This window comes from Gavia stellata, chromosome 2 (assembly GCF_030936135.1).
Source record: "Gavia stellata isolate bGavSte3 chromosome 2, bGavSte3.hap2, whole genome shotgun sequence".
Lineage (NCBI taxonomy): Eukaryota > Metazoa > Chordata > Aves > Gaviiformes > Gaviidae > Gavia > Gavia stellata.
The window spans coordinates 55698393-55770481 of NC_082595.1; the positions used below are offsets into that span (position 1 = coordinate 55698393).

The following is a 72089-nucleotide window of genomic DNA, read 5'->3' on the forward strand; positions in this document are numbered from 1 at the left end:
ACTATCAACTGTGGATAGCTTAGGGTTTTATATTGTATTCTTATCTTCTGTTCCTGGTGTGTTTTATAGCACTTGTCATCTGAAAAGTAACTGCTGACAGTGCTGCAAAGTGTACCTGTGAGGCAGTTAGTTCCTGGCTCTGTGGGAGATCACATGTATCCCCCTGCGTGAAGTTTTCTGACAGTTCTCTCTGTGCCCTTTGCATCCACCTCTCTGAAAACACAAACATGCTTCACTTGTAACTGCACTCCTACTTCATCAACTGCTGCTGCATTGTATTGCACCTGTGCTTGTTAAGTTTGAGGTAAAACACCTGAACGCAGTTTTAATACAGCAGTTCCTGAGCCCTGTAACAAATCACTACACACAGCTGGCCCTGTCTATGGATTCAGCTCCTTCTACAAGTGGCTAGATGACTATTTAAAAAAAAAAAAAAGGAAATTCTGAGTGCAGTGCCAGAGGTGTAGAAGGTGTTTTTCCTGTTCCATGTATGAAGTTACTAAAATCCAGTTTCTCCCTTCACTGGAACATCTTGCACACTGGAGCTTCTGAAAACTCCTTATGAAAACTTCTATCTCCAGTTACAGTTTAATTTACTGTTTATATTATCAGGGCAAGATGATTTAGTTAAAGGTGTCAACTGCACCTTCATGTAGTGTTGTCATAACCCTGCTGGCATGCAGCTGTGTAATGCAACTACAGTAAGTTCACCTAAATAAACATGGAAGACTTCGGTAAAAGCAACAATGGAAACACCTTTTGAGCAGGTGGCAGAAAAGCTACAGGGCTGTGCCACAGCTTTCAGTAAGAAAACAAGGGAGAAAACATTATTTTGTGTAGTACTAAACATAGTTTTCTGCATTAGCCACTTGCTTTGGAAGCTTTTTTATAAACCTTGATGTTCAGAGATAATGAAACTATTTTCCAGTAAATGTGCATAGAAGCAGACCTCACTGCACAGCTACTGAGGCAGGAAAAGCATACAGAGACAACTCGTAACAAGTATCACACTTAAGTAACATTTATTTTATCAGAGTAGATGGTCCAAGTTAAAAGTACTCATGCAGTCGAGGGGCCTGGTGGCTGTTAAGAACTTTTCCCCAGTTTGTCCACTGAAGTGAAAGTAAGGCAGAACCAAGATTTAGCAAGGTACAGGCACTTTGTTCCCAGTTCAAGCAGGGAAAAAAAAAGCCTACATCAGGTCCTGGTCCCCCCCACCCCAAAAAAGCCTCGTGTTTGTTAAACAAAATGTTGTAAAAAATAGAAAAAAAAACCAAGATACAGAAAGTCAGTGCTCCCTAGCCATACACTACTAGTTATGTCCTCATATGTCAGACCAGAAGTATAAGAAACCGTAAATCAAAGCTTACTATTAACATGTGTTCAGTTATCTGGGATATTTAGTGATATGTGTAATACCAAGTATTTGACAGCAGTACAGTAACAGTCTGACTTGGTATTGCCAACCGTGTCATTAAACAATTGCTTGTAGGCAGTAACATAGGAAAGGTATTTTAGATTCCACGTTACCTGGTTACATAAAACAGTGATTTACAAAAAACTCATATACCAAACAATATTCTAAATAAATAGTTCATCTTCATGACTATATACAAGAGTCCCCCTTACATTAGTTATCCAAGAACGGCATGTCTGTGTCCATGGGTGCTGGGGCAAGTTCACATAGATAGAACAGTGTGGCTTCGCTCGCTTCTGCCTCTGTCAGCGGCTCCAGCCGCACCAGTTTGCTCTGGGTAGGCTCAGGATCCAGGCTGCTCTCCAGGAGCTCCTCCACTTCCAGGGGTTTGTCAGCAGAGGAAGGAGTTGCAGCTGCGGAGCTCCCGCTCTCAATGGTGGAGCCTGGGTTCCCATCGAGGAATGCAAGGAGTGGAAACGCAGTATACTGTATGAGCTGCTTATCTAAGGGGAAAAAAATTCCCAAAACATTATCAGTTCACATGCCTTTCTACCTGCAGAAGTAAAAACCAAAATCCAACTCACAGAATTTATTTAAAAAATAATTAATAAAAAACATTATAGGTGTTTGTTTTAAATGAGTGATTAAAGAGTTGTTACATTCATGCGTAACGTTATTTGTTCAGAGTCTCCTGCAAAAACATCAGTTTCCCTGTACCCGGTGTGGTGCCAAAAACATTGAAAAGCAAATACTGTAAGTAAGTATTTTGTTTTGGTTATTTGCTTATCAGCATGACACAAAACCAGACAAAGAGCAAATAACTGAGATGATGGGTTTTAGAACAATGCTTGTTCAGTTGTTAAACTGTTTCAACAAAATGCTATTACTAACCTGATTTGGGCTTAGAAACTTGTGTTTCCTGTGAAGCCGCTGGACCACCGTTATTCTTGGTAGTTTCTATTCCCTTTGACTCCATCTGGAAATGAAAGCAAAACCTTAAACACGTGCTCAAAGCCTTTTCCAATGCCGCTAGAACACAGCTGACCAACGATTAAAAAAAAATTTTTATTTGCAGTGTTATCAGTTACCCATACTAATAGACCTCGGCTGAAAAAACATGAAATGGAAGCACAGGCTTACTCAAGCAAGAACCAAAACTAATGCCCATAAATGAACAGGACACATTCAGAGAGCTTGATCTTCGCTCTACTGCTTATTCTTGTGTTTCTTTTCCCACCAGACAATACAGATGAAACCATTCTGACAAAGCGTGTACCATGTTTGCAAGTACTAAAATCTTAGAGGATACAAAAGTCAAGAGACTGGTACAATGTACAGGTATTGGCCTCAAGGTAATAGGTGTTCTGAGGGACATCAGTGTGCTTTTTCCTTTTCTGTTAAAACCTAACAAACAGGATGAATTCAGCTGCAGCCTTCCTATTCTTATGGAAGTCTTCAAAGCCAGAGCATGAAAAAAGTGCTATTATACCAGTAAAGAAAACAGTAAAGGATGAATGAAGTCTGCATCTCTCACTACTGTGTACATTGAGCAATGGATTTAAGACTTACTTTGGTATTAGTGATATGATCTGTGGGATTCATCTGCACGGAGCTTGTAAAAAGCTGAATAAGACAAAACACATCAAGTTTTAGGTATCTCGATGTTGCTATTAAGAATACAAGAACATCACATCTGCATGTGTGAGAATAATCCCTGTACTCAATGTTTTCACCCTCTATCACGATTAAGAGTTTATTTACAGGCAGTTACCGCTTTCACAAAGAAAACCTAGCTTTGGAGCATAATGGTTTGGAATTCCGTGAACCTGTCACAAAGGAAACAACTACATTACGTCTAACTTAGAATAACATGGTTTGCTGCAGTCTTAAAATACCGACGCCTTCTTAATGTTGTTGCATGGAGAATTCTATGTACAGTAAGGAAGAACACAACCTGATCAAGTCTGCAACTGACACCAAACTGGAAGGAGTCATCAATACGTGGGAGAGCAGAGCTGCTGTTAAGAGGGTTCTCAGCAAGGTGGAAGAGGGGCCAACAGGCACTCCATCATGTTCAACAGCGAAACGCATTTAGGACACGATAATCTCATGCACTGGCCCAGGTTAGGTAACAAATGGACAGGGAGCAGCTCCTCAGCAAGGGGACCTGGGAGTCGTGGTAGACAACACCCTACCATGAGCCAACAGCACAGCCTTGCTGCAGGGAGGCATGCTCTGCTACAGGTGAAACATAGCCAGGAGGTCACTGGAAGCAATTACTTCTCTCTGCCCAGCACTGAGGCCACTCGTGGAAGAGTGTCCAGTTTTACGCCTCCCAGTACAAGAGTTTTCAAACTAGAGGGCATCCGGCAGGCCACAGATGTTTGGGGGCTTATGACATACAAAAGGCTGAAGGAGCTTGGCTAATCTTGTCTGGAGAGGGCAGACAAGGGAGGATAACTGCACTCTTTCACTGCTTCTAAAGAGGTGTTAGAGAGAAGACAAACTCCACAGAGGTGGACAAAGTACAAGAGGCAAGAGCTACAAGCTGTGGCAGGGAAAATTGTGACTGACATGAAGGAAATTCTTCACAAAGAAGAATCAAGCACTGGAACAGGCACCCGAGAGGCTGTGGAATCTCCCATCTTTAGAGATTTCAGAATTTGAGTCAACAAGGTCCTGAGCAACATGATCCAACTTTCAAGCTGGCCCTGCTTTGAGCAAGTGGGCTGGACTAGATGACATGCACAGGTCCCTTCCAACCTAGACCATGCTACTCCACCTAAATCTGAAGAGAAATTGAAAACACATACATACTCCTAAGAAATAACCTGAAATGGCAGAGAAACTTGTAAAATAAATGCTGAGAGCCTTTTCAACCCCAGTTCATTGAGAAGACCACAGATGATGTGCTGGGCTATTTCAAAGCAAGAGTATTAATCTAATTTGTGTCTGAGTTCATGTAGCAACAAATACAAGCATTATTTCGTTAAGAAAGCCATTCTCCAATCAAAAACTTAAGCATTCACTTGAACAGTGGTGTAGCACTGAGAATTATACCAGTGCCCAGAAACATATTCACAAATATTTTTAACTTTGCTTTTTTAAAGGGAGAAAGGCAAAAAAATTTAAATCTGTTGTGTTTTAAATCTGTTTTAAACAGTAACAACCCACACAAGTATTTCCTGTAGCGTATTACCAAAATACTTAAAATAACCAGTGAAAATTACATCAACCAGGAGATCTGGATCTATGCTGAACTGTCGTCCTGATAACATAGCCTGGAAGTCCTCTAAACTGCAGTCGATACTGTCAAGATAATCCAGTAGTTCAACTCTAGAAGACAAACAATATTTTATTGCTGTATCCCTTAACAAAAGGAAGAGAAATCCACAATTAACCTTTACACAGATGTACTACAAGCATCTAAAAATCTTCACCAGAACTAGAATGAACTACATCTTTCTTTAGAAACAATCTCTGGAAAAAATGAAAACTTTCAGCCTCTTTAGACAAGAACCCAAGTAAAGCAGACAGGTGGTCCGAAACAGATACCTCATCAACATAACACTATGACATGACATTAGCAGAGATGTGATTCTTGCATCCAGGTAGCTCTAATGAGTCCCATCCACCTGCAAGAGCTACGCAGATAAATCCTGACAGTTTAAACAACAATATCCACAACATTACACTGTCAGATCATGCACCCCAACTCGCTTCACAATGAAAATCAGAGGTCCCATCTTAAAATACTTAAAATAGAAGGATCTTTAGAAGCTGGCTAGAATAAAGGTAACCTATGAAGTTCTCAATAGAAAGTACTATTCAGTTCTTTTTACTTCAGTCAAACAATCAGTTCTAATACTTGGGGGAAAAAAAAAAAAAAAGACCAGGCTACTCACTTTCCAAGAAGATTTATGTTCTGTGAAATTACTCCATTCTCATTGAGTATAGAATCCATCATTGAGACCGGATCTTCTGCAGTTAAAGTTGACTGGTTATTCAGCTGTACAGCACTTGACATGAGTGGGCTTGTACTGTCACTGGCAGGGCTGAGGGGATCACTAGCTGCGACAGCAACTGATTCTGTGCTTTTATCCCCTTGAATTACAGGGACATACTCTTCTTCGTTATCGTCTTCCACAATTACAATATCAGGAGAATGACTACAGCTGTAATATGAGACAAATGAATTAAATTTAAATTGGTACTATTCCACAGGTTTAGTTACTTCTCATTTTAGTCAAGCTACTATAAGGAAATAAACTTTCTTACTGCTTTTTAATATGAAACACAGCAAGATACTCTAAATATCTATTTTCCACTGATATGGTGCTGTAATGCTCAGGGCAATTAATGCAGCTCAACTAGCAGATGCTGTTGTGCTAGACCACAGTAACAACTACTAAAAAGATACAGGAACACTCATATTTTTTGCATTAGAACAACTATAAGCTCACATATAAAGTATGTACAAAGTGGACCAAAGCATATGAGGCCATCAAACTAGACAGACATTATATATTTTGCATCTTCCATGTTGAACAGAATCAACTCTGGGGCATCCATAACATAAAGGACCTCAGTCAACAGTGTTGCAGTTAATTAACCTCATTACGTGTACCAGGAAGGCAACCTAAAAACCAAGAGTCTCAAATCATTTGCTTTCATCCATATTCTGGTTTTCTTAACCCTTAAGTAGCTGTTAGTTGTGTTGCCTCTCTATCACAGCCTTATCTTCATGAAGCTTTTCTATCAGAGAACGCATTCCCAGACATCAGCTGAAAAAGAACAATGGTACTAGTTCAAGTGTAAGCTAGAAATATCTAAGTTTTACACCTTGAGGCACAATACAGGCTCTATTAATGTAATGCAACTCAGGAAGAGAGTCGCATCTCAATCCCCGGACCAAGTTTCAACTGCTCATAGCTGAAAGATGAACTACTTCTATAGTTCTAAGTACAGACAGGAAGAAGCACAGTCACAAAACACTTGGGACTGAAAAAAAACCCCTGCAATTAACTGGCTTAATAAAGTTCAAAGACCACACAAACACTTGATAAACAGCACATGCAAATTATTCTCCATAAAAATCTGTAAAAACAAGGGAAGTAATTCCTGGCTGTATTGATAACCAAAAGTAAGAAGGCATCACTTCCTCTGTCTTTGGACAAGTAGTATATTTAACAAGAGTGCAATAATACCGATTGCTTCTGACCAGTTTCTATCCTCTGCATATTAAAACTCCAACAGCCAATTAACTATTTGGAACAAATTCAGAGGTCAATAAATCAGAACTTAGTGTGAATTGACAGATGAAGCTTCTAGACGTGCAGGAGTACTGAACAATTTTGACCACTTCATTAAAAAAAAAATTATCTAAGACATCAGAATTATTGCATATTATACAACACTGAAAGCCAATTATCTATATAGACTTCTATAGGTTTCTTACTTGGAAGAATCTGAAGTGGTATCTTCATTTGCTTCTGGTGTAATGGGAAGATTTTCTTCATCACCCATGGGATTTTCTTCATCACCCACATCCTCAGTAACATCATAAATAATTATGTCATCTGAAATCTGTTCCCTTTGTTTTAAGCCCTCATTTCTGTTGATAGGTACCTGAGAATTATTGTAAAAAGAGTCAGGGGACAGGACAATGAACTTCAGCATCCTCACAGTTATCATTGTATGTTACAATGCTTCAATTCTAAAGAGGTGTAAGAGCTTTCCTACATCTGGGAGATTACAAGATGTTTGTATACATCTACATTTATTAGAAAAAAAACATACAAATAAATTAACAAGCTGGAGAATAGCAGCTACAGAAAAAAATGTTTGGCAAATACTACAGACATAGAAATAAAAATATACTAGCACTGTCAGCAAAAGCAACAAAAATGCTGAGACAACAGGACTACACAAGAACGAAAAACATTAAAACAGCGACTGCCGTTTAAATAGTAGTTACAAAGCTATTCATTCTAGTACCACACTACAGCACTCATTCTAATGATTTCCCCACCAACCGTTATTTGGACAGCAGAAAATAACTTTCAGCGGCATGACGTATGCAAATGGCACAGCAACCTGACATGATTTTGCTGAGCTGGATGCTGCCTTGCAGAGCAACACACTGGATCCTTGTCCCTGTAAGGGGCTAGAGGCACCTAACTCCCAGAGGTAACAATACAACATACATATGCTATATCTAAGAGCACTATTATTAAAAGCAAACTGTGCTCAGGAGGATCACATCAAGCTGTATTTAATACACAGGTAACCGGCTTATACATGCTTATATTGAAAAGTGAATGGTCACTATAAACACACTTGGCTTCTGAAGGAAACACAACATGGCGTATCACTTCTAAAAGTTGATAGCTCTCAGTACACAGCAATGTTTTTTTCCCCCCGTAAGACAAACTGCTTGATCTGTCTGCCTCCCTTCATCATAACGAAGAGTATGCATAAAAGAAAACTTACATGGTGGTTACTGTCAGCTGGTTCTTTCACAATTTGTTGAAATACATTCGACTTTGTAGGTCCATTAGTGTTTAGAAGTAGAGGCCTAAATCAGAAAGAGTAAAGGAAGAAAGCCACCTCAAAACTAGTTCTTTGGTTTTAGTCAACAAAACATGTCAGTATATTGACTGGACAGCAAATTTTCAAGACCATATTTACCTCTTGCGTTTTAGGCTCACTAGTTGGTTATTCTGCACCAAGGTAACAATAAATTGTACAATCTATAAGGAAAAAAACACTATTGTTAGTCACTCTACTCTGTAATTGTTTCTCTCGGAGTACCAAGATACCTTATAGCAGAAGACTTTAATAATAAAATCTATACATAAACAGCAGAACACTTATTTTGTGTAGTAACTCTCATACAGAACTGTTCAGAAAAGTTAAAAATTGTGGTAGACTAGAAAAAACTGCTGGTAATATCTAAAAAGAATAGAGTTATTCAGTTGTCTGAGAAAGGCTTTTCACATACCAGGCAATGAGAGCAGACTTTTACACTACATCATACAGTACACAGAAAAAAATTCAGTTACTCAAACAATTAGAACTCTAACAAGCAATGACAGAAGGAACACAGGGATGTTGACTGTATACATAATCTGTATCTGTAAATACTGACGCTGGTCAAAGGCATTTTTGACAGATCCAGAAAAAATGACATGTACGCTTAACAGTATTCGTCAGCTGCCTTTCCTTTTGAAATGTTAGACTTTCTTCCCTTCTATTTTAAATTTAAGGATTAAATGTATGTACCTGGCCTGAACAAACTGGAAAAAAAATAATCAGTAAGAGTCTCTGCTACAAAGCTGCTTTCCATTTTGCGTTTTCTGAAATATAAAAAAACCCCTCAAACCAGCCCTGTAAACTCTTTGCATTTACATCAGTTTTGGTAGATCATAAATCTAACTCTTAAACTAAGCTAAGCCAACATACTGTCGGTGCCGGGGAAAATTATGGAGAGGTTCATCTTGAGGGCGCTCACAGGGCACGTGCAGGACAACCAAGGGATCAGGCCCAGCCAGCACGGGTTCATGAAAGGCAGGTCTTGCTTGACCAACCTGATCTCCTTCTATGACCAGGTGACCCGCCTAGTGGGTGAGGGAAAGGCTGTGGATGTTGTCTGCCTGGACTTTAGTAAAGCCTTCGACACTGTCTCCCACAGTATTCTCCTGGAGAAGCTGGCGACTCGTGGCTCAGACAGGTGCACTCTTCGCTGGGTTAAAAACCAGCTGGACGGCCGAGCCCAGAGAGTTGTGGTGAATGGAGTGAAATCCAGCTGGCGGCCGGTCACAAGCGGAGTCCCCCAGGGCTCAGTTTTGGGGCCGGTCTTGTTTAATATATTTATCCATGATCTGGATGAGGGGATTGAGTGCTCCCTCAGCAAGTCTGCAGATGACACCAAGTTGGGTGGGAGTGTAGATCTGCTCGAGGGTTGGAAGGCTCTGCAGAGGGATCTGGACAGGCTGGATCCATGGGCCGAGGCCAATTGGATGAGGTTCAACAAGGCCAAGTGCCCAGTCCTGCGCTTTGTTTGCAACAACCCCATGGAACGCTACAGGCTTGGGGACGAGTGGCTGGAAAGCTGCCTGGTGGAAAAGGACCTGGGGGTGCTGGTTGACAGCCAGCTGAGTATGAGCCACAGTGTGCCCAGGTGGCCAAGAAGGCCAACGGCATCCTGGCCTGTATCAGAAATAGTGTGGCCAGCAGGAGCAGGGAGGTGATCGTGCCCCTGTACCCGGCGCTGGTGAGGCCGCACCTCGAATCCTGTGTTCAGTTCTGGGCCCCTCACTACAAGAAAGACATTGAGGTGCTGGAGCATATCCAGAGAAGGGTGACAAAGCCGGTGAGGGGTCTGGAGCACAAGTCTTATGAGGAGTGGCTGAGGGAACTGGGGTTGTTCAGTCTGCAGAAGAGGAGGCTGAGGCGAGACCTTATCGCTCTCTGCAATTACTTGAAAGGGGGTTGCAGAGAGGTGGGTGCTGGTCTCTTCTCCCAAGTGACAAGTGATAGGACAAGAGGAAACAGCCTCAAGTTGCACCAGGGGAGGTTTAGGCTGGATACTAGGAAAAATTTCTTTACTGAGAGTGGTGAAGCACTGGAATAGATTGCCCAGGGAGGTGGTGGAGTCACCATCACTGGAGGCGTTCAAGGAACATCGTGGACGTGGCATTGCCAGGACATGGTTTAGTGGGCATGGTGGTGTTGGGTTGATGGTTGGACTTGATGTTCTTACAGGTCTTTTCCAACCTTAGTGATTCTGTGGTTCAATAATCTATTCTGCTGATAACTTCAGAAATATACAGTCAGTGTGGGTCAGTTAAGTGGGACAGTAGTGAATTTCCAGTACAGAACTCTAACTCTTGCAGTGAGAAAGAGTTTATCCTGAGATCATCCAACACAGAATATTAGTCATTCGATTCCTGAAGTAATAAAAAATGGATGGACCATTTTAAGGGTACCTTAAAGAATGATGTTCTTGAACCTCTTTCTTTGAAAATGTTTACAAGTTTGGCCTTATCTTCTGCTTATGTTTGTTTCACATATGTATTGGGTTTGTGTGGCAACGTTTTGGTAGCGGGGGGGCTACAAGGGTGGCTTCTGTGAGAAACTGCTAGAAACTTCCCCTATGTCCGACAGAGCCAATGCCAGCTGGCTCCAAGACAGACCTGCCACTGGCTAAGGCCAAGCTAATCAGCAACAGTGGTAGCGCCTCTGTGATAACATATTTAAGAAGGGGGGAAAAACTGGGAAATGGCAGCCGGAGAAGGGAGGAGTGAGAATATGTGAGAGAAACAACTCTGCAGACACCAAGGTCAGTGAAGAAGGAGGGGGAGGAGGTGCTCCAGGCGCCGGAGCAGAGATGCCCCTGCAGCCCGTGGTGAAGACCATGGTGAGGCAGGCTGTACCCCTGCAGTCCATGGAGGTCCACGGTGGAGCAGATATCCACCTGCAGCCTATGGAGGACCCCATCCAGGAGCAGGCAGATGCCTGAAGGAGGCTGTGACCCTGTCGGAAGCCCGTGCTGGAGCAGGCTCCTGGCAGGACCTCTGGACTCATGGAGAGAGGAGCCCACGCTGGAGCAGGTTTGCTGGCAGGACTTGTGACCCCGCGGGGGACCCACGCTGGAGCAGTCTGTTCCTGAAGGACTGCACCCCGTGGAAAGGACCCATGCTGGAGCAGTTCGTGAAGAACTGCAGCCCGTGGGAAGGGCCCACGTTGGAGAAGTTTGCGGAGAACTGTCTCCCGTGGGAGGGACCCCACGCTGGAGCAGAGGAAGAGTGTGAGGAGGAAGGAGTGGCAGAAACGACGTGTGATGAACTGACCGCAACCCCCATTCCCCGTGTCCCTGCGCTGCTCGGGGGGCAGAGGTAGAGAAAATCAGGAGTGAAGTTGTGCCCGGGAAGAAGGGAGGGGTGGGGGGAAGGTGTTTTTAAGATTTGGGTTTATTTCTCATTATCCTACTCTGATTTTGATTGGTAATAAATTAAACTAATTTCCCCAAGTCAAGTGTGTTTTGCCTATGATGGTAATTGGTGAGTGATCTCCCTATGTCCTTGTCTCGACCTACGAGCCTTTTCTCATATTTTCTCTCTCCTGTCCAGCTGAGGAAGGGGAGTGACTGAGCGGCTGTGTGGTGATTAGTTGCCGGTTGGGACTAAACCACGACAACAAAGATTTGTTCACCATACACCACCCTGTTGTTTTTTCTATTAAAAAGACATTTCACACGCTACAAAAAAAAGAGTGAGGGCAAAGTAAGGCAACATGCGGCACAGTATTCCTAGTTCAGAAGCACTCATTCACATACGACACTTGAATGAAGCCTTACCTTCCGAATAACTTGCTGTTGTTGCAAGTGTTTTGCTCTCAGTTCCGCTACTTCCCTCCAAAGGGATTCATTCTCCCTGTTTGAAAAGGATAATGTAAAAGTCAAACTAAAACTAAATTTTAAAATATTTACACTAATAATTTCTGTTAAAGATTAGTTGGCTTCATTAAAGCTCTCTGAAACGTGTTTTTAGATTGGGGGACGGGGGGGAAGTCACACAGTTGGCAGCCTTGGCAAATAATTACAAAATGGAGACTCAAACACAGCAAATAGCCTGCAGAGATTTTCCAGCTCCCTTAAAAAAAAAAAAAATCCCAAATTTGGCAATACTTATTACACATACATTCAGCATTTAAAAATGAACTCTCTTGTTTCCTTTCCCATAACGAAGTACCTTCTCCTCTTCCTTCTAGTAATTAAATCCTAAGAAATTAAATAAAAATAAAATCAAGCATACAACTGGTTTCTGGCAGCAGGAAAGGACCAAACAGCATATGAATGTAGTTTCCTCTCACCACTAAAAAACAGAGTTCTTCATCTGTATCAAGCCTGTTTGTCCTCCCTCACACACCTCTTGCTAGGTGCAAGCCACCTGTCAGCAACAGTACATCCACCTTGAAACCATCTTTACAGAACAAGCTCTCAAGTCACACATGCAGCTGTAGGTCATCCTAACAATTGCCTCTATGAGCTCCAGTAAAGGAGCATGTTAGGTGCTAAAAAATAATAGGAGCACAGAGGAGATGGCAGTTTTCACGAAACACTGCCGTTTGACAAACCTTGATTGTTCCAGTACTCACAGGAGTCCAGTTACTGAGAGAGTATAAAAACTGCTGTAAAGTAGCCCTTGCTATCGTATCCATGAACCTCGTTGTTTCCAACAGCATAAAGCATATTAAGATAACGAATACCGAAAGCTTCAATGAATAAGGAAAGACAACATACCATCCTCCTCTCTTTTGCAGTTTAGTTTTCAACACAGATGCCGGCCAAAAAAAGAGGAAAATCTCTCCACTGATGTTTGGATTTTTTAGGAAACCTTAAGCTAAGTTTTTGGAAACACCTGTTTATATGCATTGTGATGAAGCTTATTACTCACTCCTCAAACTGCTCCCATGTCCAACATACAATTTAAGACTACAGTTCCATCACAAATTTAACAACTGAGGTCAGGGATTCTGAACTTCCTCAATTTCTCACCAGCTTTATTAACATGTTTTGTAGGACTAGGTCTTCTGATTTAGCTCCAGTTTCTACCTCAATCATTTTAAACTCATGGGACAACAATACGGATGTCAAAGACCAACCGTTCTATCTTCTCATCTTTACAGACTGTCAGGCTGTTAGCAATGGGATGTCATTTCAGACAAAGTCAGCCCTGCTCTGGGCAGGGGTTTGGACCTGATGGCCTTCTGAGGTTCCTTCCAACCCAAATTAGTCTATGATTTGAACAAGGTGAATATGAACATTTTTACTCTAGACTGGCGAGATTCTAAAAAAGACTCTTCCTAGACAAAGTAAGTTTGTCTCCAAATATTCTACCACTCAAGTAATTAGAACTGAAGACCAGAAATGACAGCATTTACTTCTTAAAACTTGAGCTAATCAGTGACCTCTGCCACAAGAGGTACACAATCATTTACATTCCCAAATTAACATAAGTTAAGGAGTCCTGAGATAGAGTTACTGTTGAGGTGCTGTGACTTACAGTGCATGAGCTTATTTATGCTCATATATCCTGTCTGTATCTACATACTCTTAAGTAATTTGTGACACACATCTCTCTCATTATTGAGAATAAATCGTAATTACTGAACAGGTAATAATGCAATTCAAAAAATACTCTTATTTACATTTAGATTTTAGATTCTGTACCTCTGTCGCAGAGGTAACTAATGAATTCCAAATTAGATTTCTAAACAGATTTTCTTAGGCATTAATTCTTCTGCAATTTTTAGCAGTGGGGGAATGAAGACAGGAGAATAAAAAGCAACGAGCAAAGACATTAATTGTAGTAAGAAAGCATTCTAAGCAATTTGCACAAACCAAACTCTGCCTCAAACTAAACACAGTAACTACTTCAAACTTGAAGATGTAAATCAGCATACTTCATGCTAAGAACTGAGTTGAATATTCAGCCTCAGCAGCATTATGGAACTATTATTAAAGGCGTTATTTAATTGCCCACTACTAGACAGTTCTTCAAATGCCAACATTGCCTATTACTTTTAGCCATATCAGAATATTTGATTTTTAATGCAATTCTTTTATTGAAATTTATTTTCCTAAAGCGATATTTAAAGTTAGGCAATAAGAAATGGACCTAATTTTAGGCCTTTGTCTGATATCTGTTATCAGAATTACTCCATTTTAGGGATCAGTTGCTGATGGAGCAACTTACCTCTTCAAAGCAGACAATCGAGATTCAATAGTCTCTTGTTTAATTTGCACCTTTTGGGCACTACTTATTATTTTGGAGAGATCTTCTTGACGTATCTTGTTTTCTTCGGGTCTTGAAGAAGAAACCTTTAAAAGATTAGAATCCAGAAACAACACTTTCCTTTACTTGTTGTTAACTATTACTTCCTTTTGGTGATCAAGCATATTTTCTTCTAGTGTCGATAAACTATGCATTTAAGTTAATAATAAACCAAGCATCAAATTAAAAAATATAGAAACACACAGAAATGTCCTCTAACAGCTGTCACCACGTTAGCTTTAGTTGTTACAAACATTTGTGTACAGATTCTTCAGGCATTCTCCTTAGTGCTCTACTTCATCATATCTGCTTCACAATAACACAATGTTAGTAAGTACATCCCTCTCACCACAGTATAACTAGCCATATTTCATTTTGATATCGATATTCAACTGACTCACAAGAACAGCAGAGCACATTTCAGAATCACATTTAGCAGCGTAAGAAAGATGTTTATAGGTTCGCCCCCTGTTCTCTTTGGTGGAAATTTTAATGCTTACAGTAGCTTTGTTCTGAAACAAGCTACATAAACAAGCAGATTGTTATATTACTACAGTAAAGTCAAAGCATACTCTGCACTTCTAATATCCATTTGCAAAATGTTGTATTTGCATAACTCGCTCATTTTTGCCACCTGTGAAACTTACTGTAGTGACAGTAAAGCAGGTTAGATAAAGGACCCTAATCAAATCCCCCAAAATATCTTTAAACAAGTCAAAATATATATAAAAGCAGCGCAGTTTCCTTCCTCAAACTCCAAACTTATTCGCACTTGCAATCCTGCAGTTAAACTTCACATGAACTTTGCTATTCATTCACACTCACTAGTACAGGTTTTCCACATACTGAGTTTTCACTAACCTTCCTTTTAATGTGTTCCAACAAGTCCTCCCGGCCCTGCTTAAAATACGGGTGCTGAAACTCTACTGGACCATCTCGCTCCAGTTTGACAATCCCAGAATCAACATGGACAACTTTACGGAAGCCATCTTTAAGAAAAGAAAAAAAAACCCTCTCAAAACCCACATTAAGAAATTCAAACTATGCTTTTCCAACTATCCCAGTATCAGTTTTGAGGATGAGACAATATCCTAGCTGCAGAGAACACAGGGCCACTGCTCAAAGGAAATTGTCTGTAACTAAACATGTACAGGACCTAGAACTATGCTAGAAAGCAAAACCCCGATAACTTACACATGTTTAACTGTCTGACAAAGCTTGCCATGTTGTTGTGCTTGAAGTACTTGGGAAGAATCTCTTTCGCGAATCTCTGTTCATCCAACACCAAGAAACTCTGGCCATTCTAAAATGAGAGAGACACATTAAGCTACTTAAAAACCGTTGTAGAAAACATGCTGGGCTTTTAGAATTAATCACCAGATAGGAATGTTTCCTTTGTGCATGCAGTATGTAACTGATCTGCTTGCCTACAATTTTCCACAACAAAAAGTGTACAAACCCTGCAGTTGCAAAGCAACAGAGTATTATCAATTTACATCGCTATCCGTATCTGAAAGAAAACATCTCTATTGTTACTCACTGCTTCCTCAAGAAATAAATTGTTTACCAACAATTACCACAGTTTCACTACAGGACAATACTATCAGTTTTGTATGTAGCTTCAAAGTAGTGGGAAGGAATCTAACAAAGACACCGTGCAAGGGGGAAAAACCAACAACTGGCTGACAGTCCCTTCTGCTTTCCAGTATAAAAGCATGATTAGTTTGATAAAACTTGTAGAGCAGATGGAACTGCCAAAGAGCTGAGGGTGTGCGCTGGGTTTTGGAGTTACCAAAAAGGTAACCACCCAAGGCAATATCCCATTCCTCCTGGGATGCCAACTGTGAGGGAGGAGTGATCTTTTATTTCATCCACAGGCTTTGACTAAAATAGAAGGCTCAGCTCTTTGTTCTTCAGTGACTATGCTCCATTAACTAAAGGACAAATAATTGGCAGAATCCAAATTAGCTGCTTCAAAATGGTTTAGGTTTTGCTTGTACATCCACAGTACTCTCGCCCTGTATTTAATGAAAAGCCTAACATCTTCAACAGCTGTCAACACTGATACTGCATCTTCTTAGAAGCCCTTCAGTTCAACTAGTCACATGTGTTTTTTACTCCCAAATGCCAGCAGTTCCATGATTCCAAGAAGCTTGAAGAACCAGCCATGAGACCCTGTGAAGATCCTTGCCCAAGAGCTTGTTTCTGACAAACCAGCAAGGATTGTCAGAAACCAGATTTATAAATGGCTCGCCACTGGATGAGTTACCAAGCTTAGGGCTGAGAGGAAGGTAGGAAGATGAAAACTTCCCAGTAATGCCTTCCTACCTCCTGCTGAGAATCTGTCAGTGGAAGGGAAAGGGGAAGCAAAGGAAAGGGCAGGAACAGATCATTTTAGCCAATGCATTAATGAAACTCACCAGCTGAAGGTACTCAAACAAGCAGCACTACAGTGACCTGTGACGCCAACAGACAGCTTTCATGTGGCACCTCAACATTGTTGTCGCTTTGACATTGTTCAGGCCTAGCACAGAAAAATCTGGGAAACACATCTACTAGTTCTTGTTGCCCTGACAGTCATTTACAGCAAAGCTGTACAGATGTTAAGGCCTGACTTGAACTCACTGAAGCATTACCACATTGCTAAATACAGTTTTCAAGTCCTAGTGTTACTGACTGCAGCATACAGCATTCTTCCAAGTACTTCATTTGGTACTCCTTGTACGTGTTTCCACAAACACATACCCGTGGTTTCACCGAGATATGTGTGCAGGGAGATAAAATTTGGCCGTTCGGTTTCAGATGGCATTTATCCTTACAGTGTAAGGATATGGATTTGTATAGGAGGAAGGTGAAATACTGTAGTAACTGTACTCTTCCTCCCATGTTACACTTGGTACACTTTCTGTACCCCGTAATATTGACATAGCATATTTTTAAAAAGATCTCATCACTTGTGTACCAAGTGATCCCAACACCTTCCCCCACACAAGAACTGCTGGATGCTGATAACATGAACAGTGATTAGTGGATCTTCCTTCCACAAACAGCCTTGCAGAATCTCAGTTAGTCTTTATTTTTAATTAAGAAAATAATACAAGGATACCTAATAATAGCCATGGTGTGCTTACTTGAGATAAACACAAGCAATGAATTTGGAAAGTCTCCATTAAAAGCGTAAGGTAGCAAAAATGGCACTTCTTAAGCTAGACAACATCTGTACCTTCATATAGCCTTTAGCATCTCTATTCCAAAAAAAAAAAAAAAAAAAGGAAAAAAAATAGAAGGAAAAGCTGCCATAATCTACCGAGCCTACCTGCTTCCTTCTTCAGGAAGTTTTGGCTGAAGTTACTGGTAACTCATTATCAGTAAAATGTTTAAGATGACATTTCATCACTGCTTGAGCATTTAAAATAAATTTGGCTGAGAGCTGCCATCTCAACACAACTTGAAGATGTTGATACAGTTTGAGAACAGGATTTTTAAAATATAAATTATTTTAAAAACATCTAAGATATAGAGAAAAATGAAGTTGTTATTAAAAAAACCTGCTTAGCATTTATCTCAAGAGTTAACGATGCTTACTGCAGCAAACTTGCCAGACCTTCATTAGACTGAAGAAGGTGGTAAATTCCTGCCTTCCAATATTTTAAGATACATATAAACTTTGTACTCTGATAATGCTTCTTTATTATTCACTAAAACAGCCTGCATTTGAATATAAAGGATTCAAGACGAAAGGACCGCCAACTCAGGTTTTCCTTTTTTTTTAAAAACAATCAAAGTAGACGTATATCCACACAGTCACTGTACACGTTTGACCTGCCATTGGCAGGAAGGGGTCTTCAGTTACTGAAATAAACGGAGGCAGATCAACACTTGTGTCCCCCCGTCACTACTGACGGGCACCCAGTTTGACTTTCTCCAGAGAGATGTCCGTGATCCATCCGCCCCACGCCGCTCCCCAGCACACCTGTCCTTGCACACGACCGGGGTGTATGGGGGGGTGTGCCCGCTCCAGCAGGTGGGCACGAAACCCGGTAAGACGCCACCGAGCGCAACAGTTGTCGGCCCCACGTGGCCGCCCGTCCGCCAATGAGCGCGGGCCGCTCCCAGCCGGCCCGAGCCCCAACGCCCCTGCGGGCGGCACAGCGCGGCGCGGCGGCCGCCGACCCCGACCAGCCCCGCGGTAAACGCCGCTCGATCCGGATCGGGGGACTAGCGGTCCTGTCTGTTCCGCGTACAGGAGACGCAACCCCCCGATTTCCCCATCTTCTTTTACCCCGCAGCAGGCCGCTGTCACGCAGCCCCCGGCTCACGGCACGGCTCACCGCAGGCGGCCCCTGTTATTTACGAACTCGCTAACCCGCGGTGGAAGATCCCACCGCAGCTCCGCGTTTCTCGTACTGCGGCTTAATAAAAACGGCGTGTCAGTGCATCGCAACACCCGACCGCTCTCGGACCCCTGCCCCCCCCTCCAAGCTCAAGGGGGCCCGCCGACCGCCTCCCGGGGAACCCCCCCAGCCCGCTCAGTCGGGGCCGGCTGTTTGCCCGGCCCTCCCCCGCTGGCAGCCCGGGAGCGGCAGGGGACGCGTCCCCCCGGCGGGCACCGCCGCTCACACTCCGCAGGTACCCGCAGCCGGAGACGAGGCAGCGGTTGAGGGCCGGCGCGGCGAACCGGCCTCTCCCCAGGAGCCCCGCCAGGGCCGGGAGAGCTACGGCGGCTCGGCCGTAGGGCGGGCAGGGGGGACGCTCCCCCCGGTCGGCTGAGGGGAGCCCGACCAAGCCAAGCGGGCGTGCCCAGTTCTACCGCCCTCCCAACGCGCGCCGAGGCCCGCGGCTCCCCGCCCGCCCCGACGCCGCGGGCCCCGCGGAAGACCAGCCACCCGCCCGGCCCTCCCCTAGCAGGCCCCGGGTGCCCGCCGGGCGCAGGAGGGGCTGCCCGGGGCCGCCGGAGAAAGGGGGGGGGGAAGCTCCCGCCGTCCCGAGCACGCGGGCGGGGGCGGGGCGGCCAAGCGCCGCGGCTGGCGCGCGCCGCACCTGGCTCCAGGTGATGAGCTGGTTGCTGGGGGCCTCGCCCACCAGCGCCCACAGCTTGCTGAGGAAGGCCGGGACCCCCGCGCTGGCGGAGGGCGGCGGCTGGGGCTGGGGGTGCTGCGGCTGCTGCTGCTTCATTGTCGCCCGCGAGCCTCCGCCGTCTGGCCGGGGGAGGGGCGCAGGGGGGAGGAGAACCAGACCGGCCTTCCCCCGCCCCTCCCCGCCAGCGCCTGCGCACCGGGCGGCCCCCGCATGCGCAGCTGCCCGCCGCACGTGCGCGTGCGTGCCGGCCCGCCGCCTCCCCCCTGCGCTTTACATAACGGCCCCACGTGCGCCGCCCTCACGTGTCACAACAGCGCGGGCCCGGCCGGTCGCCCGGCAGGGGCGGTAAGTGGAGAGGGAGGCCGGAGGCGGATGGGTCCCGCCCATGCAGCTGTGGAGGGGCCAGGACCAATGGGGACGCGTCCCTCCCCTGGGGGGGGTGGGGCCACGCCGTGGGCTGGGCGCCCGTTCCCGCCGGGGCACCGGGCTCGTGGGAGAGGGTGAGGAACAGCTGAGCGAGATGCCGAGGAGGGCGGAGACCTCTCAATCTCCAGACGCGAGGGAGGGGCTTTCCTCTGTCTTCGCGGAGGTCACACAGGACAGAGCAGGCGACCGTAATGGCCGGTACTGGGCACCTCAGTGTCCCCCATAGCAGATGCTAAGGTGTCCCTCCATTTCCCCCCTCCCCCGCACTACACAGGACAGGATTATCACGTACTATATACCACGTGTTAATATCGGCTGTATAAAATATTAAGGACAGTATTGCTTCCTTAGGGGGTCCCTCAGTTGAAGAAAGATTATGGGATCCCTTCCCTTCAGAAAATATCAAACATGGAGTGGAGATGGAGGCGGTGTCTAGAGGTGAAGCACCGCCAAACACAAAGCCACATCACCATCCCCTTCAACCCACTGCAGGTGTAGCTGGAGACACCACATCTATCATCCTCAAGCTTCTCATGGTTGTAGTAATAAAACAAAAACAACAAAAAAATACATCTGACTTCCAAGTCTTCAGGTTCCTCAGTTCGATGACATTCTCAATTACAGTAAGTACAAAATTGTTCCGTTTTTTCAAAGCCAGTTGAAACAGTCGCTTCTGCTGCCGGTTGCCTCTCAGCAGTCTGCTCTCGCCTGTGACCGGGATCCAGGGAGGGCAGCAGAACAGGTTGGCAAGGTCTCAGCAGCAACGTACCAGTGCAGAGAATGTGCCTTTTTAAAGACTACCTAATCCTATGGTTTCAGAAAGGTCAAGTAGAAAGGTTAAGAAACAGCTAGTAAGCTGAGAAATATGGGCACACACAGCATGGTAATTCATTATATATGTGATCGAAGAAAACATCTAATAATATGAGCATATGCACAACAGAAACATCCAAGCTAACTCTAGAAAAAAGTCAAGCAGTCCCTAAGGAGACCTCTCTCCAAAGCAAGTTGTTTAGACTTCAGACCTATTGGCTACAGACTCTGAAAGGAAACTGATTTGAATCAAAAGGATCTCTCTAGGAAAACAGCCTAATGAATGGTAAAATGCAATAAAATTTATTTCTTTCCATACTTTACAAATATTTTGCAAAACTTAATCGCAAATCATTTTAAAGAAACTGTTCTATGGAACCAGAACTAGTATTTTCACAACAAATCCTCATCAATTGACAATGTTACTTATGTTTTTGGAGAGTTCTCAACAGTCTCAAAGAATCAAGGTCAGCTTGATCTACTTCAGTTTGTAGTGAGAATAAAGCACAATGGCACAGGAAAAAAATTGAGAACTTTTATCCTGGTAGCCTGTAGGAAAATGAATTCAAATATTTAAATTTCAAACTGTATATCACACAGCTTCTCTTTTCTCACAGCATTATCAGGCTACAACAGTCTGTAACAAACTCGTTGACTGACACTCACTAGATCATTCCTGAGAAGAGAAGTCACAGTTACTAAGTTTATGGTTTAGCTTTTCAGGGTCAGTATTTGGAATGACAAAGCTTAAAAGAATGCTTTTTAAATTTAAGTACAAGTTTACAGTAGTTGTCCAAATCATTTTTCATCCTGACGTGCATGCAGCAAGCTCCTACCAGGTTCCATTTATCTAGCTACAAACGCTAGATAAGCAGAGAGAATATGGTTGTAATTTCATCTGGACACAGTATTGCTCTCCATCTTACAGTTTTTGTTTACAACATACATTTGAAAACAGGAGCTGGTTTGCAGAATTGTTGGACAGTATTTCAAATTTTGCTTGTAAATGTTGAATTATTTCAAATGCTGTATCGCTATCTTTTGCTCAGACAGAAGTGGAACCATCCACTTATTTTTTTGCATTTCGCTAGTAGATTGAACATGATCTTGGTGAGAAAGACCATTGTATAACTTGATTTCCAACATCTTACAGTTGAGGGAAGTCTTTTAACCTTTCTTGCTAAACTTCAGCTTAGGAAAAGAATTTTCTTCTGAAGCCTTAAGGCTTAAGAACTGGAAGTTACTAATTTAGTACTTAGCATAAAATGTTAGCTATGTACCACTCAAGTAACCGTTCAATTAGTTTTTTTATTCTCTTACAAGGTCTGAGCACAAGGTAATTGCTTGCCCACGTTCATAATGCTTCCTGTTACATTATTTTACAAGTTGGCAATTGTAGAACTCGCCAGTCTTTAACCTGGGGCGATTTGACTTCCCTATATCTTCATAAGCAGTGCTATCAATCATCTTTTTCCACTCTGCAGTAAAATTTTCCTCCATTCAGCTTGCAGAAATCTGGTAATTATCAGTTCTGAGAAAGGTCAAGTTATTTAAGTCTTTCACAATACAGTTCTTGCCCTCCTCTCACCAGAAAAACATCACACCATAAAACTTTTGGGGTATTGTGAAATGTTGGGAATTCAGAAAGAACAGATCTCTTCCCACATCCCTCAACTAACCCCTCAAGCCCCAGCAGATGCTGTTCCTCCCCAGCCTCATTCCCCCTCCCTAGGACCCACAGTCGCCCCCCCTCCCCACCCCATGCAGGAGTTCCAACTAAGACCTAGTGCTTGGGGACTAAGAGAGTGCTGCCAACAGGGAACGTCTCATTTCCAGCGCTCTTTCTTACAGCTTTCATAGAGAAGCTATATAGGTAGCAGCACCTCAAATCTGGGCAGGAAGCTACGGGAACAAAGTTAGATACATGTTCATATCACTACCTGTTTATTTTAACACCACGTATGCTTAGAATCACAGCACCACTGGTCTCTCCCTCTCATGCAGCAGGCAAGCCCCACAGCAGTCCCATAGTCTCTTACAGGAGCTTTGGCCACTGATAGTCCAGTTTTGATATGGTTTAAGGAAAATAATTTGGGATGGGGATTCTTTGTTTTACAGCATATTTAAAAATAGAGGTCACAAAAACAGCCCTTATGTAACAATACTTTTCCAATGCGAACTTCACCTATCTTGTCTCACTTGTTTTCTTCCACCATAGTGGAATATACAGCAAGGGTCAACAGCCAAGCTTTCCTTACAGGCTGTTGCTATGGCTCTTGTAAGTCTGAAGTGCAATCTGTGTGAATTCCTGTTACATCAGGCCTTGAGTAAAGCCCAAGTCAACTCCCCAAGGGATACCAGTCTATAGATTTTCCTTAAGACAAACAGCATTATGCAAAACAAGCAACTGAAAATGCCAGAGAGCCAAGGTAGGGTGACAGACTTCAAGGCGATACTCTCCTCTTTTTGTGACCCCTATTTGTCCTGACTGAAGTGCATAACGTGAAGGTTCTGGCAACGATAAGGTAGTAAAGAACAACACACAGTCGTCCTGTAACTTTCAAGCATGCTATTATTTGTGTTTTGGATCCAGTTATCTTTATCGATTTGTCTATATTGATCCCTGCAAAAGCAAAAGACAAATGAGTCACTGAGCTTGCACATGCTTTGCCCCTGGAACAAGCACAGAAGGCCACAAGTAAACCATCCTGCAATGTCTGTAGTATCAAATGCTGCGCACAGCACTTCACAGCCAAATTTGATGCAAGCCTTCCATCTTTAAAAAGGTATTACGCCATTCAAGTAACTGAAAGTGTTCCTAGGAGTCCCAACTCTGCACATATTAGGATCTCCTTGAATTAGAAGTGGCCCTAAGAGGTCTAGCTTTAAATTAATCCTCCCTGAACCTGGGACAGCCTTTGAGATTTCTGTGTTCATGATGAAACTGGCTAGAGTAGGCAAGGCAGACAACATTTCAGAGAGCTTCTGAAGAGATTGTTCTTCCAAAGCCAGTATCCATTCAGTTAGTTTTATGCTGTCCTTGTGTATCTGATTCAAGTACTGTTCAATTTTTTGGATGGCTTGATTAATTTTCCTTCTCTTCTCCACATACCCTGCAGGAAAAACAGATGGGACAGTCAGCACACCAGATATCTAATAGACAATGATACAATAAAGACTGGCAGTTAAGTTTTAAAGTTAAGTTATGATAACTGTTCCCCACAGCATATTTAAAATTCAGCTATGACAACTGAAACCCACTGCCATTTATGATCAATGGCTTTTTTTCTTGAAAGGAAAATTCAGACCTACATTCGTATTTACTACTAACTCTTCAAGATAGGTTGCTATGGAAATGGTGCAAAAGTGGTATCCATTTCTTATTTGCTTATGTATGAGGAATACTTGATTTAGGCTTTTCCCAATTAGAGACGATCTTCTGTACTCCGTGAAAAGGCTCAGTGTATCTTAAAGACAAGCTAAGATAGCATTCAATTAAATGCAGTCAGTTTCTTTAAAAAATTCTAGTCTTAAAATGCTTCAAGCCATAAACCCCCTCACACCTTTAAAAAGCAGACAAAAAATATTGAGTCTAATACCCATTTCTTAACATGCTAAGAACGAATTCCAAATTCAGGCCAGACTATCTGATCTTCACAGCTTTCTGCAAAGTTAATCTTTTTATTGAAGCTTTTGGAAGGATGGTAGATTTGGGAAAAAAGGGAAGGAGGCTTCATGGGCAGCATGCCTAGCAGAAAACTTATAGACGTTTTAGAGCAGTTTGCTGTGGCCATGTGTTGATAATTGTGGAAAACCAGTTCCTATCGTAAAAAAAACCCCTAAGCATATGGGCTCATTTGGTCATCCAAACTTAACATTGTTTTATGCCAAAATGACAAGTAGATACAACAAACTGTTAGCACAATTTCATCAAGATTTTGTTTCTTCAAGTAGGATTTCATAACATAGACGTTATGAACATTATGGCAATGATGGGCTCATAAATCAAACCCCGTAAGGCATGAAAAGAAGCTTTTATCTAACCTGAAGCTAGTTTAGCAAGCATATACTACATCCATGATTTAGTTATTCAAAGGCCTCCATTTCATGCTATTTCACATTCCAAACATTAGAACCTCCATAAAATAACTGTTCTGGCAGCTCAATTCCAGAGCGTGGGAAAGCTTTCTTCAAAGAAGAACATCCCTCGCATTGGTTTACTGTTATCAAAAGCACAAAGCACAGTAGAAATTCTTCACAAAGTACCAGTGAGCAACTTTAACGATATATTTGACATGTAGAATTAATGGTGTTCTTACTAAGTTTTAAAATTAAGTTTATTTTCAATAATAAATTAGATTAGATTAGTCTGCTTCTTAAGGCCATTCAGAGATCTGATTTGAATGGACAAAAACACACCTGCTCTGTGGTTGTGCAGTCTGTCATGTCATATCTCTCCCCACGCTAATGGCCATTTAACAACTCTCTTCAGCCTGTTTAAACTGGAAAACCCTCAGACTGAAAATAGAACAAACCAAACTGGTTCATCTCAGTCTAATTTACCTGAATCTGAACAGGTGGAACTGTCATCTTCCAGGTCTGTGTCTAATCCACTGTTGTTCATTGCTTGTTCAGATTCCTGTAAGTTTTTTATAAAGGAAAAAACAACTTGATTTCCAAAAATGTGACCCAAATTACTAGTTTTCCTGTCTTGTGAAAGATACTAGAGAAAGTAATGACTTGCTGTAGTTTTCACAGGATTCTGCTATTTCCTTCCCAGTTTGGTTAAAACTACTGCTGTAGCAGCCACCCACCACAGTTCAGTAGACAGCTGGTAACTGAAATGCTATCTATGCTGCAACTGCAATTGCAGCTGTCATCACCTTTGTTTAGTTAGTAAAATGTAATCAAGCTATTTTTGAATTTGCATCAATGTTTTTTTCCTTGCTAGGCTGCTTATTCCTCCCCCCACAAATCTTCCATTATGTTGAAAGCGTATGTTAAAAAAAACCCAAAGACAAAGCCGCAACTGGTAGTCTTATGTATTTTGCAGATGTAAGAACTAAATACAGACAGAGCATCTGGACTTCACAGTTCTGGCAGATTCTGTCTGTGGCTTGCACATGTTTGGTGCCTTATCCCGAAACTTTCATGTAGTCACAGCAGTGTATCACTTCCTCCTCTCCCCTCCTCTAGATAAAAGCTACAATCATATCCCAAAGTCACCTCCTTCAGGGACATTACAAATAACACATTAGTATTTCTTTCATTTCCTTACTCATCATTAAGGTCCATCACTCAGTACTGAAGAACTAAGTCTCAGGCTATGGCTCTATTAGGGAGAAGTATTATGAACCAGAATCTGTACTCTAAAGCTGTACACAAAAGTCTTCTTTTACCAAGCCAGTCACACACAAAGAGGACCACTAGGACATTCCACTTGCAGATTTGCTAGTTATATTACTAAAGAAGCCCCATAAACATAATAAATGTTTTTCCCCCTGAAGAAACAAAGTTTTTTCCCCACATTATTGTTCAGAAACTGCTGTCCTCTAGTTCTCTTCAGCTAGGTGCTGGCTCCTTCAAAACCAGAGAGAACACTGCAAGTAACCTCAGGACATAAAAGGCTCTAGTTTGATAACATTTTCCCCTCCCTACCTCCCCCTACAATACCATATTATTCAATCCTTTCCACTCCCTCCCTGCTGTGCTACCTCCTGCATTATGCTGCAGTAACTACTGGATCAAGGCAAATTGGATTAAAAAACACACAAAAAATAATTCCTCAAACAGCTGGCAGAGAGCAAGTTTTTAACCAATATCAGTTCTATAATCTAGTTCAGGTAATTCAGATGCAAAAGCAGTTGCATCATCCTACTCCTAGACCATTCTTTCAGCTGGAAGTGAAGAACTAGGAAGCTGAGTTAGGGCACATTATACTTTGAGATTCTCTCCTCCCAGTGAAGGATTTATGAAAAGGGGTGAAATACAATAAAAGCAAGACAATTCTGTTTTCAAATACTTTAAATCATAGGATGAAGCACAGGTTAAACCATATTCCAAGTGCTTGGTATTTTCCTGATCAACACAGACAAGTGCCAAAACAAAATCTGTGTTAACAAGAAAGTATTAGAAACAACATGGCCTTGGGTTATAAGAAATCTCTTTATGTAAATAAACAGCAGGCAGAAGAATACAGTATTTTTTTTGAATAGATGTTTGTGATTTTTCGCAGCTTCTATTCCAATGTCCAAGTACCCATTCTATATTAGATGGATGTATTCTGGAAAAAGAAGGTAAACCTGGTTCTAAGCTGTGTGTGATAACACAATGCATGATTTCAGCCATGGAAAAAACCATACTTTTAGACCAGTTTCTTCAAGTTTTTTCCAACAGCGAAAGCTAACATAGGAACTAAATCCAAATGCACAGCAACTTTTCCACTAGTTTTAGAAAACACCTTAAGTTGCGGAAAACATCAGGGATACTTTCTATAGAGCGTACCCTTGCCCAGCCTTAAAATACCCCTGGTGTGCTGCCTTACTCTCACTTTTTTTACATGCCTCCCCTACCATTTCCAGGGAAGTTGCATCTGTTCTGAGGCCAGAAGAGATTTATCCAATCCCATGAAATGTCTCCTTAGCAAGCCTTTACACTTAAAGGTTTTCTGCCTTTTTAGCTTGCCAGTTTCTCTAACTTTTCAAAATCTTGGTTTGTCAAGATATTCCTTCCTAGCTAGTGAACTTAAACATTTTTATTGCAGTTTGTTTCATACTGACCCTGACTAAAGCAGGTCTCAGGCTTAGCAACTTTATTATACAGACTAGTTCCTTTTCACAACTATTCAGCAGAGTACTCCAAATTCAGCTGACTTAAAAAAAAAATCTTCAAAAATAGTTCAAAATTTTATGATTATTGCTGTAAAAGCTGTATTTTTAAGAGGACAGTTAAAATGGCATTATAAAGCTAGGACTAAATCTTGTTTCCTGTATGCATTCCTATTGATGCCTTTAGGAGATATTGTGGAAGTAAAATGAAAGCATTGTTTGTGTAATAGTTTTAACACTATACTAAAAGCAAAACCAAAACACAAGTGTACTCAAACATGCAGCCAGGGTAAACATCAACAAAATATAGTAAAACAATGCTTCTCTATGCCTATAGACCTAAAATCACAAATCTATCGATATTTCATTTAAAATTTACAAAAACTTGCTGTTAGATCTGTGGAGTTTCTCTGGAAAAAGGAAAAAAAACATCTATAACCTGAAAAATAGCAGTTTGTAACTATGGCTAAATAAGATGATGTAACTTGAAAAGAGAAAAATCACTCTTCTCTCTTGTGTTGTGTACACAGTTGCCAGGTGACCACAAAGCGCAGAGCTCTCCTTTCAAAAGCTCAAAGGCTGGGAAGGCCACAAATACGACATACTGGCTCTAACCACGGTTTGCACAGGATGACTTTCTGTGAAGTCTCTTTTTATCCTCATTGTGAGGAGGGGTGTTTCTACGTAACATCCCTAGGACAGTCCTACAAAAACCAGCATCAGGTATGTGACCGGTACCCCCCGCTCCCAACCCCTGGTAATATGGATAGCATAACTAACACCATTTTATAAAGCGAGCAGACATTCTCTGTGACCGAGCAGGTCACGTATTCGTTCCCTTTCCCTCATTATCAGGCCCTAAAGGTCCTGTGAACCAAGTAGACAAACCAAACAGATTTCTTCTTCCCCTCCCTACTAGCCTCAAGGTTCCTGGGCACCAGGCCGATTACTCCCTTCCTGGCAGGCCTTGAAAATCCCAGGCACCCGGCCAGCCAGGTGCTGTTCATGACCCTGAGGGATGTGTAACAGCACACACAGCACTGTCTGTAAAATGAAGCAGTTACAACTCCTAAGTGGGGAACTTGGACCTGAATCGCTGCTGGACAGGGAGATGTGTGACCCCTCCGGTGACCAGGGACACCTCCACTGTTGTCTGCTTCCTCCCAGGGTTGAGGGAGTGACTCCTATTCTTTTATATGATTTTCAAGTCTAGTTTATTAGATTGTTATACTGATACAGCAAACCATGTACTAAGATTTGACCCAGCCTGCAGAGGGTCCAGGCCATTAGAAACCATAAGTTAAGCTGTATTATAAATGCTGTATTACGCTACTTATAAATTGTACTACATTGATTCTGCTTGTAGAAATCCTGTGCCATTCTAATCATAAATTCTGTTCTCCACTAATCATAACATCCTGTTAGAATTAAAACTTTATTTTCTTAACTATAGCTTAGTGCCATCAACATTCTGCCCAGGATCCCTAAAAGAACCTTTCTGTCCCCCTAGCGTCAGTGACACAGGTGTGGATACATCAGGACTGAACACATGAACTCAGTTTGCATGTACACCTACTCTACTAAACAGTAGGGATGCACAAGTCTTAATGGAGACCTTTCTGACTGGGCCAGCCACCTACTTTCTTTCAGGCTCAGAGGGACTGCAGACCAGTCACCTCTTATATCATGCATGTGCTACAAGTTCAGCACGTTCCCCCCAATACCAGATTTACTGTTTCTGCACAGAAAGTGAACGAAGCGTTCGCCATACAACCAGCCTGAAATGTTCCCATGAACACTGTTCCTACTATCAGCTCACAGTCAGCTCAGTTATCCTAGAAAATACTGTTTTCACTGTCAGTGGAAACAAAGGACCAAGAGACTTTCCTGTCTTCTCTGAAAGATGCGGCAGCACTCCGGAACGGCTGCTGTCATCTCAGTAATGCACCAGTCCACATCCTGCCCCAAGCTGCCAAATCAGTTATGCTAACAGTTGAGCCTTCCAGATTTAGTGAGTGTTAGTTGTAGGACTCCAGCTTCTGACTCATCCTCACTGATGGGAAAGCTGGAGAGGTTAAAGACATCTGACAAAGGCATTTTGAGTCACCCTACTACCGAAGGTATAGAATCAGTGGGATATTAATCAGAGCCTAACCCTTTAAATACCTATTTGAGATAACTCATGTAAGCTAGATACTGCTATACTTATGAGCATGAGGGTTTGAAGAAAAGGCTGCATCATAGAGGAAATTAATATAAAGGGGGGTAAGACAGCCATGCTTTTACAAAAAAGGTTGGTTAACCCACCAAATTTTGGATACTGACATGCCAGAAGTGGCATGTTACACACAGGTATTTAAGACTCACTTTCCCAAGCATTCTCCCAAAGATCCAAACCTGGATACAATGCTCATTTGAGTGTTGAAGGGTTCCAACTTAGTGTCTGGCTTGCTGATCCAGATGAAGCACTATCAATTCTGCCTATTTCTTCTTTCTTGATGTAATCTAGGTTTGCACCAGTGATATGGTGGTTTCTGCTCATTTCTGAGCAGCTGTTGATGAGAACAATATGCCCATTTACTACTACAAAGCTGTCTATACAGACTCAAACACAGCACAGAATTCTCACCTCAAAACCTCTTCTACCCTGGGGAAAAATGAACTGTGTTAGAAAATGCCGATATTAAATACAAAAGTATTACTACATACAAGACTGTGGGTGTATGCTGCTCTACTATTTAGGTACTGATCTGGAACTGGTAAAGAGTACAGAGATACGGCTATGAATCAACTGTTTACTCAAGGGTTTTTTTCTTTTTAAAAGTTATACATAGGCGTTGACAGACAACACTAATTTAACTACAGTGTTACTGAATGAAGCATGCCATGTGCTGACAACAAGAGATTTTAATTTTTTTTAAACAAAGAATAAAATTATTTGTTGCTGCATAAACGAGTAAAGGACCAGCTCTTAAACCCAAGGATTTATACTGCAGATAGCAAGAGTCAGATGCTGACAGGCACCGTGTATGCCTGGCCAGTTCTATTTACTATTTCATCTCTTTTCTAAAGAGAGAGCTTCCTAGTGCAAGCTGTCAGACCACTAGTAAAAATGGAAAGAACCATTACATCTAGCCCTACCACCTGTTTTCCCTTTTTCCACTGTGGGATCATAGGATCTGGGACTCTTGCTTAACAGCAGTTTAAGTTCAAGGCTCCACCAGAGCAAGCATTACTCCTAAAGTATGCTCAATAACCCTGAGGAGCCCACTGCAAAATATGCAACTTGTGAACTATAGGCAACTCTAATTTTGTTAGTATTTTTAGATCAATAACCACTGAGGTAAAGCAAGAAGAGGTCGCAACCTCTACTGCTTTGCAAATACACAGTGTTTTATACCACAACATCCCAAAATAATAGTTTTGTTGTGGATGAGGATTATCCAATGAAAATCACCCACCTCTCAGAAAAAAATAACTTACTAGCTGAACTGTGTTTAACAGGCACGTGTCTGCTTTTAGGCTCCTTCATTTCACAATGACTTGCAAAAAACACTCAAATTCTCCCCAAGTCTGGGAGAACTTGTTTTACACTGCCTGCCCTAATCACAAGTAATCTTTCCATCTTTCCTCTCCACAAAACATTACGCATTCTACAGGAGAAAATTTCAGATTTGCTCCCAAAGTTGCTCTCAACAAATGTCACAAATGCTGATTTTAGAGCAAAAGCTTCCAAATAAGACTTTCGTTAAAAACCAGAGGCTACTTGATTTTGGGGTGGTAGTGGAATATGTTCAGGCCAAATAATGTAACATAAAATTTTGTGGTGTTTTATTGTTAATGGCTTAACGTATCAGTGTCTTAGCATCATCATTCAATGTACTCTAAAAACATTTATAGGCAGATGGACTGCAAGGAATGTGAACAAGGAAAGCCAGCTCATGCTGTAGGGAGGAACACATAGTTCTGGCATACTAAAAATAAAAAGCATTAACACACCATATGCTGTGCAACAGCAAATAGTGTTATTTAGAAGTGTTCCAATAAAAGCTAACAATAGCGAAAGTTCAGACCTACTAAAAAACCGAAAGTGACTTAAGTCAGCAACATGCCTCACTGCATAAAATAAACACGAGTTTTATCTAACAATTTAGTTTCTTTCATTTTACACAAACCTTAGGATAACATATACCCCGTTAAAGAGCTTTCCTTGTTAAAGAAGTTACTAGCCATGCCAGACAGGAGTTGAAGTGCAAGTGGTGAAGCAAGTTTTGGTTTGTACACAGCCCATGACTATTTTTCTTAAATGACTGACTTGCCTTGCACCTCAGTTGTAGTATCCTTCTTGTTTTGTTTTAACCTCTGCATTAGTACTACTATGCAGATTCACATTCTCTCTCAAGCTGTATGAGCAAAGCAGTAAAAAATTGGAGGTCTTTACCAAAGCAAAGTATTCTCTTGTAAAATTCTTTGTTATTGCAAAACCATGTAATTTCAACTCAAGTAATATTAATTTTCAGCATTTTTGGAAGCCACAGGCAACATGAGTGCAAGAACATGGGTGCCTCTGTGTGCATACACACAGAATAGTTAAACAAACCAGCAATTTCTTCCATAACTTTAAACTAAAGATAGCAACCAGGACTGGATTATTTCTTAGAATGCATTAATTAATGATCTTACAACTGGGGAGAAGCCTAAGGAGACTTAGGAGAGGTAAATCTTTTAAGCAATAGAAACACTTCAAACTGCCACACAACAGACAAGGTCTACTGACTGTAGCATGGAACTGGCGGAAAAACGTGTAATTCAATGACACCACAGCCTTGTGCAAATCTTAATCTAATTTGCACTTTTTTTATGAAATGGTGGTAGCTTCACATACCCTGCAGCAGAGGTGTGAAATCAGTTACACTCTGAATTATTCCAGGCTGGCAGCAAGCTTCTCAATCTCAGCCTTGCTGAAATGCCCACTGATACTGTTAGGGTAACCAGCTTAATTATGGAGTATACAGATGGCAATCACTACGTTTTCGTAAGTTTTTATTCTGTTCTCTTTTGGTGTCAAAACACAACAGAGGTCTTCATATTGACTTATTTGGTCTTTTGCTTTGTAGCAAAGTAGTTAAAGCATGGAATCAAAACAGGACACCTCTGCTCAACAGAAACAGCCCATCAGAAAACATGGAGGGAAATGCAGTAGACTTAAGCTTCAGTAAATTACCATTCTGCAGTTGAGTCTGTGAGGTAACCTGACATCAGCAAAACATACGTCATGGATTAAGACACTCTTAAGCATATTATAGAAAGGCACATTTAAACCAAAAGATGCATGGTTCAAGTTTGTTAGATTTTACCTGACAGGTCTCAAGTATTACTGAACTATCTGAAAGAACTACAGTTGATTCAAAGCAGCAAACTATGACTTCACGTGTCTTTCTTTTCTTCCAGAAGATGTATTTCATTAGCATCTCAGATGGAAGTTTCAGAGTCCACAGTGTATGTTCATGCTGGTATATCCATATACTGAATACTGCTTAAATTCCCTTTTAAAAACATTAACTAGAACATTTGTTCTTAATGCAACAGAAGAGCTGCACTAAGATTTGGCATTTGCACTCTCATCGGGAAGGGAGACGAAACAAAAACATTCCCACCTCAGACCAACACTGAACCCAAGCTGCCATTCTGAAGCCTTTGCTTTTGTACATGGCAGAACTCCATTCACATTCAACAGCAAGAACTAAAATACATGTGTCTTTCAACTCATTTGGAGCAACTGTTGGATCACAATAGCTTACATCCACTGTTTCCCCTCACCGCTGCCTGCTTCTGCTTTAACTCCACTTCCAACACAAACAGAAAACCCAAACAAAAAAACAACCCTGGGACTCACTTTTCAACTCATAACCTGCCAAATGAAAAGGAGTAATACCCTGAGAATCAGCAGGCCTGTAAGGAAGAAGTCTCCACAAAGACAGAAAAAGGGTCCTTTTTCTCACCCTTGTTCCTATCAACATAAGGGACTGCTCCCAGCACCCTGGTATGTGAATGGAGCTTTTAGAAGCTCCATTTCATTTTCTTAACCCATAAGTAGAGTAGACCAGACAGGGAAGGGGGGTGGCACACTTTTTTGAGCAATCTTACTCCTCTTTTCCCACATTCAAATGTATGGAATGTCTACTAACTCTTCCCAACATACACTCCTGCCCCACATAATAGTCTTCCTTTCTCCTACTACTTTATCCATTTTTTTAGTTCAAAAACAGCTAACACAAACCAGTTATGACCACAAGCTAGAACATGCTGAACCAACTGCTATGAAACAGAACAACTTCAGACACAGCTGAAGGCAAACAGAAAACAAGGAGGAAGGATATTCGTTTGACTTGTTTACAGCAAAAGCTGTCCCCTCATTGTTACACAGAGACCAACAATGCTCAACTCCAAGATTAGTCTTTTTCACTGCTTAGATAGATCTAAGAATTCTTGTACTGTTTTCCTTTTAAAGTTAAATGCACTGCTCTTACTCTTCAGCCATCCTTTTCTATGTCCGAGATGTGTCTGCTCCAACTCTCCGCTGATCGAGGCCACCAACTCCACCTTCAACTTTGTTTCTGCTTCCTGTCCCATCACACTGATTTTTCCAAACTCTGAAAGACAAAAGGCAACTCAGTGATTGCTTGTAGGCAAAAAAAGTTTTGCCCTATACCAAGCCGCCTTTTTATTTGAAATAATTAAATCTTTATTCGATATACAACAAAATAAAAATAAAATTCAAAACTATATGGTCCTATTTATTACACAAGGAATTATCCAAGTTAAGTTTAGATTATTCAAAGAATGTGAGGAGACTGCTACGGGCATGAACAAGGAAATGAGGATACCTAATGACAGTACTGAATAACCATGTAGATATCCTTGCTTCAGCCTTGCTAAAGAGACAACAGTGGATAGATCTCCAGTAGTTGGCTGACTCCAAGTATAGATATTACACAGTATATGAGGGCTTTGAACTTCAGTCACTGATAACATGGATTTGTTGATCAATGTCAACAAGGATCAAGAATAAGCTTTCTAATACTGTATTTTCAAATTCAGAAATTTGATACATTGAATTTATCAAAACTCCTTTTCAAGAGAAAAGGAAATTTTCCACGGCATTTTGATCATAATCACTACATTTAACTCAATCATTCTTGTCCTCTTAGTTGTTTAGTGTTTTTATGGGAACCTTTGTAGGCAAACTATCAACCTCATTATCCAAACAGCTTGAGCAGCAACAGCTTAATACCTGTCATGGAAAGGAATGTGGTCCTCCGATGACTAGAGCTGTGAGGCTACCAAGTTATTTTTCCACTCTTTCAGCAAGGCACACTATTTTTACAGAGTCCCTCAAAACCCTCTCATCTCTGAAGGCTCCAAACTCTATTTCAATCAATACTTTAATTGTACCATGACTTTTCAATAAATAAAGCTTTTCAAACTAATCCAGAAAACAGATCTGGTACTTTAAAATTCAGTAGGGAACTGAATGATCCCATGTAACAATCCCAAGAATATATACAAAAAAGATGTTTTCATTTAAATATATTCTATCCTTGCTTGCTAAATTACAGCCCCATACAACTAGTATGTAAAAGATTAAACTCAAGTTACACAACATTCTTTCTCAATATTTCTGATAAAGTGTTAAGTAGCATAGCAATATTTAATGTAGTATATCTTTCAGGGAGTGAATATTTTCCAAATGAGTCTAATAAAAAAGCTAATTCCTCAATTTCCATGTATTGAGATTACTGTGCTAACAGTGTAGTGTGATTACTAAAATATTTTTCTACCACTTTGAGGTTCTTTGTCTCAAGACTGAACAAATGCCATTTCAATGCTGCATGATATCAACTTGAATGCTTAAAAATAAACATATTCTCAAGAACAGCAATTTAGAACAACCAGGGGTAGGTAGTAAGAATTACTGTCACGTAAGGCATAATTTCAGAATGCCATGAAGAATATGCTTTTTTCGGTCAGGTATCTGGCCCTGGAAAATACACATCAGAACACATTAGAACTGATCCAGTTCAGCATTTTTTTTTTTTTTTTAATTTAAGAACCCCCAAAACATTAAGACTACCCAAAAACTGTACTGGTACTACACAGAATGGGGCAAGAGCACTCTTAGAGTGAGGTCCCAAAAGTTACTCTATACTTTTCAGCTGTATACATTCCTTACTGCTTTCATATAAAATTATTTACATCTCACATTGGTAATAAGAAAAGCAAACACACTGTAAAAACTTCATTATCTGCATCAGTGTTTTTTAAGACCACAAAAAGTGATGATGATTATTACCAAGCTAAAAAAAACTAGCGAGAGTTAGAGCTCAAGGGAAAAGGAAAAATCTCTAAGGGAATTCTCTCTGTACACTCTTAGGAAGTGCTGAGTAGTACTGACTCTATACTAATTAACTACTATGCTCACTGTAACATCTATCCATAAGCTATGAATTCAAGTGTAGACTAAGTGTAGCTCCAACCATGAGAGAACAAGTATGTGCTGAACACCACCAGTTACTCTGGAGGGGAGCTGTAAGTTCTTGGGGTTTGTGGTGGAACAGTTACTGGCTAAGAACACAGGAGAGGAAAAAAAATAAAGAAACATGGGAAATTTTATGGAGTTTGTGACCAGTTGTTTTCAACCAGTGTCTCAAGTGTGTGGATCATGAATTACTTTTAAGGGACCTGCAAAAGATAGCTGGTGAAAGCAAACCTAAATCTGCTAATATTGCAAGTGCTGTATGTGTATGTTCTTAACAATCACAAGTTTTCCAGGAGTTCCATTCAGAAAGAGGCTTGAAACAGATTTAGACATAGACTAGAAACACTACAAAGTTTACTATGTTAAAAAAAGTTCTGAGAAAGGTTTATCTCATTTACAAGCAATTGTATAGAAGTATAAAATTTGAATCACTCAAATAGCTATGGCGCAAATCCATGATTTGAAATCAAAAGGCCTTTTCTTTAAGTAATTGCTTATCTTCTTGTGTGTATTTTGCAAAGGGAATAAAACCCCACTACTTTCACATTTAGATTACTTCAGTATCAAGAGAGGAAGAATTTCCTGGACTGGATCTGACAAAAAGAGACTAAAATTCTAAGAGAAACCTATAGAAGATACCATTTTAATGACACAGATCAATGCAGAAAAACACCTGGGTCAGCCGTTTTCAGAAAGTTGAAGTTTTACCATCTGTTTCAGTTACTGCTTTTGTGCCAGGCCTAGAGTTTGACTATAAGACCGTAATGCAACATTCGGGGGGGGGGAGCATAAACTGGAGAACAGACCACTTGCCACTCAATAGTTATATAAAAAATAATCCTTCCTACATCCTAGAAGTTCATTCACAATGAAGACAAGCAACACAGAGTTATTTTTGTAATCACAAGACAAAAAACTCAGAACCACAATGTGGCATTAATTATATCAAATTTCTCTTTCCTAAGATTAAGGATGCTCTAACTTCCAAACCAAAAAAATACCTTGAAGACATTGTGAAGTGAAGGAAGAGTTGTGAAGTGAAGGAAGAGTTAAGAGTACTGACATCCAGTGAAGGTTAGGATAATTTACTGGTAACTGACAAAAATTTATTTAATGTATCATCTTCAAGAGCCATAATAAAAGCCTACAGTATTTGGAGAAGGCTAAATTCTTCTATTACTAAAGTATTGTAATTTCAATAACATTGAAAGCACACTGAAACCTGGCTTCTTCAGATAATTGTTAGAAGACCTGGGGAGTGTTTGTATGTTTTGCTAGAAAAGTAAATGCACACGGTTTATGGAAATGTATACATGTTGGGGCACTATGGCTATGTTTTCTGCTCTTAAAAAAGAAGCAGTTTTCTCAGTAAATAATTAGATCGCAGTAAAAAATAAAATCTATTTACATACTAGAAAGCCATTAGCCATTTCCTTGCCAGCACAAAACTTTTTATTGCTAGTGGAACAGATGTACTACAGGGATTGTTAACAGTATAAAAACCATCACGACAAACAACCATGACAAAGGAGCCTTGCTGGCTCCATCCTCTTGATCATTGTAGCTGCCTAGACGAGTATGTCATATTGATACTATTTATACACGCGTGCACACACACACACACTCATTTTATGAGAAGAGGAAAGACATTAAATATTCCACCCGAAATACCTCAGAGTAACCAGGTATAAGTAAGGAATTCTGAAGAGTAGCAGTATAAACCACTGCTAGACATTCTTACTTATTTAAACCAAAATATGTCTTAGAAGTCCATACAGTTGACAATTACAGGTGGACACCCGTATACTCCTCAGTGTCAGAGGTACGTAAGTAACCTGGACATACACAATTTTAAACTACGTGAAGTTCTATGTTTTAGCATCACTCAGTAGCTATGGTTACTCACTGCCTCAGAGCTGCTGATGCCTCATTTGCTTCTGTTTAAGATCAGTAACTTCCTTCCAAAGGATTTATTTCCCCCTGAAAATTCAAGGGAAGTATTTCAGTAGATCCAAAAAAGCCCAACATTGACAGAAGGGTGAGGGGAAACTGAAATTTTGTAAGTAACACTAAACTCAAAACAATCATCGAATGCTTCCTTCTTCATGAAGTAAAACCTATTTACATGAAAACAGAGATCTATGGAGATAAAACAGGGCAAGTGAAGAGTTCATTATTGACTCATCCTAACACCTTATTAGTTAAACTGCTTTTGAGTTTAGTTATTATCTCAAGCAGGAAATACATCCTGCATAAAGTAGGCATCACAAGTAAGTTTCTAGTATGCCTCACTTAGTAACTGAAAGGCAACAATAAATGTCATGCCATGAAGCATTGTGTTCCTCATGAACACAAATAAGTTTTAAACCAAACAAACATGACATAGTGATAAATTACACATGCTTATACCTGAAGCATGGATGACCTTTAGGTTCCTAGAGTTACAAACCTGGGTCTCATTTATTAAAAACATGCACTGAAGTGATGTTGAAAGATGCCAGAGACACTGCAAAGTGAAATTTTCCATTTCAATTTAGACAAATTAAATTTTGTTTCACAATTTACTTAAAGAAAAGACCACACTGATTAAAGGGGACTTCATCACATCTTGAATATAAAAGCCCTAGACCTGAAAAGAAAAGTGCATATGGCAAACAAGAGAGGGGGAACTGGAAATAGTACACAGAAGAGCATGTTGGTCAGCCTCAGTAATAGTTGCCATGTTGTTGCATCTTCAGATCACACAGGCTGCAAGTCAGGCAATGTTTCTATGGAGAAGTAATACCTTTTATTAGACTAACTAACATAGCTGGAAAAAAGACCTGGTGTGCATCTGGGTACATAAGCCCTCTGAGGTCACCGTGTGACTAAAAGCTTGCATGGCACCCTGTCCCATTATAAGTCAGTCTAATAAAAGATAATTACCTCCCTCCACAAGCCTCATCTGATATATATTATTATACTACATGCAGTCACTGCAAAGAGATGATAGGGAAAAATCAGGATACTGGTTTAGCAAGAGTCACGTATCATAATACATAATTTCAAGACTGTTAACGGCTCTTCATCCAAATGTCATGAGCAGCAAAAAAAGCTATGCCAAACAAGCAAAAAGCCCTCACCTACAGGATGATAGCAGATTCAGGGAACTCCCTAGATTGAGGGAGCAGCAACCTACTTGCTTATTTTAAGTCTGTAATGCAATGCTATGGAAAAAGGCAGCAGGAGGAAATTCAGTCCCTGGGAACAGGGAATAATTTAATTATCACCGTGGTATTTATTAAAAGGAGTTCCTGTATTACAGGAACTTAGAAAAAACTCTCTTAGAAAAAAGAAGCAACATGGGAAAGAAAGCCAACAATCCATCCTGGACAGATAAAAAGAAATGGTATTTCACCTAGAGAAGCAGAGATTATGTACGTCCAAGCTACTCACATTGACAGCCTCCTGAATTAGCTTTAAAGGTCAACTCTTCAAGAAAGTACTCAAAAGCCCTGAAAAGGTCTCACTGAGGTACCAGTCTTCAGCTGGTTCCTTGGCTTTCACCACCAAGAGTTCTCTCAGAAAAGCCTCAAGTTGCACAAGAACACATTAGGCAATTTAAGTTTCCCAACTTTCTTTTACAAGGATTTAAACCTCTGCTTAAGAAATGCGTTCTCATAATACAATTGCACATCAGACATAACAAGCATAAGGCATGCCAGGCATACTACATTTCAGCTACCTTCAGGCATCTAAAAAAGATGATGTCTTAGCTAATGACTCCAGATTCAGGAAGCCGTGAACATCCAAAAGGTTATTTATCCCATACTAGAAGAAGGGGACTTAAGAGATCTAACTTTCAAACTAGAGTTCCTCAGTTTAGCAGATAGCTTTTTTCTGCAATTGTCTACCCTGCTAGACACATGAACACAAAGAAAATTAATAATAATTTGGCGAGTACTGGGATCCTAAATACATCACTTGGGAATGTGATTCAACATTGTTAAAAAATGACAATGCTTTACATAACACGGATGCAGCGGCCCAGCCTATGAAATGCAGTATATAGCAGGCTGTTGGCTACCACATTTCATTAACCGGGCCCCTGTAGCAACTGACAGATGTACAGTTTCATAATGGAATAGTTTACCACAATCAAGAGAAAAGCTAGAATGGCTGTTTCCCCAACAGTACCCAAACAAAGAAGGATTTTGACCATTGAGGATGGTGGTACAGAAAAGAAAACAAAAAACCTCCCACCTACAAACCAAAAAAGAACCCACATGCTCAGAGTCTTGATACATACTAGCTTTATAAGAATTGACCATAACTGCTTTAATGATTAAAGCGTGGAATCCATTACATCCTATTTTCCTTGAACCTGACGAACAACTGCTAACACCTTGTCAATCTCCTCTGGATCATGCTTACCAATTTCTATACAAGGTAAAGGTCACTAAAACAACTGAAATAGAACACACTGAATAAAAGCAGTGAGAAAGAGACAAAATGACTGCTTAAGAAGTTCTTTTATTTAGCATCTCCCTCACATTCTCAAAAGGTTCATGAAAAGCAAAGCAGCATGTATTTGTGACTGGTACCCCCTACTCCCAACCCCTGGTAATGTGGTTAGCATAATTAACGCCATTTTATAAAGCGAGCAGACATTCTCTGTGACCGAGCAGGTCACGTACTCGTTCCCTTTCCCTCATTATCAGGCCCTAAAGGTCCTGTGAACCAAGTAGACAAACCAAACAGATTTCTTCTTCCCCTCCCTACTAGCCTCAAGGTTCCTGGGCACCAGGCCGATTACTCCCTTCCTGGCAGGCCTTGAAAATCCCAGGCACCCGGCCAGCCAGGTGCTGTTCATGACCCTGAGGGATGTGTAACAGCACACACAGCACTGTCTGTAAAATGAAGCAGTTACAACTCCTAAGTGGGGAACTTGGACCTGAATCGCTGCTGGACAGGGAGATGTGTGACCCCTCCGGTGACCAGGGACACCTCCACTGTTGTCTGCTTCCTCCCAGGGTTGAGGGAGTGACTCCTATTCTTTTATATGATTTTCAAGTCTAGTTTATTAGATTGTTATACTGATACAGCAAACCATGTACTAAGATTTGACCCAGCCTGCAGAGGGTCCAGGCCATTAGAAACCATAAGTTAAGCTGTATTATAAATGCTGTATTACGCTACTTATAAATTGTACTACATTGATTCTGCTTGTAGAAATCCTGTGCCATTCTAATCATAAATTCTGTTCTCCACTAATCATAACATCCTGTTAGAATTAAAACTTTATTTTCTTAACTATAGCTTAGTGCCATCAACATTCTGCCCAGGATCCCTAAAAGAACCTTTCTGTCCCCCTAGTGTTGGGTGACAGAACAGGAGAAGGAAAATGAGGTTGAAGAACCAGAACAAGCAAGCTTGCGCACTTCTAACATTCACATTAACTGAAACAGGATATTTAAATTCCAAAATGAGAGTGCTATTTATACAGCTCTTTAGACGCAGATGTTAGATTTGCAAGAATTGCCAGCATTTCAGGATGATACACAATTGTGCCTTCTGACACAGTACATTTTGTGCCTTTGAGTCTTTTGACATTTTTAACTGAAGATAATGTATTAAGTTACTCACTATAAAAAGTTTTCTTGTACCACAGTGCAAATACTGACGACTACAGAAGCTGTAGTCATACTGGCTGCATCCAGAACAGCTTAGTAGTAGCAACACTGACACTCTCCAGCAACATTTGATAAAGGCCTCTCATACCTTACGAGGTGACTATGACTAACCGAGAGTCCAAGATTAGAACGCATCCGTATCTTTCAGATATCCTAAGACTAAATAGAAGTATAATATTTAAAACCGCTGAACAAACTCAGGATATCATTACCTAGGAACATAAATTTAAGTTACTTACTTTCCTTTTTATCTTTCACAGCAACTTTTCCTGTCCTTTTTTGAAAAAGGGATGTTGGTGCTTGCCAGAACCATATTGTTCTTGCTTAGCAAAGCCCAATTCATATTGCATAACTCTATAAAAGCCATTTAAAATGAAAAACAAACACAAAGTTTGCGTGAAGTGGCATCTTTGTGTCCAAATAACTGTTTTGTTTTGCCTTTTTAAGACTTGCATTAGCAAGGACAACAGTATGTTCAGCTGTCAAAACTGGACATGAATGTGGCTGAAGTTCTTAAGACCTTCTGTGAAAAAACAGACAGACTGAAGTTTTTCCCCAAAATGGGACTGGGAGATGTGGAGACAAGGGGAAGGAGAGATTCAGAATTTGAAGGCTCTTTACAAATACTCTAAATTTAAATCATAATGAGGTTTCCAAGTTTGGACAAAACCCCAGAATGAAAAAACCAAACACCTCCCACACCCCCAAAACCCACAAAAGCATGCCCCCATAAAACCTTTGGGCTCTATTCTCAGCTTCCGTAAGTAGATGCTGCCCAAATGCTCAGTTCAAGTAAACTGCGCTACATATCTTGATACCCATTGAGAAACTACTATAAACACAAAGTCTCTAATACCTAAAAGTTCTTCAATGTAAGACTAAATAATTCAATCCTTAGAAAAGCACAACTCCCCCACACACCCTTCCCCCCAGCCAAAAAACCCAAACTTACAACTGAGGAACTGAACAGGACATCAGTTCACAGCAAAGAAAGCTTTCAGAATATTACTTGGTAACAGAAAACAGAGGAGAAAGTTAAAGGAATTGGAAGAGGAATATATGATGATTGTACTCTGCCAAAATCTGAAGAGTTTATATTAGGTAATATAAACATACACATACATTATTTTTCCTCCCCCAAAATCTTATTTTTCAGTAAGTATGAATTTTTTTTTCAGTTTAAGATAAACTTTTTATAGCCGCTTCTAATGGCTGCTACTGAATTACCAAGCATAACAGGAAAAATTATTTTATCTGCTAAGCTAAGATGAATGTAAGAATTAAGGACAGAAGTAGTTGAATGCAAAAAAACCACACCCAAAGACTAAAAATTTGTTGCTGTCTTAGGATAACTAAAAATATTTATGAAACTTGTCACAATATTTGGAACCCGTTTTTTTCACTAGGATGTGACAGACTGATTACTCAGACAATTTGGCAAAAAGAAAATAGAAGGAATGACAGCAGGTTCTTGGAATGCATCTATAAAAAAGTTAGTAAACCAATTTTGCTGGGTTGACTTGCTGCTTACATATTTATGAGATGCTTCTAAATTCCACTCTAACCAACAAAAAGAAACTAGCTAGGAAAACTAAAGTGGAAGGAAACTCTGGTGAATGATCATAAAATGATGAAGTTATGCTCTTTTGAAAGGGAAACACCCTGATAAAAACCAAGATAAAAATAAATTCAGAGAATTGATAAGACAGATCTCATCAGATGCAAAGTGACCTATAATGCATTAATAAATTAGACAGTAGATATGGTGTACAGTAAGTTAGGAAACGCTACGTTTTTCTGCAGAAAAATAAGAGGAACAATCCCCTGATTGACAGGTTCACAACTCAGGCCTTAAGACTAAAGCAAGTACTTTTCAAACCAAGGGTATGTATGCTTTAAGTACTGGGCTTGGAAGCTAAAAAGATTAATCCCACCCTTGCTTCTAATCATCCACTGCTGCTGTGCTCTGCTTTACACAGAAAAAAAACCCCCAACTTAGAGGAACAGAGAGAAGCAGAGGAAGTAGCTAGGTGAAGGCTAACATGTATGGAAGACAGGGTAGAGAGGACAGATTTTCAGCAACTCTTTGTTAATAAAAATTATTTGAAATACTGAAGTAATATAAAATTTTAAATTATGCTAAGCAATTTACAAAATTGAGCTAATTATGTATTTTTATTCTTGCTCTACATTTGTCAGAAAGTTTAGCACATCTGTCCAAACAATACATTGCTCTTCCTGCCAGTGGAATTGCTGAGCTAATACTACAAATGCCCAGTAAGGCACACCGCTAATCCAACAACTTGGGCCTTTATTTCAGATCTGTTTTAATAAACATACTCTGTTTTCAGTCTTTTGAGTCACAAGAACAGGTTTAGGCTTGTATATTTTAGTTTCTTTAAAAAAAGTATCAATCACCATTCAATCCAATAGTCTTTCCATGCAGTTGCATTCAATTTTTCACTCCGACCCCTTGGCTTACAGTTCCATAGATATTACAGGCATCCCTTTCCCATGAAAAATTTCTCTTGGGGCAAGTCATCATTTCTTAGAAGACAAAAGCAAACTAATTCTTGCCTTTTCAATGTGGAGGCTAAATTACTAGGCTGCGCTTTCAGTCTTCTTGACATTATACTCCAATTCTAGATCGTTACTTCTACTTTGATTTAGCGCTCCTATTGAGAATCATGGTGTAGAAGCACTGAGTGCTTTGGCTACTACGTTCCTTCCCACGCAAGGAAGTCAGACAATAAATACTAGGGCATCCTGTTAGTCTTGGACTGTTCTAGGAACTGTTGTGTACAGAAAGTGGAGGGAGTGCATAAAATTGAAGATCTGTTTATTAAACTTAATCAGTAACGCAACCAAGACTCATGATGAATGTACTTCAAGAACAAACCAAGTCAGTAAGCATATCAGTTAAGGCTTTGTAGGAACTTCAGATTTTGTAATTCAGTTTGATCATTTTAAACCTTCACAGACATACTTACTACCATCACTAAAGTTTTTTATTGTTTTGTCAAGTATATTCTCACAGCAGAATATTTAACTCAGAAAAGATATCCCAGACAGAGTGGTAATTAACCCAGCCCAGCTCCCTGACCCACTTCCCTGCACAGCTGGCAGACCCTGGAAGGCCATGCAGGGTCAAGAAAATGTGTATCAAGTCACTTTCCTTGTGACTCACCTGCCTGCTTCTCAGCTCATTAACAGCAACTGGCTGCAGGTCAGAGTGCTCTCAGGGGCTGGTGCTGTCACTAAGATAAGCCAAGCAGGTTCTTGAGGGGTTAAGAGACAGAGCTTTAACTGATCCTGTCATCACAAATAGGGAAATAATAGGAATGTTAACTCTGGTCCCTGAAGCTCACTTGGGAGACATTGTTCTAAAAAAACCCCAAACCAAACCAAAAAACACACACCAAAAAAACAAAACAACTCCAAAACACCACACCCCCCCAACCCCCCAAACTACAAATAAAGAAAAAATACACCCACAAAGGAGAAAGGAGTGATGGAATAAAGATTCAGAGAGATGTCAATACAAAAAGGATGTTGTAGGCAACCTCTTCATCTCTGTTTAAAGAGAGCATTCACATTTATCCAGTGGATCCGTTACGGAACACAACGTTCTATACTTGCCATATTAGCTATATGTTACATGCTGTGCTGAAACTACCACAACACCACATCAGACAAGACCTTGTAAACACCATTAACTTGTAACAGACATCTTATTTAAAAGATACACTGAGGGGCCCAAATACATTTCATTTACAGAAAAAGCCAAAAAATTAACATTTTAAAAGCTGAAAAGCTTTTACTGACTCAGGAATTCACAACCCTAGCATTTTAGTAATGCATGACAAATTAATTTTCACAACTATTTCAGAATAGAAATTCTTTATTTCACTTATTTTAATGGAAAACTGTTACTATTATTCAAATCTACACAATACTTTTGACATCACATGGTGTGGTTTCTGCAATCTGAGCAACTCGATGTCAGCGTTCCATGAAATACCTATTGGTCAGAGAAGCCTTTGTCAGTAGTTCACAACTAAACAGCCTCTTAAAAATTAAAAAAACACCAAAAGCAAAATACAAGTCTAAATACTTCGGACTCTTCCCCTCCAGCACACAAGTCTAAAGACAAAGATTGGTCCTTGTTTTTAATTATCATCCTAACAGAAACAGTTAGCTGGTCTGACTTTTGAGTTCAAAGTGACAATTCTGAAAGTTACCAAATCAAATAAACACCACACAATCTAGCCTTATATACAGACAAGCACTCCTCACTCATTCTGTCTCAAAGATATCCAAACAGGAAACTCTCATACTTGACAGGTATTATTCTTTTTAAATATACAGAGAAGAATCAAAAGTCTCAAACCTTGACATCTAAAGCACCATAAAAAGCTCTCATGAACAGTTATCAAGTTTCTTGGACTGTGAGCAGCAATTCCTCTATGTGAAGTCTTGCTCAGTGAGCCATAAATTCAATACTGTCCTAAAATAATAAATGCACAAACCCAATGTAATATATTTAATTAAAAAAACAGTGATAAACCACAGTGAGTTTATTTACTGATACAGTTGTCACAGTCCTGCCAGGCATGGATTAAAAAGTTGTTTTCAGCCAGGACTGTCAGTGTATCACTCAACAACCTAAACCTAACACAAACCTGGCTTCATGTAAACAAAATTCCGCATCCTGTCATGAAGGCTACAGTCCTTCCCAAGAGGACACTCAGCTGAGGCTGTCCATTCTGTTGCACTATTCAAGTCGCACATGCTGCAAGAAGAACTGTGCCTCACAAGCATACAAAGCCTCTTCATTATATCTCAAGTTAGCCAAGGCACACATTTAACAGATCAAACAGAACCCATGCTTTTCTCAATGAGGCTTCTTACAAGGAGCTCCTCTGCAGGTTCCTACTGTTCCTCTGTCCCCCCTACTTTGCTAGAATTCCTCTCCCAGCCCTCAGTTTCCCTTAGCTATCCACCTGGGTTACACGCAAGATGTGCTGCACCTGACTTGAAGGCACCAAGACACTGGAAGTCTGAAACAGTGTGCTCCAGATGACTGCCCAACTGACTACTGCCTCTTGCAAGTTAAGCTGCTGAATTCCTTCCTTGTGTGGTACAAGTAATCTGTGACTTTCTCTTCCATGAGGGCACTAAATTTTGTAAGATTTGGAGGACCCTATCCCTTTTCAGGTGTCACAGGAGTGAAGACACACACACACACATTGTATAGACTTCATAAAGGCATAGGAACTTTACAGATCAGCTGTTATCCATGACGGCCAGCAGAACTCATCAGCCACAGAAGCCTTTAATGCTGTTGCTCCTAAGGAAGTTCTGAAAAAAAAAAAAACAGATTGAGAAAGACACAAAGATCTATATTAAAAAGAGTACCAATTGCTGTATTTCATCCCTAGTACTTAAACCCAGATGTCTGGATTATAGTTGATTCATCAAGACACAGCTGAAACCAACCAACTCCCAACGACCACCCACCAAATTGCCTCACTTCCATCTTTTCACCCAAAGAAATCACACAAACAGAGCCCTTTGCTATTTAAAGCATTAAAAACCAGTAATTTTTTTTTTTTAAATCATCAATGTGGCATTATTACTTAAACTGACACATCACCTAAAGGTAAGCAGCAGCCTCAAAAAACCGACTGTCTTGTTTCCGTATTAATTATTTTCTTTCTTTTAATGCTCTTGCAAGAACAGAATAAAACTGACAAGAAAAGATAGCATACATCTTTCCCAAGCTGTTTTTGTCAGCCTCAGTCAGAATCACTAGGTCATTGCTAGGGTCACTTTAACTGCTCTCTGTGCTGCCTTAAGGCATTCATCTATCCTGAGACACAGAAACAGAATCCATAGCATTACTTTAAGACAGGCATTATTAAATACTGCAGTATTCTTGCACAGCCTTCGTTTCAAAAGTGGCTCTTTCTTGATTCGGGAAGACACATCCTAGCTTTAAACGACAGCCAGTCCTCCCAGCAGGCTGGTAGGGATTAACTCCCGGCCCTCCTAGGTATGTAGGAATATGGCGAAACTTGCCAGCTGTACCAACTCAGCCAGGCGTCCCTCACCTGGGACCACTCTCGCGTCAGCCATACGCAATGGAGACACGAGGCAGAGGAAGACTTCCTTACCCACACCGAGGTACCAGAGAACCAGCTGCGAGGCCGCAGCACGCTGCCCCACGCCTAAGCCGAACACATCCGCTACCTGACAGCGCTTCAAGCGCTCGCCTGGCTGAGAGCCCCCGCATCACTAGGAGTTATGAAGTCCCCACGGGCAGGCAGGAATAGCAATTTAACTTGGGGCAGGGCGGAGAGGCCGAAGCCCCAGCTCTCCCTCACCCACCGGCGCCACCCAGGACGCAGCGGGGGCTGGGCAGCTGATCCGGCCGCCTCGGCCGAGGCCCCCTCGCCTCACGGGGCCCCGGACGAGCCAGCCGCGGGGGCAAGGAGGGGGGCACCCCGCCGGCAGAGCCTGTGCTCCCCCGGGCTGAGTCCTGCGGCCCAGCCGCGCCACGCTCCCCGCCCGCGGCACTCCCTGCGCCGCAGGCGCCGACCGCGCTGCTTGGGGAGCCCTCACCAGCCCCACGGCCCGCTCAGCAGCTGGGCACGGCCGCCCCGCCCCCCTGCCGCGTCCGCCCCGCCCCGCCTAACCGCGCCCCGGCGGCCTCCAGCACCATCGACACCAGGGCGAGCAGCAGGGTAGAGTGCCGACAGCCCGACGACGCTCCTTCCCGCCCCACGCAAACGAGGGAAGTGGACGGGGCGGCGGACATATTGGACTGGGGCGGAAGTGCCGTGACACCGGCCTCCTCGCTCATTCTCGAGAGAAGGCCGGTGTTGCCCTTAACCAAGATGGCGGAAGAGCGCCCGTGGGGGGCGGGAGCCGCTCTCTTGTTCCTCAGTGCTCAGGCGGGTGTTTCCTCATCGGCGCCTGGTCTTAGGTGTGTGCAATTGCTGCGGTTTCCTTCGTTTCCCATTTAAAGAAGCCCTTACTGTTCCCCCTCCTAGCTGGCCATTTACTTGTTACTGTGATCTTCCTGTGTGCCCCCTGTGGCAGCTGGCTTCCAGCCTGGTTGCCAGTTTACCCCTGAAAAGGTGTGTGTCTGCCCGTGTGTGTGGCTTGGATGGCTCGTACCACCTCAGCATCTATCTGTAAGTGATCACTTGGTGGTAAAAAACATAATGCAGGAAAATCCTGGAGGATGACTGACACAACTCTTTCCTCTTCGTTTGCTGCTTGAGGGAGGCTGCCGGCCAACTGCCCTGCTGGTCTCAGTCAGTAAGGGGGCACCTGGCCGCGGGGTGGCCTGAGGCCCCTGAGGAGGTTAGAAGGAGCCCTCAGCCAGGCATGCCCACCGCAAGGCCTCCACCCTTCACCCCTGAGGCTGAGCCCCCAGCAGAAGGCCAGCAAGCCACTCTGGTGTAGGAGAGTTTGGGGGACCAAGGGAGGCACCTGGACTTCTTCCACTTGTGTTGCACTGAGCAGTGGACAGATAGACCTGGTGGGGTCACCCGTCAGCGTCCTACCACGTAGTGGAGCTAATACTCACCTGTCTAGGCTGTGTTGAAAATTAAACATTTGTGAATGATGGTATCACAATGTCTGTGCTAAGAACAGAGATGCACAATCCAGCCAGAAGGAAAACTCTCCGTGCCACTGTTTTTCTGAAGTTAAACACTTTCATATGGCAGAACAAGTCACCTGTAAATAACAACCAGGAGTTTCAGTCCTTAAGCTTTACTTGGAAGTGAGGATGTACTTCGTTTTGTTTTTGCAGAGCACAGGTGGTGGATGTGTCCATGGTGATGGTGAAACGAGGAGAGCGATTGGACTGGATGACCCCTGTGCTTGTATGAATTAATTTTTCAGGATCAAGAATCCTGCTATCACGTTCACATCTTTATTTAAATAAAATACATATGTCCTGGGGCCTGGAAGAAATATTTAACTATCTATCTAATGTGTGTTTTCCTGCGTAAGTCAATTCAGGAAAACGCTAGCACACGAAGGCAGAGGCAGAGGCTCCCCATGAATAGCTGTCTTGTGTGACTGTGTGGAGCATTCAAGTGTCAAAAAGGATGTATGGTAGACTCAAGCTGCTTGCATCTGTTAGAAAGAGTGAAGTAGCAAGGAGGAAGAAAATTACACTGCTGGCAGTCAGTAATGAGAGAATTTATATGTAATGCAGTGTTGGGATGTTGGATGAGATTAGGAAAAAACCCAAACTGATGTATTTTCATGCTAATGCAAAGAGCCAGAAATAATCGCAGGAAGATATAAACCTGGATCTCAAAGAAATAAAATGGTGGAATAGCAATAGTAAAATCTTAAATCATGACACAGAATAACGTCATGACACACAAAATTCTTTTGCTGTTCAAGGAATTCAGAAATAAAGACACTGTGTAATGGTGAGATACTACTGTATACTGAAGTGGTGGCAGACTTTAAAGGAAGAGGAAAAGAACTGAGTAGGTTCAAACTCTCCTGGTAGAAAAAAAAATAAAAGAGGCTCTGTTGTATCATGTTGTATTATCTGCTAAAAACTTTGACTCTCATTTAGTTGGGGGAGTCTTGAGTGCATAATATTATTAGAAAGATAAATTCTATGAAGTGGTTAGTCATGAGGGCTGGATTTCATTTCCCAGTGTAGGCTGGAGAGCAAAATTATATTAATACAGTGGGACACAGTTGTTCCTAGTGAAAGTTAACAGACTTCTTCATCAAAGAGTCTCTAATCTGAGAAAAATAGTATATTTTATTAAATAAGCTTTTAAAAAGCAGTTAGGACACTGTAGAAAAGCTGGATATAGTAACTATGAATTCATTCAGTTGAAATAAAATACAATAAGAAACAGACAAGTATTCAAGGCCTTGTCTTCAGAAGAGTATGTTTTGAGAAATAGGAAGCTATTCAGAGATGAGAATAAAAAGCTGTAAGTCATCTGTTAATGACATTCCTGACAGAAGAAGTTTGGAAACTTTTTCAAGAGGGTGAAGAACTGCAATATTAGAAAGTTAGAAAAAATTGTACTACAAAAATTAGGTAGTTTTGAAAAACAGAGTGATAGTCTTTGCATGACTGAAAACCACAGTCACGTACTAAAGAGAGCTGAGGGAAGCTCTGGGAACGTGTCTCTGGGCAAAATGAGAAATTTCTCTGGGAGTCTGGGGATGGGGTGGGTGCAGACGAGGCATGCAGGCATGCCTACGGTCAGCGGCAGTGGCCACTCCTGTGGTAATGTTTGTCCCAGCTCCTCCAGGAACAGACGATTCCTGTAATTTCATGGCACAATGAAAAAAACATGACTAAATGCAAAGTCATGTATTGAGGGATCAAGTGCAAGACTCTCCTATAAACTTAGAACTCATTCATAGGAAATGAAGGACCTAGATATACTAGGAAAACACAGGATGACTGGGAGTCGCTGACATGATAATAGGCCAAGAAAAAGACAGCAGCAACAGGCAAAGTATTTCTGAGCCTTAAGGAGATGCTGAAGGTGGTTATATATGGGAATATTCTCAAGGGTATGAGCTTACTTCAAAGACTGATCTGATCAGCTGTGTTCAAAATCAGGTGTACTAAGACTGCAGTTCTAATAGAATTTGTTAATTTGTTTAAAGACAATAAAACAGAACCATTTGTGGTTTTTGTCTGTTCTTTCATTGCTGAGGACATTTTGTCCATTTTAATTATGTGAAAATAAGTCTGAATTAATTTTTTTTCTAGGTTTCTTCTTTCAGGGTGGAAGATAAGCAAAGAAAACATACCTTTTTGCAACTAAAAATCTCATGTTGGATGAAAACGTTGGAGTACAGTTTTGTATCAGAAATAGTCCTCAAAACCATAGGCCAAAGGGAACCTTCTTAAACTGAAGAGGTATAACATACAGACATTTTTAAATTAAAATATTTCTGGGTAAAATGTAAGCGTGGTTTTAACGTATGCCTCTAGGTGGTGCTAACGTTATTCCAGTGGTCAAAATCACAGTTCTAAGAACCATTTCAAATACCAGTGAAAACATTTTGCGCACAGCTTTTGAGTAGAGGGAGGCACACCTATTCAACAGATCACGTATTGATGATTTGCAACTAAGAAGAATTCACACACTTAATTTCTGGTAAATGAATCACCCATAAATCTATGTTCAAATAACATTTAAAGGTCTTGTTCGAATCCACAGAAGCTAATAATTTCAGAAATGGAGTTAAAACCCCATCTTTAAGGAAAAGTTGAATTGAAGAACTGTGACATGTTGGATATTAGTTTGCTCACTGTTTGGCACACCATCTTACACAAGCACTAATCTAATGACTGAGCTTGTGTTTATATCATATTACAGCTTGGAATTTTTATTTTACCTGTATGTAGCATATAGTAATTCTCTTGTTATAGGATCTGTAGCACTAGAGTAACAGGTCTGCCCACCAACAGTTCTCAAGACCTTTGGCAAAGCCTTTTAGTATTTTGGTGAGAAAGCAAAGCAAAACTTTCTACTGGAAAGATTTGTGCACAGTTTGCAGAAAGTGGAAGAAGCTGGCATTATTTTATGCCTACTGTAAACCAGTGTCTGTTCTTTGATATTAAATAAAAGATGATTATTAATCCAGCCGTGTTTCCTTTGGCTGTAGTTTAAAATTTCTACATAGTTCAGGATACTTTTTCTTCCTCCTGCCTCATTCACACATACTTCCCTTGGCAGTCTAGGTTGCTTGGCGTTCTGATGCTTACTGATAGCTTTCGGATACCAAAAAGTGGGAACTCACTTCTGAGTCATTGTTGCTGACTGATAATTTTCTTTTTTAGCATTGCAATTTCCAGTTGAGGAAGAATCCAGAGACAGGTTGTCCTGTAGCTCACCTCAATGCTTTATTAAATTAAAAGGAAATCTGTTCAAAGCAGTGGCTTGTTTGTGAGATGATAGGTGGGCTGCACAGCCTGGTGAGAGGCGAGGCGGCTGAGTGGTAAGGATGGGCCTTAAACTCGCCATGTTCTAGCACCCCAGGCGGCACTTTGTCCTCGGTACTCTGCCTGGTTGAGTGCCACGGGGACGGGCTGTGAACCCACTCTCTTCCTGGCATCTTGGTGCAGTGCTGTGCTACATCTGTTTTGGGTCAGGGTGAGCACCAAATGACCTCATGGATTCTCCTGGGACTTGCGAGTACACTGATGTCAGGGGAAGTCTTGGTTTCGCAGTGATCAATATAGTAAAACTCCACAAATTATCAAAATTTAATCAGAAAGGTCTATTGAATAAGGGGTAGCCAACTCTGTTGACCTACAGATTGCATGTGGAAGTCTTTGTATGACTGAAAACTACAGACGCGTACTAAAGAGATCTGAGGGAAGCTCTGGGAACGTGTCTCTGGGCAAAATGAGAAATTTCTCTGGGAGTCAGGGATGGGGTGGGTGCAGACGAGGCATGCAGGCATGCCTACGGTCAACAGCAGTGGCTGCTCCTGTGGTAATGTTTGTCCCAGCTCCCCCAGGAAGAGATGATTCCTGTCATTTTATGAATACTGAACAGACAATAAAGGAAAACTATTATAACCTGAAAAACAAGTATTTCATTTTACTCTGGTGGGGCTTAGTTACTGAAATTTGTCTCTTTCTTTGCTCTTCTTGACTGTTTTGTTTTCTAAAGTACATTGTCCTAAGGCGTCTGATCTGAAACCCACCACACATTTGTCATCCCTTTGGAATCTCGTTTGGATTAGGTGCTGTGCACTGTTGGAACAACAATAGGACTTGAGGACAGAGAGTGCCTTGCAGGGTTGATCCTTTAATTTGTAAGCCAACACAGACATGTGCAATCAGCATGGGTCTTAGTGTGGTGAGGTAACCACATAGGTAATACAAATTACTCACTCTTATGGGTAATTAACCTGCTAATTATTCATAAAACATTTTGCTCTGTGGCGGTTTCGTAAGTTGACAGGAATCACCCAAGCTGAAAGAAACCTTTAAAAATTCTTTTTACCATTGCCTCACTTCATGTCAAATCACATCATATCTCAGAACAACGTTTTTGTATATACAATGAGGTAATAGTGAAAAAAGAAACTCCTTCCTTCCACGTGAATGCCAGCTGTCATTTCAAGTAACCAGAGATACCCATCTATGTGAGGAATAAGGGGATACGAAGAGTGTGCCTTTGAAGACACTGTACCTGTTCCTGATTCGAGCTTTGGTATTCGGTTAAGTTTTAGATAAGATCTAAGTTTTAGATAACATCGGAAACTTAGATTCCGATTCTACAGTTTTATGCCTCAACATTTCTTTTTAAAAAAATAAGAGAGTTTCTCAATGCTTGTGTTTTCTCTAGTCATTTTTTGCTCATAATATTCTACAAAGGGTAACCTGTGTGCCTTGTATCAGCGCACTGCTGGTGCACATGGGTGCAAAAAATGATGGACAATACCTGAATCTTCTGCAGTAATGATCAAGAAAAGTATAGAGCTGCACCAGGTATTGCAAGCTACACCATGTTCCTGGGTGCTGGGATCTTTGAGGCTGTTTGGGCAGTCAGGTCTTGTTTTTTTAGGACTTCAGACTGTGGTGGAGACAGCACCTTACAGTGGTACTGGGCTTGCTGGGACTTCATTTTTCCCCTTCACCCTGAGAGGAGGTAGGTTTCGCTCCATCATAACAATCCTCCTTCTCCTCTTGCTGGGATATAAACACTTGCAACAAGGCTCCTCAATAGCTTTTTTATGATAAAGGACACCCTAACCCAGCAGACCTTTTCCCTTACTTTCCTAGAATTACCACCTTTTCTCTCTCCTCTGCTCCAATATGTAGCACTTTGTCTAGTCCTGTTCTGCCGTTTTAGTAGAAAGGAGGAGGAGCACTGACAGCGGGGAAAAGGAATGAGAGAATACAGACTATCACCAATCATCAGGACCATTCTTCCTCAAGACGTATGGCATACAGCTATGCCATACGTGATGGACTTCTAAGTGGTAGGAAATGCATAGTCTCCTCAGGCAGCATATTTCAGTGTTTCACTGCGTTATGATTTTTTTTTCCTTTTCTTTAATGTCTTATCTGACATTATCTTTGTTATCTGCTGCTTGTTATATACACTGAGAACATCCATAAGCTTGCGGTTGTACTCATTATGGACATACTGTTTGTGAAGCCATTTCTCTGGTTGACTGCTACAATTGAGTATGAATCCTCTCCTCTCCTCTCCTCTCCTCTCCTCTCCTCTCCTCTCCTCTCCTCTCCTCTCCTCTCCTCTCCTCTCCTCTCCTCTCCTCTCCTCTCCTCTCCTCTCCTCTCCTCTCCTCTCCTCTCCTCTCCTCTCCTCTCCTCTCCTCTCCTCTCCTCTCCTCTCCTCTCCTCTCCTCTCCTCTCCTCTCCTCTCCTCTCTCCTCTCCTCTCCTCTCCTCCTCTCTCATGATGAAGTTACTTCATGAAATGATTTCTCTTAAGATTTTGTTTTAAATGGGATATAAAGCCAAAACCCATAAAATTAATCTCTGATATGCTTATCCCTTTTCAGGAAATAAATTGATACATAAAGAAAGAAAAAATTATTGGGAAATTTTAGGCTGGGATTCTCTAGAGAATCTAAGGGAATTGGAAGCTACTGAAACTCAATATGGGCTGTTTTGAAACCCCCACCTAAGCCTAAAGGCTTATGAAATAGTTGGTGTAATTATCTCAAATATGTCACTGCTTGAAAAATAGCTGTACTTTGGAAAACGCCGTTCTTTCCCTTATTCCGGTCCTTCACAGATTGTGAATATCTTTGAAGATTTCTAAACACTGAAATGGTACGTGCTCTGTAACCAAGCCATAGGGATAACACAAAAGCTCCTTTCCAAAAGGGTGAATGGAGGACAGGGAAAAAGCCTTTTAAGATTTGTTAGTTCATACTAGACCATGTGTCCATCGTTCTTCTGTTGCCTTTGAAAATGGCTATTGTTCTGATGTGCAGGAGTAGGGACACTCATATCATAATGCACTTGGGCAATTGTGAGATGCAGTGAATTACCAGCCACAGGGAGAAAAAACATCTTTCAAGGCTCTGTGCTCATTACATTTTCTGTGGTGGTGTCAAAAGTACCAAAATTCGCCAAGGTATCCTGAATTTGTTGGATGTGTGTACTTGCCTTACGCTGTTTTTGTATATCAGGGAAGTGATGGGGATCATATTAAATGTGGTTTTGTTACAGTCATGCTGACTGAGTGGCAGTGCCTTTTATAAAAACATGCTCATCAATGTAATTGATATTTTATTGTTTAAATTGCTTTCCTTTATCCTAGATTTTGAATTGCTGTTCAATTAGTGATTGTGATGAAACTTTCAGAATTATCACCTCTATGCTTTCTCCTTAGTGTCAAAATAATTTCCATATATGAAATGGAACTGAATTTTAACTCTCATTTTGATCCTGTTATTATTTTTTTTTTTTTTTTTATTTGTTTTTATGCTATAGTGTGCTCTCTGAATTATGCATTCAGGTGAGGAAAGGATTTTGGCCTGCTGTTTCATGGATAAGCAGGGAAAGGGCTAATAAAATTACTTATCTTTACCTTTCCCTAATGGTTTTCAGTGTTAAGAATGTAGAGATTCATAATAGAAATGTTAAGACTGACAGGAATGAGAGTGTCTAGATATGAAAGTACCAGAAAAATTAATTAAAAAAACAAACAAGAAGAAGGGATAAAAGAATGGCATGTGTTGATGGCATCCAGATTAGCAGCTGGTAAAGAACAGAGCACATTTACTTCCACCTTCTCAAGACATCCTTCATCAAGATGAGGAAAATGAAGGACAAGCTAAGAAAAAGGACAGGTTACATGTGGAAACGGAGTCCAAAGAATAATGAGGAAATCAGCAGTCTTACCTAATGACTTACAGAGGTGTTACAGGGTGGAAAAGGCAAAATATCACCATTCCTGTCACGCTCTAATGGGTACAAAAGGCACATCAGAAAACCAGCACATGGTTGCCAGTCTAAGAAGACAGGTGATGTGATGAATAGCCAGTGTCCTTTGTCCTCCTTGTCACTGAAGTGACCCTGGCCAGACTTTTTGGACACATATGAGCATGTGGGGGTGAGAGAATCCATGTGAGTGAAATCAGGTTTTTTTCCATTACCATTGCTTATTATACAGTTTCACACTGAGCTTTGTGCAGCCAGAATATTGCAAAAAAACCACCTAGTTTGTGGCTGTGCTCAGATCTGTAGATATCCAAGAGATATAAAAGAAGGACAGAAACTAGTATGCACAGTTATTTGTACATCAATTTTTCCATCATATGATGTGAGCTTTGTAAACACTAGTGTGAACATTTCAGCTGCTTTCTGAGTTAGGCACAAGTTGTCTCAGAATATCACACTGCCTATAGGATCATGTAGGGAGTGGAAGTGCAAAATTCAAGTTAGGCTCTGAAGGTCTAGAAGATCCTGAGTATTTTTACTGCACGTTTGGTAGGGGTTTGCATGCACAATCCATTCAGTTTCACTTCATTTCTTTGCTTGTATCCTTTGCTTGTATTTATGCTACAAGGATCATCAAAAACATTGTAAACTTCACCATTTAACATGTCAGAAACTGAAGGTGGAAGCTCAACAGCACTTTATTTCCTTCATAAGTAAGTCTACCAAAGACTCCTCAAGGAATCAAAGAGCCAAGCCAGTTGATAGCTTACAGACGTATACCCAGGCCAAGTCTGTAGTGCGGTCCGTTCTAGAGATGCTTTGCATTGTGCTGCTAAAGGACAGTGAAAGTTTCCAGAAAATAAAGGCAATTATTTTATTACCAAAGTCCTGCTTAAGCAGATCAGGGTCACAGAAAATTCATTTTTTATATAGACTACTTTGAGAACTTCTTTGAAGTTGTTGCCAGTAGCAGTTTGCGTTTGCCAGGTGTAGCAGGTTTTAGTTTCTTGAATTGCCGGAAGATGAGAAAAAAGTCACAGCAGTGGTCTCACCATTCTTTCATTTATACACTGTCTGACACAGAGTAAATAGGTGAGATGGGAAAGCTGAAAACAAATTTCTGCAGAGAAACAATGGTTTGTTTTCAATATTCTCTACCTTGCTTCAAAACAAAGATGAAACTAAAAGATACCAATTGGGAATACTTTGGATTATTTCTTGCTAGGTGCGTGGCCAATTCCTGTGGATGAATTTGTCCATTTTCAGAGATGAAAAACATTTTGCCATTACTGAGGCTGAAATGTGGTCTTCATTTGATCTTCTTGAAAGCATTTGACAATGACACTTAAAACACAATATAGAGAGAAAATACCAAGCATAACCATATTACAGTGCAGTTGTTGACTTCTCTGTTGAATGAATAACAGCTAAAATTTCCCTTTCTTTTGTTTTGAGAAATTATATTACCTCCAGAGCAGGCATGCTATTTTCATGATTTATGACCTATATAGTGTGTAATGGTGATTCTTATCAGAGTTCAGGAAGTTTAGTGGAACACTGTACAGAGGGGTTGGGGTTGCTCCTACAGAGTAGGTTATAAGAATAAACAAGGGATTTACGATCTGACCTTCTTTTTAGCTTAGGTCGTAGAACTTCAGCCTGTATTTCTTGCATCAAGACCATTACTTGTGATGGAATGAAAATATTGGATGACCTGGGAGTTAGTATTTATACAATGGGGGGAAATTAATCTCATATAACTGCAGATATTTACAGTACACACATCTACACCTGCCTTAGTCACTCTCCCCTTGTCGAGAATGGAGGCAAGTAAACACTTCTAGAGTGCAAATCATCTAATTTATTTCAGACATAAGACTTTTGGATGAAATGAGTCATTTCCAAAGTAAATGGAGTATAGGGAGAAGGCACGCTGCCTGGTATTAACTTAGCCTTGAGGTCTAATGCCCACAGCATAATCTATATGCCAGTCATCTTCCCTCACATAGAAGAGATTGTTGTCAAAGGTGCCTAGTGACATTTTAGATGCCCTGTGGCATCTCTGGAGGCTTGGCCTATTTGGAACAAGTCCTGCAGGATGCTGTCGTGGACAGGCAGCTGAGGCCAAGTGGGTACATTAGGGCATCTAAAATGACATTAGAGAATAAACTAATCCTTTCCTGTTTATTTCAGTTTATTCTGCTTTTGAAAGATTTACTATGTCTACCCTCAGTTTCTCTTCTAATTTTGTCCATCTTCCCTAGCCAAGGGTGTTTTCTAGCTCTCATTGTTCTTGTCGCTCTTTTCGACACTTGTCTGGTTGTTCTGCATCTTCCTTGAATTATGGTCAAGAGCTGTACTTTATACCAAAGCTCTTATTGATGTTAGACAGAACAGAAGGATCCTTTTATAAATTCTGCAATCTGTAATCCTGATTAGAAGTCGAGTGTGTTGTTTGCCTTTTTTTTTTTTTATTTATTATGGCAATAGCTTGATGTTGTTAACTTGTGTTTAGCTTGTAATTCTTAATAACCTTCCAGTCAGTTTCAGAACTGCGACTTAGCCAGCGGCTTCCTATTCTCTGTTTCTAAGAAATTATTTTTTGCATTTTTCATACCTGCATAACATTTTACTTTTCCTGAACAAGATAATTTTAAATTGTTATTTTGTCCTCTAACATGGTTGCAATCCCTGCCAGCTTTGTGTTGCCTGTATTTGTATTAAGTGTACTCTGTATTGTATCATTCAGGTGGTTAATTTAAATACCAAATGTATTGCATCCAGGCAAGACCCTTACAGAACTTTAGTCGCTACATCTTTCCAGTCTCTCAGTGCCACACTAGAAAATATTCTGTAGGTATGGTTATCTACAAATGCTCTTCCATCCTTTGGACATTTTATCTACAGTATGTTTGGTAGGAACAAGTAGGGAACAGAGGCTTTGCTAAAGTCGGTTATTACATTGCCCTAGAAGGAAACTAGAATGGTTTGAAACGGTGTTCTTGACAAACTCCCACTCTTCTCCTTTTCTTCTAGGTACTTAATTATTATCAAGTTTTGTTTAATTTTTGAAACAGAACTGAAACAAAAAGTTATGACAACTTGAACCTTAATCTCCTTTTTAAAGATAGGCATCATTTTTTATTTTCTAGTCCTCTGATGCCTCCTCCTTCCCCCAGGAGTTATCAGGAGTAACTGCTAACATGCTGCAGCAGCCTGCTCTGCTGGCATCTTAGAAGCAACTCTATAAGGCCAAGCAGATTTGAAAACATCTAACTTACATGAACATCATTTCAAGGCTATTTCCCTCCCCTTTTTCTTCCTCTTTCTTATTCTGGGGATTGCACGCTTTGCCTTTTCTCATCTTACCTACCAGATCTTTTTGATCTGTGGTGTCTTTGACCTGATGGACACTTCACTGGGAGTCATTCGTGAGCAGTATTGCTAACCTTGACATTTTCTGCTTACAATTTTGAATGAGTAATATTACCTTTAGGTTCTTCTGTTTTCTGACCTTTCCTTTCTTTCTATTACCTATTTATAAGCTTTTGGGTAAGGAGGCTCGATTGCTAGATATGTAATATTCAGTGCCCAAAACAGAGACTTTGATGAATCCTGGTTGCTGGGCGTCCTCTCCATTTACTTTTGTAGAAGACGGGAAACTCTTCTCCTCCAGGCTCTTTTTACAGGCAGATGCAAATAAGAAAGTAAAGATGAAATGTTTAGATCTTCAACTGGACTTTCTGAAAGATGATAGAGAATTTGTTTTACCTCAGCCGTGCATCTTGTTTATAAGTCTAGGATTGGCCTCAGCACGTGGCCGAATACCCACACAGCTGCTCTCTCACTGCCTCGGCAGCAGGTCTGGGGGAGAAAATAGGAAGAACAAGAGAGTGAGAAGATTGTGGGTCAAAATAAAGGTCGGGAAATAATTTACCAATTTATCTAAATATTTGAGTACTGATTTGGGCATTGAGAAAGGCACATAAAAAAGACGTTTAAAACACCCGTCTTCCCTCATTCTCAGGCACAGCTTCACTCCTTCAGTCCGTAGCCCTGTTACTGCTGCAGGTCGCACTCAGTCCCTCAGTGAGGCAGCGAGCAGTGCAGGAGGCAGCTGTGGTCAGGATGTGGCGGTTTCTCTCTGCTGATCCTTCCTCCTCACTCTTCTGCTACACTCAGGTGTGCGTCTCCCACGGGCTGCAGCCCCTTTGGGAGTATCTGCTGTGCCATGGAGTGCCTCCGCCTCCCCTGACCTTGGTGCTTCGCCTGGTGTTTTCCCTGATCCCCTCCTCATCTGCTGGTTCCCTCATGTTCCATCCTCCCGCTCCAGCATTTTCTGCCCTTCCTTACACATGCTTTCCCCAAGGCACCACCATCTTGGCTGCTGGGCTCAGCTCTGCCCTGTGGTGGGTCTGCTGGAGCCGGCTGGAACCTGGTGTGTCTGGCATGGGGCAGCCCTGGCCTCTCCTCACAGAGGCCGCCATGCAGCCCCCCACTACCAAAACCTTGTCATGTACACCGTGTGTACACCATGTACACATTGTATTAGATACTGAGGGGCCTAATGCAAGTATGTACAGCTCAGTGAGATAAATGCTTTCCCGAATGGGGCAGTGTCATAGATTCATAGAATCATACAACAGTTTAGGTTGGAAAAGACCTTTAAGACCATCAAGTCCATCCCTAAACCTAACACTGCCAAGTCCACAACTAAACCGTGTCCCTAAGCGCCTCATCCACATGTCTTTTAAATACCTCCAGGGATGGTGACCACCTCCCTGGGCAGCCTGTTCCAGTGTCTGACAATCCTTTCAGTATTTATAGAAGCATTTTTTGTTGTCTTTTATGGCAGTTGCCAGGTTAAGTTCTAGCTGGGCTTTGGCCCTTCTAATTTTCTCCCTGCAAAACCTCACAACATCCTTGTAGTCCTCCTGAGTTGCCCACCCCTTCTTCCAAAGGTCATAAACTCTCCTTTTTTTCCCTGAGTTCCATCCAAAGCTCTCTGTTCAGCCAGGCCGGTCTTCTTCCCCACTGGCTTGTCTTCCTGCACAAGGAGGCAGCCTGCTCCTGTGCCTTTAAGACTTCCTTCTTGAAGAGTGTCCAGCCTTCCTGGACTCCCTTGCCTTTCAGGACTGCCTCCCAAGGGACTCTGTCCGTCAGGCTCCTAAACAGGCCAAAGTCAGCCCTCCGGAACTCCAAGGTAGCATACTCCTTGACATACAGGGCTATCCCACCACCTCTCCTTCCTTGCCTGTCCCTTCTGAAGAGTTTGTAGCCTTCCAGTGCAGCACTCCAGCTGTGCGAGTCATCCCACCATGTTTCCGTGATGGCCACTAGATCATAGTTTTCCTGCTGGACAATGGCTTCCAGCGCCTTCTGTTTGTTGCCTGTGCTGCATGCATTGGTATAGATGCGCTTTAGTTGGACTATTGATCCTGCCACTTCTTTGGGAGAAGAAGCTCTAATTCCTATGTGACTGATCTCAGGCATTTCGCTGGTTTCTAGCACATCAACAACCCCTACATCTTTCCTGCCACATGGGTCCCCCTTCCTCCGCTGAGACCGCAGTCCAAAGGTCCTCGCCAGCACACCGCCCCTCAAACACTGGCATGCCACCCCCAGGCTTATCTTCAGTGAGCCTGGTTTTATCTCTTCGCCCCTTCACATCTAGTTTAAAGCTCTTTCAATGAGCCCTGATAACTCCTGCGCCAGGATCCTTCTCCCCTTAAAAACAGGCGTTCCCTGCCTGTTGCCAGCAGGCCTGGTGCTGTATAGAGTGACCCATGATCAAAGAATCCAAAATTCTGGCGGTGACACCAGTGTCCTGTCATGGAAGCTGTTTTCTGGTTAACAGACTCCTTGGAGATGATCACAGCATCCATTTCATGCCATTGTACCTCTGAGTTCTGAAAAACCCTACGTGGAGTTTTTGGAACACCAGAGACCTGGGTTTTCTCTCAGTTTTGAAGTGTCCTGGTTCTCTTCTCTTCAGGGATGACACCTGTGACCTGCAATGGTGTAACTGGGAGCAGAAGTAACTCCATAGACAAAAAGTTAGGTTCACTTTGCTCAGGGAGAAAAAGGGTGAGAGGGGATGTTTGTGTTGCCTATAAAGACAACAGACCAGTGAATATTAAGGAGAAAAAATGTGTAAGATGAGTGCCAAAGTGTGTGGAGGAGCACAGATAGACTCATCCTGGAATGGAGAAGGTGGCCTCCCACCGTCAGAGCCTGATGCTGTGGAGTAACCTGCTAGGACAAGTAACACAGACCAAAACCCACACTGCTTCAGATTGCATTTCTGAAAAGAATAATATGGCAGGGTGTGACAGCAGATGTTTGGACCCGAGGCTTCCTTTCCCGGTTTTGTCTTTTATTGACTTAAAAAGACTAGGAGTTAAAGGAGCATCCCATGGCTCTTTTTGCACAAAATGGAATTTTCACATTCATTAAATATAAATTACTGTCTAGATAACTCCTTTTCAATGCAAGTTTCTTTTGTTTTGGATTTTCAGTCCTGTCATCACGATCTTTCAGGTTTTTATAATGAGCAGCTGTTGCATTTTTGCGTAGAACTTGTTTCTGTGCAGAAAGTTCCTGATCATGCAAGCTGCTGACCTCTCCTTGGTTTCAGTGGTGAATCCCTGAATGGGATTTCATGTAGTGCTTACTAGAAGGAGCTTTTAGTTGCTTGCTAAACTGGCCATCACATTTCACAAATGATTGACATATCTATAGACAGTCCTTTAAGGTAGACTGAGCTAAACTTGGACATTGTAAATAAGAGGACTGCTTTTCTACTCATGTTGAGAGGACAATTTCCAATGGAGATTTAGATCTATTAGAAGCAAGAACAAAGTGAACCTGGATATATCTTTGAAGGGCTATAGGTCATGCATGAAGAGTTCATGTTTTGATTGGTGTTGTCAGAGCTGAAAGAGTGGGAAGAAGCTAAAAGTCCTACAGATTCAGCCATTAGTGTCTCAGACCCTGAAAGTTAAATTATGCCATCCGTTTGGCAGATACCTAGTATAGCTACACTGAGGAAATGGCCAGCATGCTGCTAAATTAAAACAATTTCTTGCACTACAGGTTGTACAAGTTGGAGAAACACATTTGAATTTATCCCAAGTTCAACTTACATCTGGTTAGGGCAAGAGCAATGAGAGCTTAAAGGCTGATAAATTAGGTTTGATATATCCCAGAACCTTAGACCATCAGCTTCTAGTTCCCCAGGTGAATCTCTACTAAGTTTTGTTTCAGTGTGCAGACCTCACTCAATGGAGACCTTCAAAATAGAAACAGTGTATGGATATTAAAATCGTTCTGGTCACACTTTTATGGTGCATAGCTTTGCTTGTAAGCACTGCCCATAACTGACTTCATTTTATAGTTGCATGGCCTTTTCATATCCCATTTGTTTTGCTGCCTGCCTTCTTCCAAGCCAAAGGGGCTGCATTTCAGTGGTGAATATTTTTGCATTTGAAAAAAAAAAAGACCCAAAACATTTTAGGATCATTCATGCTGAGAAACATTGTAAATATAAAAAGGCTTTCATGACAGCTAGCTGGCTGTGATGAGACGCTAAACAAAAACATTTGAATACAAAATATTCTCAGTGACATAATTTCCTTTCAGTATTTTTTGGAAAGATTTTACGAGGACAAAACTAATTTTTGTGGTCAGTTATATGCTTTTATTTTAAGTCTAACTGGATACAGAATTATGCAACAGAAATCCTTCTGTCTGATTCTTCCCAGACTTTGGCAGGAATAGGCTTACTGGCTACAAAAAAATCCAGTGAAGTGAAGTGAAAACAAAATGCTGTACCTATCTACTGAGTACAACGGATTATCACTAAATAGAATAAAGCAAGCCCCTTTCTGGGGAAAAATATGGAAAACATACTTTGACTGTGATTGACATTTCTTTGCCCCCGTCTTCTCACTGATTTCAATGGAGTTGAGCAGAGCAGAATGTGCAGTAGCGTGACTCATGATGTGTCACACTTTCATAAATGAAAATGTTGTAATATACGGATTTCCTCCAATGGTGCCTACTGTCGCCCCAGTCTTTTTTCTTTTTCTATCTTTTCTAATTATCCAGTACAGATTCATTTTCATCCTTCCCAAGGTAGCAATAACCCATAATAAATTACATCCCTCAGAATAATGTGGATTCACAACTTTTTTTTTCAGTTGTCCTGGGCCTTCCTCAGGGCTGTTGTAAACTTTTCTCCCAGAGTAACCTTCAAGTAACATTTAAATTGTAATTAAGAAAAATCAACACAGCTTCTTCTCCCCCTGATCTTGATGTTTTGGTCTTTCCAGCATCTTCCCCAGATCTTCATCCACTCTTTCTAAAGGGTTTCCAGCCATTTGGTTCTGGTTTCTGTACTCCTCAGCATGATGATCACTCTTACCCTGATTTACGGTTACCACTGTTGATGAAGACTTTTATCCCCCAAGTTTCATGACAGTGAGCAGAGAGATAACACTCTATTTTATATTCCTCAGCTGTGAGTAGGTGTGCCTGGTGGGGTGAACAGAGCTCTGAGGACAGTGCTCGGCTTGGTTTCGTTCTGCTCACCTTACCCGATATAGGGTTCAAAGCTGAAGAAGCAGAGTGGAGAATCAACCCGCTCCTACCCTTCCCACACCAAGTAAAAAAACCCCAAACAAATCTATCACTTGGGTGATAGAAGCAGCTCTGAAGAAAGCAGGCACACTGTGACTTTGGCTCTTTTTCTGAGCCCTACTATTTAGATCATTGTCATTTTAAGAGCCATATGGAATGAAAATCATATTTAGGACCATGTTGTGAAGTCTTTTTTCAAGGCGAGTTATTTTTGGGATTAAAGGTATTAAAAATAATCATGATAATGATAAACTTGATGAACTAAGAAACAGTGTAGCTTCATTTTCAGAGAAACGCAATTAAGATCCCAAACTCTCCTAGCACATTGCTGGATCCTTATTGCAAAGCCCACAACCCAACTCAAACTCCAGGCCCAGTGAAGCTGGTCACTGGAGAGAAGAGTTTCACTGGGAGAGGGACAGTGTCTCCTTGACTTCAGCTTACTCCACTGGGCTGCTGGGGTGTCTTTCACTGATTTTGATGACCAGGTTCTAGGACAGGGGCCATAAAAAGCCACAGAAAGAAAATGTTTATGCTTGACCATATTAAAAGTTTACACAATGGGTCATCGAGAAAGCTGAAATATACAGCTACTTGTATTTTGGTTTTACTTATAACACTCAAATTGACAACCCAGACTCTCAAGACGCTGAGCTGCGATGCAGCAGCGGCAACAGGAGCAGCCACATTTTAACGAACATTAGGGAACGTAGTTAGGGAGAGATTTCTTCCTATACTTGGTCTTGTTCCTTGTCACCTTCTGTTCCTTCTTATATAAGGATTGTCTGATCTTCATCCTGAAGTGTTTGTGCTTTTAGTAAGGTTTTATGCTGACAGATCTCAAGAGTTACTGGATAACTCAGCAAGACATATGTATAGTTAATTAGAAATGAATGCGATATTACATCAAAAGGCTTCAACTGTTAAGTTTTAAATGGTTATAATTAACTTGCTCTTTGATTCTGAGCTGGGTTGACTAAAGAGACAATGAAGGTCAATTTCCGTTCACTTGAAAAAATAAAAAAAAAGAATAGCCATTAATTTAAAAAAACCCCAAACCCTCAATTGTGAAGCTGTTCAGTTATGCTGTGCTGCCTTGATGTGAAGGCAAGGCAATGAAAATCCTTTTAATAGGCACTCCTGTTATCCTTTATTATAAAAATACAGAGTCCGATTCACTTGATATGGGAAAGAAAAAGGAGAGTCTGGTCAGTGTTATTTAGTCAGCTTTGTGCAGATTTAGATTTCATTTTAAGACTCCCAAGCTAAGGAAGACTGTTGATTTTTAAGTAGTGATTTTTCAGATGAAAATCCATAACAGACTTTCAGAATTCACAAATATAGCTCGTGATAGTGGGTTTATTTTTTAAAAATTACAGATTTTCAGTGTTTAAAAACTTTACTGTTTTATTATCTAAATAAACATATAAACTAGTTTTTAAATATGAATGTAAAAATTAGAACCCCTCCACCCTCAAAAGCCCTCTTCACCAGACCCTACATGCATAAAACTGAGTTATTTATTTCCACTAGAGGAAATAGGATGCCTGGTGTTTTCCATTTTTCTACCCACCTCTTTTGGATATATTTATTCCGAGAGAAGTAGCTACCTGCATTTGAGATTTGCTTACTGCTTTGTTGAATCCTGAGGGGATGCCATGAGCTCCTTTGACATCACATGAAAAGGGCAAATGCAATGCATAATCACATCATTAGGGCAAATACAAACACAATTATCCCCCAACAGTGCAGCAGAAGGAAAATAGAATGTAAACACCAAAATCCTGACTGAATGCTTATCAAAGTCTGTGGCTGGCTTTGGATCTGGCAGAAGCGGCTTGGCTGTGCAACCTTCTTAGTTATTCCTGCTCTCCGAGTAATGTGACAGCCAGAGCATCTCTGTGGGTGGCAGCAACACTGAAATCAGCAGCACAGGCTCATTGCCTGTGCCATGAATATTTTTAAGACTGTGTCCTTTAAAACAGCACCAATAAGAGTTTGTTCACGCTGCAACAGAAAATGTCTGCACTCCTGCCATTGCTATCAAAGGTAAGAATGAAGGAAATGGAGTCTGTAACTTCTGGTCTATGCCGAAGCCCACATCCCGTAGTGCAGATTATCCTGTATATAGTGCTTATCGTCATGCAGGGTCACGAGGTTCTTGGAAAATTCCAGTATCAACTTTGTGTTGGATTTTCATGAGCAGATTTGCCAGGGTTTGAGGGAGGGACTTGCAGGAGATGAACGACTGCAGCCCCAACCCCTTCCCAGGAGAGGAAGCATCCAAGTCTGGAATTTTTTGTCATAGGTTTTGGTGCTGTGGGAAGGTGACTCTGGATATAGCAGTTCATAAAAAAACATGCTGGTATAGCATTAAGATCCATAAACATTTCTGGCAGTAGTCTGTACGTTATTAAAGTGAAGGTACTGCTAAAAAAATGTTAAAGGACACAGAACAACACTGTATAGCGTTGTAGGATAGGAAATCCACAGCACTACTGTGAAGGAAACAAAGTTTTAGGAAAACACAATACCATAATTATCCAAACTGGAATCTTGCCAGGGCACTAGAGTTGACGTCTTTGCAGTGAGATATTTTTATGACCACTAACAAAATTTTTTTCAGTCCTATGCCTCATCCACTAGGCAGCACAGGGCCCTAGCTTGAAAAGCAGGTTTCTCTATTTAATATGTGAGGAAAGAGTGTTGCTGATGATTTCGCTCATGTTTCCTTTGATGATCCTATTTCAGTCTTGAGACCTGACAGGAAAGAAATCTGAGCTAATACAACCACAGGTTTTTATACCTTCTTTGTGTATAATTTTCTCATGTTTTAAAATTGAGCTCATTGCACCTGCATTATGATTAAAATACCTTTATTTGGCTGTTTTGTAGATACAGCCTGAGATTTATATCTAGATCCTTATTTAGATATCCGCTTTGTATCTCAGAAATAAGCAGTGGGAAAACTTGAGCATTCAGTGCTATTAATGCTGAACTTGTGGGATTTCTATATTCAGATCTGAATCTGAATGAGACCTCGGTGAGCTTGGCCAAGTCTGACAACACAGAGCTGAAGCTGGAAAGACCTGTTAAATATCAGACCATTCCCTTTGTTCTCACAGGAGGGTGCCTTATGAGTTCAGGTGAGACTGAGGGCTACCTGGCAGTGGACTTCCTATTGTGGACTTTGAGTAAAGTTTTGATTTTCAACTATGTGCCACCAGATTCAGTTCAATTCTTACCGAGGCAGGTGCCACAAACCCAGAACTGCAAAGCTTTCAAACTGGGTGGGCAGAAAGCTTGGAATAATGCCTGAGAGAATATCTTGAGCCATAGGGAATGTTAATAGGCAAATAGATTTCCTCTGGGAATATATGTTTTTTTTTCCTTTTTACCTGGCGGATGAGAATGGCCCTTAGGAAATAGATCTTCTGATTGTGCTAGCCTGCACATATTTGACTTTACATGTTTTCCTTGGAGGACTAGGGCTGGAAGGGGAAGGCTTTAGGCAGCATATTTGCATGCTTAACAGAGGAATATTTGCAAGAGTTTCTAAATCAGCCTCATCCTATTATACTTTTTCTACTTTCACTCTGGAAGTCTCTTCTCACCTGGAAGCTGGGGTTTCCAAAAGGTTAACAAATAAAATGATGTGATGACAGTATTTTGTTTAACAGGCAAAAGAAATTATAAAACTGAGGACGAGCTAAGTTTAAATCTTCATTTAAGAAATGGTAACTAGTTGAAGAGTTTAACTTTGCACAGCATTTCTCCCCCTTTTTGTGTAGGTAGATGGAAGTTTGTACAGCATCCTTTTGAATTCTTCTGTCATGCTTTATGTGTATATGGTGTGTATGTATATGTGCTTATTTATTAATTTAAAAATGTAAATAGCTGTTAATATTGGAAATTGTATTGAATCATTCATATTTTAGATGAGCTTAAACTCTTTTACTCATTTTCTTGCTAGTTGAGTAAATTTTAAAAGCTGTTATTTCAAAATTTATTGTTTCAACACAGTTAACTTTAAAATCCAAGGTAGCTGAAAATGATGCAGTGGATTGTACAGTGTATAGTATGCAGTCATTTGGTGCTCTTAGAGGTCTACATGTTTTAGAAGAAAAAATCAAATAAATTGTTTGTAACTTGTACCCATGTTACAAAAACTAATTTGGATTGTAAACTGTGCTGCAATTTTAAAATCAGATTAATTCTTTAGGATCTGTGCTTCTTGTGCTCCTTTTTGCATTCCTCACTCTGTAGTTACTGGACAGTAATTATAAAATGCATGCTTTTCTTCTGTCCTCATACATGTATATAGCACACTATATAGCAAAGACAAAGTTATTTTGTAGAACAGGGAGATTGGCTATAAAGCTCATTTCACAGAGCTTGCTTTCTAAAATAAAGGAGAGAATGAGGTGAGAGCTAAATTCTCTTTAACTTAAGACCAAACGCTCTTTTTAGCTTATTAGGTTTAAGCTTATTTCTAAATGATATAAACCAAACAGACATAAGCCTTGTGTAAACTGAAATGATCTTTTGCATAGCTTTTTGTATCAGTTTAACTAAATTAAATGCAAACCTTAAATAAAAGCATATAACTTTCCATCTAGACAGCTCTTGGCTGAGTATTTTGTTGGCCTAATATGCTAGCAGATATTTACTATTTTCCTCATTGTTATTCTTAATTTGTAGCATATTGTGTAAATGCAATTTATACTTACATATCATATAAATAGCTTTTGTGGTCTAGCATGGCATATACAAAGCAATATGCATGCTAAAATAGATTATCCATGTGTGGCTAATTGTAAGAGAGTGCAACACAGATATAGCGTTGTGTGCTCTTGCAATTAAAGATAGGAATGCAATACACAAGTAAAAAGAGTAAAGACATATATTCAATATTGATTTTATATATTTTGTATTCTTTGTTGTGTCCTCTTAATATTCTCTAGTTACTGCAATCTGTTAAATATTTTAAAGATAATTCATTTAGGCAAGTTGTTAATCCTATAAAATGCTGGGGAAACAATTTTGACAGATTTTCTTTGCAAACAAAGGCTTTGAAAAAGGTGATGTGGGACTGAATCTCAGAGCATTCTTGTAATTCTGCAATTATGTATCTGCATACCACTCTGGAACTACATAGTTCCAGGTTGGAAATGATAATTCAGTGTGTCTGTGATTGTTTCAATAAATAAATTTTACTTGCTCAGTTTTGTTATGTATAATTCATGTTCTCTGGATGGGGCTTTTTCACGGTGTTTTTAACTTGCCTACCAAGCGAAGGACAGAAATCTGCAAAAACATGGATGATAAAGAAGACTCTTTACCTTGGAGATTATCAAAAACAGCACTATTTTTTCCTGCATACTAGATTAATCTGCTTAATACGTACAGAATTGCAGACAGAATTATGAAAATAATTGGTATCAATTATCACACTAGCATTACAGCAGAAAGATTAAAGGGCAAGTGAACAGAATGTCCTGGCTGCTGTTAACTATGTTCCCTTAACAGTATTTTCTAATAACCTGGAGTAAGAGGGAAAAAAAGAAGAAGAAAATCCTCCGGCTTATTGTGAAATATTTGTGATGATAGTTTCCCTTGCAGCGAAGCTTTTTAGCTGTGCATAGTTCATGACCTTTAGCAAATCTGAACTGTAAGATAATGCAAAGATTAATAGTTGATTTAGTTTTCATTAGATTAAAAACATGGTGAGAGAGATTAGTACTGCAAATTTGGTCACTAAAAAAATTCATTAAACATCCCCCTCCCCCCCCCAAAAAAAAAAAAAACCCAAACAACACAAACACCCTTTTTTTTTCTTAGCTGAAAAATGTTTGGACAGCAAACTCTCTCTACGGTGGAGAGTCCTCTGTGGGAGTTTTGGCGGTCTGTGGTATGTGTCACTCCTCTCAGCAGAGCCAACTTTAGATGATCATTTAGCAGAAAAGTCAATTCTGGAGTCATAGAGCATCTTTCTGTTCTGGAAAGCTCCCCAGAACAGGAAAAGGGATGACGTGCATTCACCCAGTCCCGGCTGCAGTCCTAGACCTCCTTGCATATCACTGCTTCCTCCTCTTGGCCTCCCTTATCCCTTTCCATGCATGGGGAGACCTGCTGAGAAAGCAGGGAAGCATGATCTCTTTCAGGTGTGCAGCTGCAGGACAAAATACGGATATTTACAACATTAAACCTAAATATCTCATGATATGGAAGGTCTAATGCATGTACTGCCTGCAGAACAATGCAGTAAACCTTTCCCTTTGCCATCATCACTTTCCCTTTGACTAAGCTGATGATTTTACAATGTTTAATTAGGTGTGCAGAGCTGCTAGCTGTCTATTAGTGTCCATTTCAGCGTAACTTTGCATTGTGTGTGATGGATTGCACATCTTTTGCAAAAGTTAAGCAAAAAAAAAAAAAAAAAGGCAGCTAATTTTACTATAGATGCAACTGCTAAAGTCCTTAATTGCCCATCAGATAAAACTCTGTCACTTGGAAAATTTTTCCAGACTAGATGTCAGTGACAGACTGGTGCTGTGTGTGCATGTGTAGAAAATCCCATCAAAATATTTTAAATACTATTGAGAATGTGGTTGGGGAAAATGCATTTAATGAAGTCAAAAGTCTTTGCTTACCTTCTTTTCAGATATGCAGCATTCTAAAATCCCTACATTTATGTGGTCACTGACTGTACTGCATCTCTTCCCCTGTTGGGGCGGTGAGCACGTCTCACAGGCTAACAGCCTGGGCTTGAGAGGATGAACCCTGATTTGCAATGGGTCTTCTTCTCACTTGACGTCTGCCTTTTGTGCTTGGAGCCATGCTGCTGACACCATCATGGCAAAGATCAAGGCCTGACATCTACAAGGG

The 72089-nt window shown here is 41.0% G+C and overlaps 1 protein-coding gene and 1 long non-coding RNA gene across 2 annotated transcripts; both read right to left on the minus strand.

Moving 5' to 3' along the window:
* Positions 1 to 1005: 1005 nt before the first annotated feature.
* HSF2 (heat shock transcription factor 2) lies at positions 1006 to 19431 on the minus strand. Its single transcript, XM_059831515.1, has 13 exons — positions 19297 to 19431; positions 15451 to 15559; positions 15118 to 15245; positions 14179 to 14303; positions 11778 to 11853; positions 8108 to 8169; positions 7910 to 7994; positions 6876 to 7045; positions 5323 to 5592; positions 4648 to 4753; positions 2987 to 3040; positions 2309 to 2393; positions 1006 to 1920 (listed from the first exon to the last, which is right to left on the minus strand). The coding sequence occupies exons 1-13, from the start codon at positions 19429 to 19431 to the stop codon at positions 1631 to 1633; spliced, it is 1695 nt and encodes a 564-aa protein (XP_059687498.1). The 3' UTR covers positions 1006 to 1630.
* A 4157-nt stretch (positions 19432 to 23588) lies between these two features.
* On the minus strand, positions 23589 to 44837 carry LOC132321989 (uncharacterized). Its single transcript, XR_009484985.1, has 4 exons — positions 44800 to 44837; positions 33932 to 34054; positions 25138 to 25213; positions 23589 to 23687 (listed from the first exon to the last, which is right to left on the minus strand). It is a non-coding gene; the product is annotated as an uncharacterized LOC132321989 (long non-coding RNA).
* Between the last annotated feature and the right edge of the window lie 27252 nt (positions 44838 to 72089).

What these genes read in the sequence shown, in the direction of transcription:
- HSF2 (XM_059831515.1), bottom strand. Translation starts at nt 19,431, where the DNA reads ATGAAGCAGCAGCAGCCGCAGCACCCCCAGCCCCAGCCGCCGCCCTCC. An exon ending in AGCTCATCACCTGGAGCCAG is followed by an intron (nt 15,560 to 19,296) that starts GTGCGGCGCGCG and finishes CTCTCATTTTAG; the next exon opens with AATGGCCAGAGTTTCTTGGT. An exon ending in TGTCAGACAGTTAAACATGT is followed by an intron (nt 15,246 to 15,450) that starts GTAAGTTATCGG and finishes CTTTTCTTAAAG; the next exon opens with ATGGCTTCCGTAAAGTTGTC.